The sequence below is a fragment of the Podarcis pityusensis genome (genome assembly GCF_964106645.2).
Source record: "Podarcis pityusensis genome assembly, chromosome: 13".
Classification (NCBI taxonomy): Eukaryota; Metazoa; Chordata; class Lepidosauria; order Squamata; family Lacertidae; genus Podarcis; species Podarcis pityusensis.
In genome coordinates, this window is record NC_138038.1 from 30,318,665 (window position 1) to 30,384,334 (window position 65,670).

The 65,670-nt window shown below is 39.8% G+C and overlaps 7 protein-coding genes and 1 long non-coding RNA gene across 9 annotated transcripts; all 8 read left to right on the plus strand.

Annotated features, from left to right (window-relative positions):
• Positions 1-4,352: 4,352 nt before the first annotated feature.
• LOC308461847 (olfactory receptor 6E1-like) lies at positions 4,353-5,354 on the plus strand (the record flags this gene model as incomplete). The annotated part of the gene is made up of 1 exon (XM_080979012.1): positions 4,353-5,354. The coding sequence occupies one exon, from the start codon at positions 4,353-4,355 to the stop codon at positions 5,352-5,354; it is 1,002 nt and encodes a 333-aa protein (XP_080835138.1).
• Positions 5,355-7,626: 2,272 nt separating this feature from the next.
• On the plus strand, positions 7,627-8,619 carry LOC308461848 (olfactory receptor 14I1-like; the record flags this gene model as incomplete). Its single annotated transcript, XM_080979013.1, has 1 exon — positions 7,627-8,619. The coding sequence occupies one exon, from the start codon at positions 7,627-7,629 to the stop codon at positions 8,617-8,619; it is 993 nt and encodes a 330-aa protein (XP_080835139.1).
• Positions 8,620-12,556: 3,937 nt separating this feature from the next.
• LOC308461849 (uncharacterized protein) lies at positions 12,557-27,830 on the plus strand (the record flags this gene model as incomplete). The annotated part of the gene is made up of 3 exons (XM_080979014.1): positions 12,557-13,508; positions 14,390-14,459; positions 26,761-27,830. 3 exons carry the CDS (start codon positions 12,557-12,559, stop codon positions 27,713-27,715), a joined length of 1,977 nt encoding a protein of 658 aa, XP_080835140.1. The 3' UTR covers positions 27,716-27,830.
• LOC308461537 (olfactory receptor 14A16-like) lies at positions 17,526-19,202 on the plus strand. The gene has a single exon (XM_080978534.1). It carries the CDS (start codon positions 18,060-18,062, stop codon positions 18,993-18,995), a length of 936 nt encoding a protein of 311 aa, XP_080834660.1. The 5' UTR covers positions 17,526-18,059; the 3' UTR covers positions 18,996-19,202.
• LOC308461574 lies at positions 21,728-26,132 on the plus strand. 2 transcript variants are annotated; one of them, XR_013978905.1, is made up of 3 exons: positions 21,728-23,666; positions 25,367-25,517; positions 25,919-26,132. It is a non-coding gene; the product is annotated as an uncharacterized lncRNA (long non-coding RNA). The 2 variants fall into 2 exon arrangements; XR_013978906.1 differs by having other exon boundaries at positions 21,730-23,666; positions 25,367-25,467.
• A 4,175-nt stretch (positions 27,831-32,005) lies between the features above and the next one.
• Positions 32,006-33,325, plus strand: LOC308461536 (olfactory receptor 14A16-like; the record flags this gene model as incomplete). Its single annotated transcript, XM_080978533.1, has 1 exon — positions 32,006-33,325. Exon 1 carries the CDS (start codon positions 32,390-32,392, stop codon positions 33,323-33,325), a length of 936 nt encoding a protein of 311 aa, XP_080834659.1. The 5' UTR covers positions 32,006-32,389.
• Positions 33,326-39,861: 6,536 nt separating this feature from the next.
• Positions 39,862-42,578, plus strand: LOC308461505 (olfactory receptor 14A16-like). Its single transcript, XM_080978500.1, has 2 exons — positions 39,862-39,948; positions 40,680-42,578. Exon 2 carries the CDS (start codon positions 40,681-40,683, stop codon positions 41,632-41,634), a length of 954 nt encoding a protein of 317 aa, XP_080834626.1. The 5' UTR covers positions 39,862-39,948; position 40,680; the 3' UTR covers positions 41,635-42,578.
• A 2,487-nt stretch (positions 42,579-45,065) lies between these two features.
• On the plus strand, positions 45,066-54,556 carry LOC308461568 (olfactory receptor 14A16-like; the record flags this gene model as incomplete). The annotated part of the gene is made up of 2 exons (XM_080978579.1): positions 45,066-45,756; positions 54,458-54,556. The coding sequence occupies 2 exons, from the start codon at positions 45,066-45,068 to the stop codon at positions 54,460-54,462; spliced, it is 696 nt and encodes a 231-aa protein (XP_080834705.1). The 3' UTR covers positions 54,463-54,556.
• Between the last annotated feature and the right edge of the window lie 11,114 nt (positions 54,557-65,670).

A 65,670-nucleotide genomic window follows, 5' to 3' on the forward strand; every position in this document is an offset into this window, starting at 1 on the left:
TATATTTGAATTTATAGATCTCCAGCAGCAATATATTCCACAAATATTTTCTGGGGAATTTTTTGGTCATGCTGAAGCCAGTTGTGAAATACTTGAAGTTATTTATGATGATTTCTAATTGCAAACGTTGAAGAATTAAGCCACAATTTTCTTTTGCATAGTCAACTAGTACTCTGTTGTAGAGAGACAGTCATTTGTCTCTATTAAATGGAATCTGCAGCAAAATATTTTGGTGTGGAATGTTTCTGTTTAAGGTGCCAGCCAGCCAGTCAGACATATCCCATTCCAGGGTACTCCATTACATCCCTTCTAGTTTTGTGGTTTCCAACCTCAACTCCCACCCCAGGATTGACCCAACAATTGAGCATTCAGTCTGGTGTGGATGTGCCATGCTTCACAAGAAGCTTTCTTTTAGGAAAGCCATTGGCAAAGCCTCACTCAGAATCTGAAAGATTGCCCTTTCCCCTACACAGCTGTTGATCCTGGGGTGGGTGAGTGAGGAAATCCAATTTCAGAGTGTCATCTGTATCCTGCAGGATTACAGCTGTTATGCAGTGAGCAATCCTTTGCTGGGTGTGTGAGTGCTCCTCAAGTGTCCTTCCTCTCCTTGATCCACCTATTGAGGGGAGAGGGCAGTTTGGGGAGTGAGGCTCCATAACCAGCTTTTCTAAAGGAAATTTGCTTGTGAAACACTCTGCGGGACTTCAGCTGGTACATAGCCCTGTACAAGCTTTCAGGCTTGCAAATGGATTCCAAATGGAAACATGGTTTCTTCTTCTTCTTCTTCTTCTTCTTCTTCTTCTTCTTCTTCTTCTTCTACTACTACTACTTCTTTGAAGCAAATAACATGGAAAGAAGCACTGCAGTTGTTCTCTTAGATTTCTAAGAAGTGGCTCTTATGTCATGTGAAAGCTTGAATATAATGCACAAATTAGCAGGGAAACATCCAGAAAATGAAATAAACTGCTGTGTGAACACTGCCCAGGTGTACAGCAAAGAAGCAAAGGGTAAAACTTCCACACTCAACATAACAGTCTGAGCCAGATCAGAGAGCACAAACAAAAAAAACAACACTCATGCAATTGCTAAGTGTGTGTCCAATGTTGTTTCTAGTTTGGCCAGAAAGGATAAACCAATAAAACATGTGAAGTACAGTGTACATTTTTGATAGGAATCGTTGATAACCCTTGAAGTGGAGTCTTATCACTACACATTATCACATTAAAAGTGATTATTCAATAAGTACACAGTTCGTCCCATAAACAGGATAATTACTACATAAACTGATAGAATGTCCCCTAAAATGGCTGCAAGAAACAGCACTATGTCCATGTCAGCACCCAAATGCCTGAGAGAACAAAAATGACTGCTTGGTGCTGATCAGATATCAGTGGTAGCACTAGGCAAGGTTGCCCGGTAAGAACATTCTGCACATGGGTATGGATAACTGATATAGATTAGACTGATCTGTCTATCCCTGGTACAAAGTCAAGGCATGAGGAACGTATAATACAATAGCCCTGAGATATACTGCATCTATTGCAGTATAACAAAACAGTTAACTTCTCAAATAAGTGGTGTGGTAGAATGCACTCTAAAATTTAGAATTGTGTACTCTGTGCACAGTTGCTTGCCAAGATGTCTGTTAGTAACTTTTCCCATCACAGTTCCTCGCCTTGCATTTATTGGCCTGGAAAAAGTAATGTAAGAGTTTTTAAACTTGTTAAAGTTCTTAAATGCTTTTTCAGAGGCATTTAGAAACACTAGAATATTGTCACTTCTACGTACACTATCCCCAGTAAAGGGTGTAGCATATTAAATTCTACTGAGAGTAGACCTATTGGAATTAATGGACATACGTTAGTCATGTCCATTGATTTTAACAGGTCATTAATTTTAATATTCTATGCATAACATTAGATCTGGAAGCTGCAGTTAGCGCAGAATGCTGCAGCACGATTTCTGACAGAAGTGGGGACCATGTGCTCAGAGATCTGCACTGGCTGACAATTTGCTATTGGTCCAAGTTCAAGCTGTTACTATCAGTATATAAAGCCATTAATAACGTGGGACCAGTTTGCTTGTGAGATTGCCTTACCCCACATGTGCCCACTGAACCACTTTGATTGGCAAAATCAGCACTACTACAAGTGCCAGAAAAAACTTGATCATTTAGTGTAGCAGTGCCTACACTATGGAACTCCCTGCCTATTGAGATCAAGCAGCTGCTTTCACTGTACTATTTTTTGTGCCAGCTAAAAACATTTTAGTTCAGACAAGTCTACCCAGATGATTAGGAAACTGAGGCGATTTTAAACTATTTTAGTATTTTAACCTTTGCATGTTTCAAAGAATGGCTCTAGTTTTTTTCCATGATCCTATTGTTTTATCTCTTTGCTAACTGCTTTGAATAAGTCTGGGAAAGTGTCCTTAAACTGCCATATTCAACCACAAAGTGTAGTTTATGTCATCTACCACAAGAAATCTCATTAGCTGTAATGAAATACATTTTTTTGCTTTCCTCAAAATTCCTCAAATGTTTCACCTGATGAGAGACATTCAGATTCACACAAATGTGAATCTAGAAGACATTTTGTAGATAACTCCACAACGGTGCAACACCCAACACAAATCCAATGAAACATGCCAGATGACAATAGGCTTGTTCACATATTACATTGAACCAAGGCACAAGTTGTCTCCCTACGGAGTTTTTGTAAATATGTATATGGACTCAACACTCATTAAACATTACATGTGAATAATTGTACAGGTGTACAGCTCACCTGTTATATACACAAATTCTAAACTCATTGAATTCTGTGTGTGAATACACCTATTGTAGCAGTGGAAGATTCAGTGATCAGAGAAACAAAATATTTCATTCATTCTGTATTTTAAATGTCTGCAAATAAGTGCTTTGGAACTGGTTCAGGGATATATTGGTAGGCCTGATATAATTTGTTCCTTGGGGATACATACTTACCCTTTGATGAATAACTGTTTCCACATATCCTGTAGTAAACAACACTGTGTTCATTTGGTCTCTATCATGAAGAAAAGGATAAAGGACTATAATGTTCTAGGCTGCTGCCTTCTTCATTCACCTAATATTTACACTGAAACTTTTAAAACAGTATTAACTGCTCTCTCACACACCTATGTTCAGCCAGTTCTCTCCTGTGGGGGTGGTAAGAATCCAAGATAATGAAAACCTGAAAGAAGCTTGAAAAAAACATTAATATTGCTGAGGATGGACCCATTGCTTAATTTTGGCAATTTGGAAATATATGTTTGTTTTCGGTTTTATCCCTGCAGCTCTCTGAAAGAGGCAAGGCAGAAAAAATTGTAGCTTAATTAGACTATGCTTCATGAATTACCTTTTATTTTGACAAACATATCAATGAAAATAAGAAGGAGAAACCGATAATGAAGATTGGGGTTTCATTGGCACCCTATGGGTGCAAGTTACATCTGTAGAGAAAAGAGATAAAGGCTTATTGCTGAAGACCTGAGAGAGGTGGGAATGGTTCTATTTTCTCTTCTGCTTCTCTTGCCATCACTGTTTATGTTCCATCCACTTTTTTCCTCTGCTTCCTCATTCTCTTTGTTCTGTTCTAAAATTCATTCCAGCAGTGTCACTACTGGTAGAAGAAGTGAAACATACTGAGATAATAATATGTGTATTTATTTTATTAAAATATTCCAACGGTAAGAGTTTAAAACAGAAGCTGGGGGCATGTTGGATGAATTAAATAATAAGAGTCAGGTTATCAATTAGTGCTTTTCAGTACCATTGATTTTAAACTGGAACATTTAGGAAATTACTCACATGTCTTGCATTTGAAATTAATGGGTGATAAACATGTTTAACACTCTCTAAAGTGTTTTATTTTATTTATTTATGTTTAAAAATGAAATATCGGTCTTATTGCACATTTCTATTGTGTAATTTGATAGAGGGCAAATGTTTTGCATTCATGAAACATAGAATTCCAGTTTTGGTTCTTTCAATACTTCTCTCTTCCCTTCTTTCCCTTAGTTTAAGCAAACATAATTGATTTCTCGCAGTGCGGGAGGCAGTGGAGGACAGAAGTGCCTGGCGTGCTCTGATCCATGGGGTCACGAAGAGTCGGACACGACTAAACGACTAAACAACAACAACAACAACAAATTGATTTCTCCATGCATGGTCCGACTGGGAATGCCATATGGACTCTTCCATGCTTCTCAAACTCCGTTTTCATGCCTGTCTTATCTTATCTAAAATTTCAGAGTGGAAAAAGAATTTGTCTGCCCAGCTGCAACCCATCTCTCCATTTCCTAAGTGACTGTTTCAGCAGCACATCACAATGAGGAACCAGACAAGGATTGTAACTGAATTCATCCTCTTAGGTTTCTCTGATACTAAGGTGGATGAACCAGTACTCTTCACTTTATTCTTCATCACCTACACTGTTGCTATGGTAGGCAACTTTATCATTATTACCTTGGTGTGCTGTGAGAACAGCCTTCATAGCCCAATGTACATGTTCATTGCCAACTTGTCTATTTTGGAGGCTCTCTACACCACCACAGTTATCCCCAAAATGCTAGTCAACTTCATGAGTCAGAGAAAATCCATCTCCGTCCACAGTTGTATCTTGCAAGCCTACATTTTCTTCTCAGCAGGTTCCAGTGAGTTTTTCCTTTTGGCTGTCATGTCGTTTGACCGCTATCTTGCCATTTGCAACCCACTGAGATATGCAGCCATCATGACCATGCGCCTTTGCCTCCAGCTTATTGCTGCCTCCTGGATGTGGGGCTTCTTTGCAGTCCTACCACCTACAATCCTGATAGGCCAGCTGCCATTTTGTGGACCCAATGTCATTAAACATTTCTTTTGTGATGTTGACCCCTTACTCAAGCTGGCCTGTTTTGATGTAAGGAAAATTGAAATGATTGATTTTGTAAGTGCAGCTTTGCTGCTTCTGGGCTCATTACTGGTGACAAGTTTGTCCTATATCTTCATCATTGGAACAGTGCTTAGGATCCCTGCAGCCAAAGGACGACAGAAAGCATTCTCTACATGTACTTCTCATCTAATTGTGGTGACACTCTACTATGGGAGTTGCATTTTCATGTATGTTCAGCCACAAAAAAATCACTCTTTAGACCTGAACAAGGTAGTCAGCATACTGAACATAGTGGTAACTCCATTGCTGAACCCTTTCATTTATAGTCTGAGAAACAAGAAAGTCAAGGAGGCCCTGAAACATCTTGCCAGGAGAAAGACTTCCCCCTTAATTACGCTCAGATTTCTGAAACAGGAAAATGGACCTATGCACTGTGTAGTATTAAATAATGGAAGTTGATAAAGGTGGGGAGGTTGGTGGGAAGGTGTACACACATCTACAAGGGTGGAAAAATGGTTCAGCTGAATTTTCTAGATGTGTAGATCATTTTCCTGGGAAACATCTAATCTTTGTTACTGTTCGAAATCTCTAAAAAATGTGGTGTGGTGGAGCTTCTGGCTTTCAGTGAGGCGATATTCATTAAAAAATTTACTCAGTGATGAATCTCACAGGACAGTCTTTGAACAGATACTGTCTTACAGTCTCAGCTACCTCAGAGAGTTGGTTTGAAAACAGTAACACTATAATCCACTTTTTTTTTACTTTCTGAGTTCCTGTGAAAAGGGGCATATAGCTGTTATTAATAATTTTGATAATGATGAGGCTGAGAATGACCTGAAAACTCTATTGTGTGAGTCTCAGATGAAGAAAATGTAACCTCAATATAAAATGTTTTACTTGGTTAATGACAATTATGCAATTTCATTTCTGAGAGACATCAATTTTACGATTTAAATTTGTTTGTTAACTATAATTTTCCAACAAACATTATTATCACACTGTATCCAGCTGTGAATTTCATGAAGCTAATGGTGATAAACTTTAATTGTTACGTTTGAAAACTTAAGCAACAATTCAGTTTTTGGTGGTTACACAATTCTCTGTTGTAGAGAGATTACCATCAGTCACAAATAAATGGGATTCACACACACAGTGTGTTTGTGTTGGTTTTTTGTGTGTGTGTGTGTAATGCTTCTATTATGGTTCCAGCAAGTCATGTCCTTGCCCTATTCCAGGATATCCATTCAATCCCTTCCAGTGTTCTGGTTTTCTACTCTTCCTGAAACAGTCAGGCAGCATTTGGTACCAATTTCTCTCCCTCCCTGTCTCTTTTACAAAACTCACACACTCTCTCACAAACTACAAACCCAGGGATGCAGATATCTCCCTACTGTGCCTGTTTGGTACTATTTGGGCTATGTAAGTTTTTACACAACTGGAGAATGCCACGTATCATTATGATATGGCTGTTTCATCGCACCTTTTTATGAAATTGAACTGGGGTCATATAGAGAGGGCATGCTGACATCCTGATGCAGGGAATGGTGATGTTCTAGTATTTTGTGCAGTATGCACATGTATTAATAGAAGTAAATATACAGGCAAGTAAATGAGAAGAATTAATTTCCAAAATTCTGACTTCACAACCTGAATCTGCATTAACTATTACTTTCAAGTTTCTGATCCTTTTGAAACACACACATTATTTCACGTATTCCCTCCTGATGAGCTTTAGAGACTACCTGAGAGTCTCCAGTTCTACTGAGAATGTTTGGTAGTCTCTTTCCCAATGTCTTTTGCACTCTTGGGACCACAGATACAATGTGTGATGCCACCTGTAGGCTGCAATGCATTTATTAACAGGCTCTGTTGGGGGATAAGTGAGCTTCTGAGGATTTCAGTAGGGCAAATTGAACACATGACATATCATCGGGGTTAACCTGAATGTTCCCTCAACCTGTTCAGTACCTATTCATATTTTGCAACCTCATGTCATCCAACTGAAAGGTAAAAATTAAGCAGTTCATAATTCTTGCCTTCCTTGTTCCTGTCTGCACTTAACCAATGAGTGCCTTTCGCTCTCACAATCAAAATAGTTCATGTATTTTTCTTGACATTTCTTTCCATTTCTATTAAAATAGAGGGGTGGGGCATGGGGCACTGAATTTTATTTCCATGCGAGGACAGGATGAATGTTGCCATTTGATTCACACAGTTCCTAGACCCCTGCCTCCTACTCCAAATATGTGATGAGAATTGATAGCAGTTATTTGTGTCTGGGGAAGGAAAAGTAGGACCTTCTAATCTAATGTGTCCATCCCCAATCAATACTACCACAGCATGATAAACTGCTCTTCACTGAGCACTATGTGTGTGCCATGAGATTCAAAGAATTTAACTTCTATTGTAGTTCTAATGATTTGAGAGACGGGTATATTGGATAAGCTTGGTATGGGGAGAGCGGGCAGCACTATGCTGTTCTCTGGTATTAAGAGATGATGAAACTTATCTCTCTCCCCCCTTAAAACTTTAAATCCATTCAGTTATTGTTAATGGGGAGGAAATAGGCGGTGGGGGGCAACACCCATGTCAAAATTATGACATTTTCTTCACCCCAGATCAAAAGTAGCCTTTTTAAGGGGGGTATATGAGTAACAAAAAGAGAATTCTGCCTTACTAACTTTGGTTATGCTGCCTGTTTTTTTGTAGGGCAAAATGTATTAAGGACAAAATGTCCAATGAAAGCACCATTACAGAATTCCTCCTCCTAGGTTTCTCTGAAGTTCGGGAGATACAGCTTGTATATTTTGTGATTTTTCTACTGATCTATATGGCAGCATTGCTAGGGAACATCCTCATCCTTGTGGCTGTGGTCACAGATCCCCATCTTCACAATCCCATGTACTTCTTCCTGGCAAATTTGTCTGTTATGGACCTTGGGTACATCTCAGTCACAATACTAAAAGCCATGGCTAACTGTCTCATGAACACCAGGTTGATATCTTATTCTGAGTGCATCGCTCAAGTCTTCTTTCTCTTTTTCTTCATGGCATCAGACTTTTTCCTCCTCACAGTCATGGCGTATGACCGGTATGTTGCCATTTGTGACCCATTGCATTATGAAACAGTAGTGAATAAGGAAGCCTGCATCCAAATGGTGACTAGTACATGGATCAGTGGTCTCCTTTATGCAACATTACACACTGGAGCCACCTTCGCTGTTCCTTTCTGTTCCAACACCATCAATCAGTTCTTCTGTGAGATACCTCAACTACTTAAGCTCTCTTGTTCTGACTTGTACCTTGTTGAAGCTGTGGCTCTGGGCTTGAGTGCATGTCTAGGACTCGGCTGCTTCAGTTTCATAGTTGTGTCCTATGTGGAGATCTTCAAAACAGTGTTCAGAATTCCTTCGGCACAGAGTAGAGACAAAGCCTTCTCTACTTGCATTCCTCATCTCAGCGTTGTTTCCTTATTTCTTTTCACTGGCATCTTCGCTAACCTAAAACCAACTTCCAACTCCCTGGCGGGTCTGGACAGTTTAGTTGCCATGGCTTACTGTGTCCTTCCCCCACTGATGAATCCAATAATTTATAGCATGAGAAACAAGGAGATCAAAGCAGTGTTGTGGAAAATCTATGGCAGATCCTGGAAAAAGCATACCAAAGGAAAATGTGGCTGTATAGGTCTGTGGCATAATATGCAAACAGGAACATCTACTCCCTGAGTCAGATATGGAAGTTTCTGACTGGCACATAATACACAAGATGATTTGAAGTAGGGGCGCCACATACAGGGACTGGAAGGGGCTTTGGCCCCCTCAATATTGGTATGCAGGGGGCTGAGCCCTGCAATATTGAGGGGGCAACCATCCTCCGCCACCACCGGGTGCCCTCCGAGTGCCCCTGCCCTCACCCAGGAGCCAGGCAGGGACTGAGATGAACAAAGGGCACAGATCACCCTCCATGCATCCTGCCTCCTCCCAGCGCCATCATGTGACGCATCAATATGGGGGGCAAGTCAGCTCCCATGATTTAAAGTGTACCTACCCATGTTCTTATGTCTTCATTATGACCCTGTTCTGTTCTGTGTCCCATTGCTTTCTTTTTTTTAATAAAGTGGGTAGACACATACAATTGTGTAATGTTGACTAAACTAGACTAGATCATGGTGTTACTGGTAGGTTCTTTGGGCTTCATCTCTGCTTGTCTTTAGATGTAAGGCTAAGATAATGACATTTCAGCATGCATATGAAATGGATCCCACAGGGATGATCTGGGCTTTTTAAATGCTTTTTCCTGGTTATTGCTGCTGAGGCTGCATGTGGCGTATGAAAAGAGATAAAGAGATACAGTTTCTATTGACTTGTTCCTAGAACAGATTTTTTTAAACCTTTAGTTAATTATATTTACTATAAATTCAGTTGTCTTGAAGGTTATGACTGTGGATAGAAAGTCAGAATTATTCTTATTTTATTTTTAAAAATCCTATAGTGCAAATAAAAGCCTTTGGCAACTAATTTTTGATAACTATTTTGATTCATTCATCAGAGTCATTGTTACTTGAATTCAATGACCATTACTTTGTTGGGTTAGTAACAACAAGTTTTGCTTTAAATATGTGAGTGGGTTGCACTTCCAATTCCAGCAATGAAAGTCAAAGTACAGTTTTCCATGCCAGACATTAATGCTTCGAACGTAAAAGCGACTCCTTAGCGGTTTGTGAATGAAATAAAAGCTGATGTGAAATGCTCTTCCAAAATCTCCTGTGCTGTTTGTGGCTGATTATTGGTAACAAAATAACCTGTGATGGGAGGGAGAGAAGGGGCTGCAATTATCCAACACACTTCTCAGAAATCTATCATATGTGAAATTTCTGCTCATTTAATGCTGAATAAAATTGCTGTGTTGGTAGTTCACATCAAAAGATCATGGAAGCAATTGGCAAAGGAGTGAGGACTGGAAAAAGTAGGGACAAGCCCATTGATAAATTCAACAACATGATTCAATATTTAAGACCGATCGACCGATCCTTCTTGCAATGAGGTTTCCAAATGCAAGAAGTGCTCACAAAATGTATTTATGTACAAAGTCGACGTTTAATAGGGAAATTAATTGTAAAGAATTGAAAATGTAAAGAATTGAAAAATGTGTATTTTACAGGAGGAGTGTGCTCAGAAAGTGTAAAAAATGGGTGCAATTTAAATGCAGAGATTGTTAATCATTTCAAAATGAACAGGGTTTGTGTTTCCTTTGGAATGAGGTACAGCAGAGGCTATTCCAGGAAATAAAAGCCTTGCTTAGGTTTTAACATTTGCCAGATCCAGCGATTAGAAGGGGATCTAGGAATTAAAATGAAACTCATAACAGTATTGTTTCTCAAACCAGCTTCATTCCAGCTAGAGTCCTTCAGCCTTTCCTAATTCATCTCCACCATAGGTGTGAACACCTAACACACCCACATCCTATTTCAAAGCATAACATTTTGCTTTGGATCCATCCCAAGTTTCTTTAAACAGAATTATTGTTCCAGTTCATAATCATAGACCTGTTTCAGATGGTTTGCTCCCAATATTTACTTTTTGTCATTATATCCCAGCTTTCCTCCAAGGAACTGAAGGTCACCTTCCCAAGTCTAACCTCCAGACAGCTCGGTAAGTTAGCTTAGCCTGAGAAAATTGGTGAAAGGTCACCCAGTTATCTTAATGGCTGAACAGAGATTTGAACCTGGGTTCCCTAGTCCTAGTCCAACACTCTAAGCACAACACTATACTGGCTCAGAATAGTCAGAATAATTTACTTATGTTAATCAGATTCAGTACTTCATTCGAGTTGCAGCTTGACATCTTGGTCAATAAAAAAGATATAACAACCAAGCAGATTTTGAAATCAGTTTCCCATTCTGTCTCCATTCATCAGCAAGTCACTCTTAAGCATCCTTTACATAAGACTGGAGTTAAGGGTCAGTGGTTTAAAGATAGAGGGGAAATAATGGTAGGAAATATAGACAATTGCATCACTTGTTTTGTAAATTAGGATTTGCAAGTCCGCATGGTGATGTTCTCCAAGGAGTGATTCTTTGAAACACTACAGAAAGCAGAGAGGCTCAATTGAATCCTCTTTGTCACAAACTATAAATCATTTGCTAAAGACCACACTTCAGCATTTTGGAACTTTCTTCTTCCAGACAAAGACAGAGGTGAGTAGAATCCTATTAGTTCATCCTCAGTGCAGACTAGGGCTTGGAAGGTGCTTATATTTCACTTATGAAAAGATCTCAAATGTTTAATACAGCAGTAAGGTTAATGCAAACATAATTTTTCTCTGATAAAAAGTGATTACATTTATAGGTAAGAGAAGAGAATAATGTGTTGTTTCAAAATTCTCGTGACTGGGCTTAAAAGCTTCATGATTTTTCATTAATGCTAGGAAGTGTGTAGTTTGCATTTTTAAAAAGAAAGTTAAAGCATTGGGTTAGCAAAAATACCAAAACATCAAGTGTAAAGTTCCTTTATGCAACCACACTCCAAGGAGATTTTTTAAATTTCTTTACATCTAGTGCTCATATTTCAGTTCTGAAAAGACCATAAAATGTTTAATACAGCAGTAGGATAAATGAAGACATGATTATTCTATGAAAAAATAGGTAGTATTTATAGGTAAGAGAAGATAATACAGTGGTGTTTCAAAATTCTGGTGATTGGTCTTAAATTCTGAATGCTCACCAAAGCCAAATTATTTTTCATTAATGCTAGGTGGTATGTGATTTGCTTTTTTAAATAAAGAAGCAGCATTATGGTTCGCAAAAAACAAACAAACCCACCATAGTAAATGTCCTTTATGCAACCAAACCAATGTGAATCTGCTTATTTACATCTAATAGCAAGGTAAGCTGTAGTTTCTATTTGATTCTACTTTCTCAATCTTGATTCAACATGAAACCAAGATGGGTCTTTGCAGAGATGCTCCCCATGCTCCTTTTCAACTCTAAAATTCTATTAGTACTGGGGAGAATGAATGGTGTCAGTTGAATGTCTACTGCTGGCATAACCCATTACCTCATATTGGGATAGGGGGCAAACCCCACATACAATTGCCTGCATGTTTCCTCATCCAACAGACTTTCATTAACTCCTTTCTAATTTTAAACATTTAGCAGCACACCTCTGCTGGTGCTGCTAAAACACAATAACAGAGCTGCTCTTCAAGAAATTGTTTAAAGAAATACTAAAGAATTAAGGTGGCCAACCAGTCTACAGTGAGAGAATTTCTTCTGATGGGGTTTTCCAGTGACCGAGAAGAAGATTTTTTTTTTTTTACTTTGTGATATTTCTCTCCATTTATTTAACAGCCTTAGAGGGGAATTTCCTAATCACCATTGCTGTTGCCCTGAACCACAAACTCCACACTCCTATGTACTTCTTTCTGGTCAACCTACAATAACCAGACATTTGCTATATCTCAACCACTACCCCCAAATCCATTTCTATTAAAATAGAAGGGTGGGGTGGGGGGTGGAGCAATGAATTTTTTTGTATGTGAGGAATGTGTACTTTAAAAGTAGCCTTTTAAAAGGGTGCATATGAGTAAGAAAAAAGAATTCCGCCTTACTAACTTTGGTTATGCTGCCTGTTTTTTTGTAGGGCAAAATGTATTAAGGACAAAATGTCCAATGAAAGCACCATTACAGAATTCCTCCTCCTAGGTTTCTCTGAAGTTCGGGAGATACAGCTTGTATATTTTGTGATTTTTCTACTGATCTATATGGCAGCATTGCTAGGGAACATCCTCATCCTTGTGGCTGTGGTCACAGATCCCCATCTTCACAATCCCATGTACTTCTTCCTGGCAAATTTGTCTGTTATGGACCTTGGGTACATCTCAGTCACAATACTAAAAGCCATGGCTAACTGTCTCATGAACACCAGGTTGATATCTTATTCTGAGTGCATCGCTCAAGTCTTCTTTCTCTTTTTCTTCATGGCATCAGACTTTTTCCTCCTCACAGTCATGGCGTATGACCGGTATGTTGCCATTTGTGACCCATTGCATTATGAAACAGTAGTGAATAAGGAAGCCTGCATCCAAATGGTGACTAGTACATGGATCAGTGGTCTCCTTTTCGCAACATTACACACTGGAGCCACCTTCGCTGTTCCTTTCTGTTCCAACATCATCAATCAGTTCTTCTGTGAGATACCTCAACTACTTAAGCTCTCTTGTTCTGACTTGTACCTTGTTGAAGCTGTGGCTCTGGGCTTGAGTGCATGTCTAGGACTCGGCTGCTTCAGTTTCATAGTTGTGTCCTATGTGGAGATCTTCAAAACAGTGTTCAGAATTCCTTCGGCACAGAGTAGAGACAAAGCCTTCTCTACCTGCATTCCTCATCTCAGCGTTGTCTCCTTATTTACTTTCACTGGCATCTTCGCCAACCTAAAACTAACTTCCAAATCTGTGGTGGGTCTCGACAGTTCAGTTGCCATGGCTTACTGTGTTCTTCCCCCACTGATGAATCCAATAATTTATAGCATGAGAAACAAGGAGATCAAAGCAGTGTTGTGGAAAATCTATGGCAGATCCTGGAAAAAGCATACCAAAGGAAAATGTGGCTGTATAGGTCTGTGGGATAACTTGCAAACAGGAACATCTACTCCCTGAGTCAGATATGGAAGTTTCTGACTGGCACATAATACACAAGATGATTTGAAGCAGGAGCGCCACATATAGGGACCGGAAGGGGCTTTGGCCCCCTCAATATTGGTGGGCAGAGGGCTGAGCCCTGCAGTATTGAGGGGGCAACCAGTCTCCACCACCACCGGGTGTCCTCCAAGTGCCCCTGCCCTCACCCGGGAGCCAGGCGGGGGCTGAGATGAACAAAGGGCACAGATCACCCTCCATGCATCCTTCCTCCTCCCAGCGCCATCATGTAATGCATCACATGAGTGGGCTCCCTCAGTGTGGGGCAATTCAGCTCCCCTGATTTGAAGTATACCTACCCATGTTCTTATGTCTTAATCTATGACCCTGTTCTGCTCTGTGTCCCATTGTTTTTTGTTTTTTTATTAAAGTGGGCAGACACGTACAATTGTGTAATTGTGACTAACCTAGACTAGATCATGGTGTTACTGGTAGGTTCTTTTGGATTCATCTCTGCTTGTCTTTAGATGTAAGGCTAAGATAATGACATTTCAGCATGCATATGAAATGGATCCCACAGGAATGATCTGGGCTCTTTTTTATGCATTTCCTGGTTATTGCTGCTGAGGCTGTGTGTGGTGTATGAAAAGAGATAAAGAGATACAATTTCTATTGACTTGTTCCTAGTACAGATTTTTTAAACCTTTATTTCATTATATTTACTATAAATTCAGTTGTCTTGAAGGTTATGACTGTGGATAGAAAGTCAGAAATATTCTTATTTTATTTTTAAAAAACCTATAGTACAAATAAAAGTCTTTGGCAACTAATTTTTGATAACTATTTTGATTCATTCATCAGAGTCATTGTTACTTGAATTCATTGACCATTACTTTGTTGGGTTAGTAACAGCAAGTTTTGCTTTAAATATGTGAGTGGGTTGCACTTCCAATTCCAGCAATGAAAGTCAACGTACAGTTTTCCATGCTAGACATTAATGCTTCGAACATAAAAGAGACTCCTTAGCAGCTGGTGAATGAAATAAAAGCTGATGTGAAATGCTCTTCCAAAATCTCTTATGCTGTTTGTGGGTGCTTATTTGTAACATAAATAACCTGTGATGGGAGGGAGAGAAGGGGCTGAAATTATCTAACACGCTTCTCACAAAATGATCATATGTGAAATTTCTGCTCATTTAATGTTGAATAAAATTCCTGTGTTGGTAGTTCACATCAAAAGATCATGCTTCACTTCCTGTTTCCGGCGGTGGAAAATGGCTGATCCCACACAATCGGACTTCAGCCGTTCCGATAATTCAGGGCTGATATGGGGGTAATTAGCCCTGGCAGCCTCCCCAGGACAGGAGAGGACTGTCTCAACGACCCGCGGTTTGCCCCAGATTGCCGATGTGGCAGACGGCAGGGGCACTGGGTCACGGAGCTAGGGACAGCTGACACTCCTGCGACGCCACCCCATAGCCGGACGCATCTGTTTGGGAAAATATAAAGATTTGGAAAACAAACAGACACGCTCTGAATTGAAGAAGCTGGAAAAAACCTGCAGTATGTACAGTCTCTGGTGCAAAAGATCGAACTTCAAAGAGATCCACATCATGACGTTTGGAATGTGGAGGGGCTTGGTATGTAAAAAAAAAACATTCTTTTATCCTTAACATCAACAATCCGTAATGCATGCCAAGTCTCATTAAGAACTTTAATTGCTCTTCAAAAAGTGAGTACAGATGGACTTTCATATATAATTGGGATCTACTCGCAGCCACTTCTCTTCTAAGACTGGAAATGTCTGTTAAAGACGAAAACAAAGGACAAAGGACAAAATGGCGTCTCCCACCACGTCGTTATTGAATATCTGAAATACTTCCCTGATTAAGAGAAACAGGAGCTAACGGATGGTTGGTTATAAAGACTGGAAACAATATTACATATACAACTGTTTGCAAAAAGATGTGTTTTTTTTTATTACGAGCAAGAGAGAGGGCTAAATGGATGTCTGGCAGCCCCCCTCTAGGGCCTGGAGGGGGGACTGGGAAGATTCCAAAGGCCAATTGCTAACTGTCTGATATATGGCTACATTGCAAACAGTCTGCTTAAGATAAATCAACAAGGAGGGTACACATCAAAAGATCATGGAAGCAATCGTCAAAGTAGTGAAGACTGGAAAAAGTAGGGACAAGCCCACTGATAACTTCAACAACTTGACTCAATACTTAAGACTGATCCACAATTGTGTCCAACACTGGCATTTGCAATGAGGTTTCCAAATGCAAAAAGACCTCACAAAATATATTTATGTACAAAGTGGACGTTTAATAGGGAAATTAATTGTAAAGAATTGAAAATGTAAAGAATTGAAAAATGTGTATTTTACAGGAGAAGTGCGTTCAGAAAGTGTAAAAAATGGATGCAATTTAAATTCAGAGATTGTTAATCATTTCAAAATGAACAGTGTTTGTGTTTCCTTTGGAATGAAGTACAGCAGAGGCTATTCCAGGAATGAAAATCCTTGCTCAGATTTTAACACTTGCCAGATCCTGTGATTTGATGGGGGGTCTAGGAATACAGATGAAACAGTAACAGTATTGTTTCTCAAACCAGCTTCACTCCTGCAAGAGTCCTTCAGCCTTTCCTAATTCATCTCCAGCCGAGGTGTGAACACCTAACGCACCAACATCCTATTTCAAAGCATAACATTTTGCTTTGGATCCTTCCCAAGTTTCTTTAACCAAATCTATTGCTCCAGTTTAAAATCATAGACCTGTCTCAGATGGTTTGCTCTCAATATTTACTTATTGTCATTATATCCCCCCTTTCCTCCAAGGAGCTGGAGGTCATCCTTCCCAAGTTTAACCTCATGACAGTTCTGTAAGGTAGCTTAGCCTGAGAAAATTGGCGCAAGGTCACCCAGTTATCTTAATGGCTGAACAGAGATTTGAACCTGGGTTCCCTAGTCCTAGTCCAACACTCCAAGCTCTACACTATACCGGCTCAGAATAGTCAGAATAATTTACTTATGTTAATCAGATTCAGTACTTAATTTGAGCTGCAGCATGACATTTTGATCAATAAAAAAGATATAACCACCATGTAGGTTTTGAAATCGGTTTCCCATTCAGTCTGCATTCAGTCAGCACTTCACTCTTAAGCATCCCTTACATAAGACTGAAGTTAAGGGTCAGTGGTTTAAAGATAGAGGGGAAATATTTCTAGGAAATATAGAAAATTGCATCACTTGTTTTGTAAATCAGGATTTGCAAATCCTCATGGTGATGTTCTCCAAGGAGTGATTCTTTGAAACACTACAGAAAGCAGGGAGGCTCAATTGATTCCTCTTTGTCACAAACTATAAATCATCTACTAAAGACCACACTTCAACATTTTGACAGTTTCTTCTTCCAGACAAAGAGAGAGGTGAGTAGAATCCTATTAGTTCATCCTCAGTGCAGACTAGGACTTGAAAGGTGTTCATATTTCAGTTATGAAAAGACTGTAAAAGGTTTAATACAGCAGTAGGATTAATAAAGAAAACATTATTCTATGAAAAAATAGGTAGTATTTATAGGTAGGAGAAGATAATAAAGTGGTGTTTCAAAATTCTGGCGTTTCGGCTGATTATCTCATATTAAGAAAGGAGGCAAGCCCTACATACAATTGTCTGCATGTTTCAAAATTCTGGTGATTGGGCTTAAAAGCCTCATGATTTTTCATTAATGTTAGGAGGTGTGTGAAAGCATTATGGTTAGCAAAAATACCAAAACATCAAGTGTAAAGTTCCCTTACGCAACCACACTCCAAGGAGGATTTTTAAATTTATTTACATCTAGTGCTCATATTTCTAGTTCTGAAAAGACCACAAAACGTTTAATACAGTAGTAGGATTAATGAAAATATGATTATTCTATGAAAAGATAGGTAGTATTTATAGGTAAGAGAAGGTAAAACAGTGGTATTTCCAAATACTGGTGATTGGTCTTAAACTCTGAACGCTCATCAAAGCCAAATTATTTTTCATTAATGCTAGTTGGTATGTGGTTTGCATTTTTAAAAATAAAGTAGAAGCATTATGGTTGGCAAAAAACAAACAAAAACACCATCATTAAGATCCTTTATGCAAACAAACAAATGAGAATCTGCTTATTTACATCTAATAGCAAGGTTGCTCTGATAAGCTGTAGTGTGTATTTGATTCTACTTTCTCAATCTTGATTCAACATGAAACCAAGTTGGGTCTTTGCTGAGATGCTTCCCATGCTCCTTTTCACCTCTAAAATTCTCTTAGTACCGGGGAGAATGAATGGTGTTAGTTGAATGTCTACTGCTGGCATCACCCATTACCTCATATTGGGTTAGGGAGCAAACCCCACATACAATTGCCTGCATGTTTCCTCATCCAACAGACTTTCATTAAATCCTTTCTAATTTTAGGTGTTACAAACACCTCTGCTGGTGCTGCTAAAACACAATAACAGAGCTACTCTTCAAGAAATTGTTTTAAGAAATACTAAAGAATTAAGATGGCCAACCAATCTACAGTGACAGAATTTCTTCTGATGGGGTTTTCCAGTAATCGAGAAGAACAATTGTTTTACTTTGTGATATTTCTCTCCATTTATTTAACAGCCTTAGTGGGGAATTTCCTAATCACTATTGCTGTTGCCCTGAACCACAAACTGCACACTCCTATGTACTTCTTTCTGGTCAACCTATCATTATCAGACATTTGCTACATCTCAGCCACTATCCCCAAATCCATCGCTGCTTCTTTGTCAGATGACAAAAAGATTTCTTTTGCTGGCTGTGTCGCACAGGTTTTCTTAGTTTTCACTTTTGCAGGTTCTGAGCTTGCCTTGCTCACAATCATGGCTTATGATCGCTATGTTGCAATCTGCCATCCTTTACAGTATGAGCTAATCATGAACTGGGATGCCTGCATCCAAACGGCAGCTGCTTCCTGGATCAGCAGCTCAATCCATTCATCATTACATACCATTATCACTTTCAGGCTACATTTCTGTGGGTCTAATATTATTGGGCAGTATTTCTGTGATGTCCCTCAGTTGCTTAAGATTTCTTGTACTGACCCAAAGGTTAACCAAATTTTGATCTTTGCCATTGGGTTTATTGTAGATTCATTTTGTGGAGGGTTCATCTTTATTTCCTATGGCTATATCTTCTCTGCTGTGCTGAGAATCCCTTCTGTTCAGGGCAGATATAAAGCTTTCTCTACCTGCATCCCCCACCTGATTGTCTTTTCTTTATTTATGAGCACAGCTGTGTTTTCATACATGAGACCTAAAGCACTTTCTTCTACAACAATGGATTTGCTCTCTGCTTTATTGTATAATGTTTTGCCACCACTAATGAATCCGGTTATTTATAGCTTTAGGAAGAAAGACATCCAAGAGGCCGTGTTGAAAATACCGAAAAGAATTAGAAGTCTCCTGGCATGATTGCTTGCATTGTGTCTCATACACATCACAATTCCTGTGCTTTGCATAACAATGCAAATGCCATTGAAAATGGTATAATAATGTATTATACTGCATAATAGTGCTTTGCAAATAGATGTGTATTGGGCAAATTTGCATATAAAATGTATATACCGTATTTTTCGCTCTATAGGACGCACTTTTTCCCCTCCAAAAATGAAGGGGAAATGTGTGTGCGTCTTATGGAGCGAATGCAGGCTTTTGCCGAAGCCTGGAGAGCGAGAGGGGTTGGTGCACACTGACCCCTCTCGTTCTCCAGGCTTCAGGAAGCTATCCGCAAGCCTACGGAGCCCAGCGGGAACTCCCGTAGGGCTCCGAAGGCTTGCGGATACATGCCTGCAGCCCAAAGCCCAGGGAGCGTGGCACTGTGCACCCCGGGCTTCGGGCAGCTATCCGCAGGCTTGCGGATAGGTGCTTGCAGCCCGAAGTCCGGGGAGCGCGGCACTGCACACCCTGGGCTTTCGGCAGCTATCCACAAGCCTGCAGAGCCCGGCGGGAGTTCCCTCCGGGTGCCGCAGGCTTGCAGATAGCTGCCCTAAGCCCGTGGTGTGCAGCAGGCTACAGCGCTGCGCTCCCCAGGTCCTCAGATAGCAGCAAGCTCTGGGAGGAATGGCGAGGTTGAGCGCAACCTCGCCTTCACTCCCGGACCCCCAGCCCCGAGGCTAAAAACGAAGCCAAGACAGCTAGCGGGATCCATCCCGCTCGCTGTCATAGCTTCTTTGGGGCCCGGGGGAAAAATAAAGGTTTTTTTTTCTTTATTCCCCCCACCCCCCCAAAAAAATAGGTGCCCCCTATGATCCGGTGCACCCTATAGAGTGAAAAATACGGTATTAGGAAAGTTTCACACATGATGTTTCACGCATGAGTGCTCAAGTTGTGTCTCGCACATATCACAATTTTTGTGTGGAAATTTCTAGTGCCCACTTTTGAGTGATGCCCTCCTCTTCCAGCCCATCTCCTGTTGTTCAGAATGTACTCAGGTAAAGAGTGAATAAAAATGCATTTATTATTAAAAATAGTAATAGTGCTTCGTAAAAAGATGTGTATTGGGCCTATTGCAACGAATAGAGCTTGGGAAAGTATATTTTAAATTTAGTGCATGTTATATGAAAATGGATGCTCACATGGTCCTGAAGTGGGCGGTGTTTGCAGCACAGGGCACGACTTCCTCGTCCTCCTGAAGCCACACTGTTCTGCCAACCGTTGCTCGGCTGTCCTGGCCGCCACAGTACTTAATGGTTCCCACCAAACCCGATTCACATTCCGCCTATCTGCAGCAGCCTGCTCCAGAAGAATAAAAGGGTCCCAGAGCTGACACTGGCAGCACAGTTGGCCCAGAGCATCAGGAGCATCGGATCTAGATCCCTTCTTGATCTTTAGCCCACCTGTGGAGGCATCGGTCCTTTGGAGCACCAGTTAGGAACACCCGTTTTCGGCCCACTGCCACTGCCTCCCTAGCCAGCGTCAACCATCTAGAGGCCTCATTGAAGGATCCCCCTTGTGGTGCCTTGCCAGAGCGATGCAGCCTTTTTGAGTATTTTACCTGCGATCTTCGCTTAGCCACGGCTGTTGCCACCTTCTTCCTCCATGTGCCGCTTCTGTGGGAAGAAGCGCATCCAGTATCCTTCCCTTTCTGTGTCACTATCCCATTCTCACGCCAATGCCATTTTGAGGGGGTCATTGGCCCATGTGTCTGAGGCAAGTATGAGCCGCCCTTCTTCCCAGAGAGCAAAGTGTGGCAGCCTTAAAGCTCCCACTGCACGTTGTTGCAGCTCTTCATCCGAGAAAACCCTGTGTGTCATATACTCTCAATTCTATGCCCATGATGCCAGGTTTGCAGGTTCATTTCCTTCAGGGGGCAGCAACACTTCCCTACACTGTAAGGGTATCAACCAGAAAGTTAGCTCATGAAGACTGTGGATGGTTCAGTGGTTAGAGCAGTGTGCTGATAATGCCAAGTTTGCAGGTTCATCTCCTGCAGAGGGCAACAACATAATCCCACATTGCAGGGGGTTGGACTAGATGAACTTCATGTTTGCAGAATACCTTATATATCTGGAACAAATTATGTAGCCACATAGGCACGGCAAGGAATTGCTTGGTTCCATGTGTATGTATGTGTGTATTTATGTATGTATGCATGCATGTGTGTATCGGCATGTATATTTGTGTGTGTGTGTGTGTGTGTGTGTGTGTGTGTAGATATGTATATGTATATGCACATATTCCACGATGAGTTGATTATGGTATTTAAAAAGTCAATCAATCTCTGACTTTTGTCTTCTGGGTTTCTGGGGGTTTACTTGTTATTCTGTCTCTCACAGCTACAATAAACCTACCATTAAAATTATGGACTGATCATTTCTTTGTCAGAGGGCAAATGGACAAATTTAGCAGGGGATCAAATACTTTTTTCATATATATATATATATATATATATATATATATATATATATATGATGTGTGGTAATCTGATGATTTGATAGAAATAAAATTAATCTGATCTGGTCACTTTTTTCTGCAATCGAAATAATGTTTGCTCAAAATAAGCTCGACTGAATTCATTTTGGCTTATTGCTAGATAAATGGGATCTTCCTAACTGAGGGTCTGCCTTGCATGCAGGCCCAAGGTGTGTCTCCTCTACTATCCTTGAGGAGGTGGGAGACTGAGCCCAGCCCACACAATGGCCCCACAATCACACCATGGCCTATTGGCCAATCAGAGATTGGTGGTGTGATTGTGGGGGCATATAAAAGGTGGTGGCACATTTCAGGGGATTCACCTGGCTTCTCTGTCTCCCTTTCACATGGACCACTTCAGATCTTTGGCACTGGACGCACAGCAGTTGCCGGAGCCTTTTCTGGTGTACCTATGGAGCCTTGGAAGTGCATAGTTATGCAGGGAGTAGTCTCTTCCTTGGCCCCCTCCACATTTAAATCTTACAAGAAAACCTGGGCTGATTTTATAACGTTCCGTGTGCAGAATTTATCTATTGCTGTAGATCAACCCTCTTCTACAGATCAGGTTTCACAATACATAGCACACTTATATTAGCTTTGGCATGCAGCTAAGACTCTTAAAATCCAGTCTGCTGCCATTTCTTTTTTTTAGCGAACCCCTGTTTGCCCATGATCTGTGTGCAGCTTTTGTGCTCCGGAAGGCTCTGGAGGGCTGGCGTAGACTTCAACCATCTTCTGGTGTTGGCCGCAGGCCTGTCACCTTTGACCTATTATGTAAAATTCACAAAAAACTAAGATCTGTTTGCTGGTCCCGGTATGAGGCACGGTTGTTCTCTTCCAATTATTCTATCGCAATAGAATGGGTGAGGTTGTTTTTGAGGAGGTCTGTGGGGGAGTTCCTATGGGTCTGCACTTAGAGGACATATCTTTGGGAGAGGCGGAATTGGTGGTCCAGGATAGTCGGTCCAAAATGGACCAAAGGGGTAAGGGGGCCCTGCTTAAGTTGCCTGCAACGGCGCATGTAAAAAACACCAGGAGGTATTTACAGATTAGGCCTCCTGGAATCCTACAGATTCGCCCCTTCTTGATACATGAGGATAGAAACCCTTTAGCAAGGCATCAATTCACTAGGGTTACGTGGAAGGCTATTGCGGCCTGTGGCTTGCCAGCACTGGAATTTGCTGCCCATTCTTTCAGGATTGGCGCCGCTATTACGGCAGTTCATTGGGGCCTTTCAGTGGACAGGATAAAAAACTTGGGCTGGTGGAAGTCCAATGCCTATAAGGGATACATCCAGAAAAGCAAGTAGCATGTTGTCCACCTCCTAACATATTTTGTCTTTTCCTTTTTTTCAGTGTTGCCAGAGTTGCACGTGTGGATTGTGGGTCACAGCATCATGCACTGGGCCAGTGTGCGAGCAGTGGAGACTGGCTTTGGGTGCCAGCTCGGCTTACCTGCTCAAGTCAAGGTTTCCTGGGTGTCCAGATGTGGGATGCACTGGAAAGAAGTTTTACCACTGGTGAAGGCTCAGGTGACCACTTGGGGCCCGCCTTCTGGTTGTGCAGCTGGATGAAAATGACTTGCCACTGCTGAAGGGCATGGACTTGAGGACTTGCATTAAGAAGGACTTGGAGGAGCTGGCAGCAGTGCTCCCAGATACCACAATATTTTGGTCACAGTTCCTGGTGCATCAGGTTTGGCACAATAGTTCATGCCCAGCTGCCACCAACACAACCAGGAAGCATGTTGACCCTGAGGTGTCAAACAAGGTGTTGGCGCTGGGTGGCATAGTGATTCACCACCCTGGTATTACCTTCAGTGATAGAGCCCTGTTTCGGGCTGATAGTATGCATCTTTCTGATGGCGGAAATGATGTGTGGATGGATGAGATTGTTAGAGGTTTGAAGGATTGGTTACAGGATCTGAGGGTATTGGTGCCTCGTGTGGGGCTCGTGTGGCGGTTAGGCATTGGCTTATTGTGATGCGGCGGAAGGGAGGTGTGGCCATCATCATCTACTGGAATACAAGGGTATTCCAGTAAAGGAATCTGTGGGTCTAGATCTCATCCGCAGTCCGCTTGAGGGGTTAGGGCCATGCCAGGACCCAGCAGGAACCCCAGGGTGAGCATCAGTTGGTTGCCATCGACGGAGCTCCTTCCAGATTTCCTGCAAGGTGGGCAGGAGTCAGATATAGTTATTGCCAATGACTAAGCCAATACCAGTCACACTGCTGTAATCAATAAAGTTTTGCCCTAAAGTTTTGCCCATTAACCTTAATCTAAAATTCTGTTCCAGTGTATATTTATTTATCCTTGGGGATGCTCTGGGGTCTTGATGCGCAATTGGGATTAAATGGAAGCCTGAAGATAACTTCCTTTTGAGTTCCTAGCAGAACTGGCCATTACTGGATTATCCTTTGTAAGCAGCAATGTGAGTGAGCAGAGCTCAGGTGTATGCCAGCACCCCATTACGCTGTCTGCTGCTGGCTGATGTCTAAGTTTGAGCAGACCATGTACCTGTCAATCACCTGATCTTTTAATTTAAATTATTATCACTTTGTCTGTGAGAGTTTCCAGTAGGGAACAGACAGACACAACTAAAGAAAGCCTTTCAGGTGCAGGCTTCTTAACTCCTGCTAAGCAGCAGTGATGCAATTGAGTGGAGGTCAATTGAGAGCCACTGCACTACTATAATGTCTATTACTGCCATTGGGTGCACCCAGTTCCCCAACCTTCATATGTAAGCTCTAATGCACATGATGGAAGAGCACCCTTCATATGAAAGACAACCTAAGTTCCTTCAGCTGAACACTTATGGAAGCTCAAAATAGAAGTTGATGATCAGAAACTAGAAGTAGAAGTTCATGATCAGAAAGAAGTTGCCAGTGTTGCAAACAGATGAGGTGGGGGGGGAGGACAATAAAAATAGTTGTGATGTTACGTATATGAAATTTAGGTATGCATGACAAGGAAAAAAATGAAAAAGTATCCTTGCATACTAGAAGTCAATTAATTTTTGGAGCCTTTTTCATCTTCTTTGTACAATATTGTGCCTCAAGGGGCATCCTTCGGCAAATATAAATTAATTCAAGTGGCACCAACATGGGGAGAGCACAAACTTCCCTGGAGCAAAGATTCTCAAGAGATTTTGCAATGACATCTTTGTTTGCATATCTGAGAACAAGTAAATCTGGGGAATGCAGTTTGCTGATATTATACTGATGTGTGTGTTTTGGATTTTTGTTGTCCATGAAACATTGCCACTTCTTTTCATTTACACATTGTGTACATTTCACTGGCAGAAATTAATGAATGAGACAACCTTAGCATACAAGGATTGGGTGGAAATACTCTGATGCGATATCACTATTCTCCTGATCGTCTTGCTTTTCACATATATTGAGGAGCAACTGGGGCAGAACTGGGCTGGCTAGGTTGAGTTTTTCATCTGCTCAGCTCCCTTTGTGTCCTTCGCTTTCTGGATTGATCCAGCAGGCTCTTATATTCTTATGCATATTAAAAGAACTAGTAGGGAAATGGACAACATTTGTTTTGCACAGCATCATGGGACTGGTATGTTCTCCCAAGAGAGAACCAGAAATAGCACAGGAAAGGAGGATGACATCACCTTCTCCACCTCCTCCTGACAAGCCATGTACCTTCAAATAAATATCACCGCCAAGCACATTGGCACTCTAATCTGAGAGAAACAGTGGTGAGTATAATCCTTATTGATCTCTTTAAAGAGAATGAAGGGACTCAAGGATGCTCGAGCTTTCAATTCTGAAAAGATTGCAAAATGACTGATGTAGTAGTTGGTGTAAAATGGACTTCTTATTTTTTTTAAAAAAAATATCATTTCTTTTATATATAGGAGAAGGCAACAGAAAACTTGGAAAAACTGTGCAGAGATATATTTCACACTGGAATATGGACAACTGACATTTGACAACTGACAAGAAATATGATAATGAAGTAAGTTCAAGTGCTACCATAACTCTCTCTTGTTCACAGCAACAATGGTGGTAAGCAGATACTCCGGAATTCTTCAGTAACTATGGCATTTCCGACAATGGGAAGCTTTTAATGATTCAGGGCACAGTCTTTATCTTGTCAGCTCATTAGATTGGCTGGTTAAACAAATTACCTACTGCATATGACAGAAATTAATTGAGAGATGGATGCTTCTGGGTTATCTTTCCCAAAAAAATTAAATGAAATAAATAATAATATATGGTAATACAATCACTAGAATAGAAATTACTTATCCAAATGTAATTTGTTTTGTCTTTTTTGAATAGGATAGAAATTAATATGATTCTGCCTGCACATTGAGAAGTATAGCCATTTTTTGAGTGTTTCCATGGGCCATGTTACTAGAAATAAATAAAATAATGTTTTGGATTTTTTTCAATTCTCCTTGCAGGTTGTTGAAATCTTTGCTGTTTCAGTATTCTAGCAATCAGTCTTCATTCCTGAAACTTAATTCATTCAGGTTGATTCTTCACTGCTCTTAGGTAATATGTGAATTGCTATGCTGTTGTTCAATTGAAAAAAATGGAGAGCACCTTTCAAAACACATACACTTGGATGATAGTTTGTTGTCATATATTTTTGATGGAAAACCTCCAAATATTTGAGAACTGACAATTTTTTATTCCAATATACTTGAAGAAAGCTTCCATTTCCATGTTTTACATTGCTAAAGTATTTAGCAAGAAATAGAAAAGCCTCACTGAGAATACACATAATACAATCTTTCAAAATATCCACAGTGATTTCATTTTTTTGTTTTATATGAAATTTCAGATAAACTTTCTAGAATGGTGGTTCCTTTACCCCATCTAGTTAATTCAGTGTGATCTCTCCCCCCCCCCCAAATGTTACATGTTTCATAAAAATGGTTTATGTACATTTGATGGCAAAATGGAAGACTTCTGTAAAAACTGCACCATTTACATCATGTGACACATGGCTTAGAAAGTATATGTATGTACCCAGTCTCTGTTGCCTTTCCCCCAGTCTTTGAGGGTGGATAAATCATATTAGCTGAAGATATGTGAGTGCACATACTATCCCCATGAGGCTTCATGACATATCAGAATGAAAGAACACATCAGCAGTTAATAGTGTGCATACATGGTTCTTGATGTGGATAAATGTGTTGTTGTGAACTAGCGCAATATCTAAGATGATAATTTAAAAAATTAGAATGTCCAAAAATTGGTAAGCTCCACTAACGCACAACTATTTAACTTCTATCTGCAGAAAGACAGAAATGAGAGAAATGGCTAACCAATCTACTCCAACAGAGTTCCATCTCATGGGGTTTTCTGAAACTCGTGATATGCAGATTTTGCATTCTGCAATATTTCTCTTCATTTACTTAACAGCCTTAGTAGGAAATTCTTTCATCATCACAGCTGTGGCCCTAGACCGCCACCTTCACAGCCCGATGTACTTCTTTTTGATCAACCTGTCATTGCTTGATGTTTGCTCCATTTCCACTACTGTACCCAAATCCATCACCATTTCATTGACAAACAACAACATGATTTCTTTTGCCGGATGTGTTACACAGGTCTTCTTAGTGGTCACATTTGTTGGTGGTGAGCTTGCTTTGCTCACTGTTATGGCTTATGACCGTTTTGTAGCCATCTGTCACCCACTACAATATACCTTAATCATGAATTGGGATGCCTGCATGCAAATGGTAGCTGCTTCCTGGATAAGCAACCTGATTCATGCAGTAGTGGAAACCAGTTTTACTTTCGTGCTAAATTTCTGTGGGACCAATATCATTGGACAATATTTTTGTGACATTCCTCAATTGCAAAAGATTTCTTGCAGTGACACAAACATGAATCAAGTTCTGATTTTTGTCCTTGGGTTTTTTATTGACTCTTTTTGTTTTGCATTTATCTTTGCTTCCTATGGCTACATTTTCGCTGCTGTGCTGAGGATCCCATCAGTCCAAGGCAGATATAAAGCTTTCTCTACCTGTACTCCTCACCTGACTGTCTTTTCTTTATTCATCACCACAGGTGTGTTTTCATACATGAGGCCAAAAGCACTTTCTTCCCCCACAGTGGACTTGGTATCTGCTGTGTTATATACAGTTTTGCCACCAGTTCTTAATCCCATTATTTATAGCCTTAGGAACAAGGACATCCAACTGGCAGTCTGGCAAATACCCAGAAAACTGAAACATCTCATTGCATGATTCATCACTTCCAGATTTTTTGAAAAATGGAAACACTTAATGTATATCTGAGGTTGAATTTAGGAAATTAACTGTATTTCTTCACCTTTGAAATAGAGGATTTCATAATATTAACTATTTATCATATTAAAAGGCTCCTTGCCATTTTCACAAATTTAGTGACAGAGAATATGTCGATCTTATTATTTCTTCAGTTATGGGCCATTATTGCTGCTGCTACAGTGTTGCAGAGAACTATCTTGATTGTATCTTATGTAGACATTTTCGAAAGAATTATGTTTTTGTGTTGTTACTCACAAATCTGACTCTCTTAAAATTGAAGCCCTGGTATTTGCTTTAAGATATGCTTGTCTAGTTTCTCGTTAAACATAGTGAATGTATGACAGAGGGTGCTGTAGATTAACAATACACATAATAAATAGTTATTGGGTGAAAACTGTTACCCCTACAAAGCTGCAATATCCAGATTTCCTGGGGAGGGGGTTGAATGTTAAAGCACTTTGAGAATGCCAAGGTGGGAATGGAGGGAACAGAAGGATCTGTGATTCTCCATCTGGTATATATGCATGTGGGGGCGTGGGGAATGGATTCTTGGACATGGCTTAAGGTAAATAAAAACAACAACCCATAAGCATGCTGGTGGAATGAATTGAAATAGATGTGATGCACAATTTACATTACAAATTCTTTTTTATTAGTTTTTATTGATTTTAACATTTTTATCTTGATCACAGTAACATAATCTCAAATATAAAGACAAACCCAAATACCCCCCTCCCCCCATGACTTCACTCAACTTCCTCTTCTGGTTTGTTGCATATTAATTTCCTTCCTTTTTTTGGTTATATCTTAATACCGTGGTACCTCGGCTTACGAACTTAATCCATTCTGGAAGTCCATTCTTAAACCCAAGCGTACTTAAACCAAGGCTTGCTTTCCCATTGAAAGTAATGGGAAATGGATTAATCCATTCCACACGATGAAAAACAACCCCTAAAACAGCAATTCAACAATAATTTTACTGTCTAACGAGACCATTGATCCATAAAAAGAAAGCAATGGACCAGGCTGCAATCTACTACCCAGTATAAAAGCCCTTACCCTGACCATGCCATCCTGTGCCCTGTGAGGGAATGCTTTGGCAGTTACTCCTGGGGACAAGCTGCAGCAGCAGCGGTGGCAGAGGGACCCTGTGCCAGCCTCAGCAGCGTCACCCAGAGAAGCAGAGAAACAGGTCCTTGATGCTGCAGTTATGAGTGTGACAGAGTAAACCCATATTGCTCGAGTGGTAGTAAGTGCTGGGCTGCAAGTGTGAAAACGCATCTGGTTTCTGGGGACCTCTCGGGGGGGGGGGGGAGAGACACTCTTACTGTTGAGTGTTTAATCAAATCCTGCTAGTGAGTTCATTTCTTTACAGTTTTTCTGTGAATACATCACAAATGGTTCCCACTCCTTTTTAAAGTATCTATTGTCTTTGTCTCTTAATCTCTCAATTTGGCCATTTCAGCATAGTCCATGAGTTTATCTTTAGTTGGTATCTTGTCACTGTTCCCCTTTTGACTAGGAGTATCCTAGCCACTGTTGTAGCATACATGAAGATTAAATTCTTCTCTTTCGGCAGATCTCGACCTATAATGCCTTGTAAAAAAGCTTCTGGATTTTTGACAAAGGTTACAAATTCTAATGCAAATGTAACACCCCCGCATACCAGAGAATGGAATACAATTCAGTTTTGCATCCCTTATCAGTTCTTCTTTCACATCCAACTGCTTTCTTTGCAACAACGTACAAGCAAAATAAATACAAAAGGACAAAACAAATCCCCAGTGTATTTCACTGTACAGTGGTACCTCTGGTTAAGAACTTAATTTGTTCGGGAGGTCTGTTCTTAACCTGAAACTGTTCTTAACCTGAGGTACCACTTTAGCTAATGGGGCCTCCCGCTGCTGCCCAATTTTCTGTTCTCATCCTAAGGGAAAGTTCTTAACCTGAGATACTACTTCCGGGTTAGTGGAGTCTGTAACCTGAAGTGTCTGTAACCCAAGGTGTCTGTAACCCGAGGTACCACTGTATCTCACTGAGCATCCTTTACCTAAAATAAATTCAAATGACAACCCTTTTGTTTGTAATTTTATATCCAAACTTGACTTTTTCACTTGAAACATTTCTGAATATTTTGGTTGTAGAAATGAATAAGTGAAAGGACCTTGACTAATTAATAGTCCAGAAATGATAGCATCAATAGTATTTTCATCATCCACAGGTGCATAGCTGGACTCATCCCCCGCTCCCCCATGGGGTTTAAATGGAAAACTTCTTATGAGAAAGCCCCTCCTCTTCCCGGAGGGGAGCAGTTGTGAGCAGGAATCGCTTCCCATGCTCGCAGGGAGGGGCGTGGCCCCTGCATCACTGGAGTCCTGGGCCCACGTCATGCACCCCAGCCATCCAATCTTACTGGCTGGGGGCGTGGTTTAGCAGTTTTAAAATGGTCACGGGCCCACAAGGTCTTCCTTGTTGTTCTGGCTTCCTCAGATCACCCTCCCTCCCTCTAGATTTCGCTTCAGCACCTGACCTTGCTATGGACTTAGGTTGGTCGCCTTGGTTGTCCAAGGGGACTGGTAGGAATTGTTTTTCCACTTGGCAGATTGGCATCAGCCACCTGGTTTTTTGCCTACCTCATAGCAAATCGTCACAATTTTGTAAGGTTTGGTGGTTAGGGATTGGAAATGCGTTGTGTGTTAGAGGGGAGGTTGTTGCCATCACCTACCCCTCCCTTTGAAGGGTATTCTGTTAAAGGAATCTGGTGGTCGTGGTTCTTGTACCACACCCAGGTGGTGGCTAGGGCCACGGCACGACCCTCCGGTGACTCTAGGGGAAAGCTTCCAGTTGATTTCCATCAACAAGCTCTCTCTACTGGTTGTTAACCCTTGTGTGACTTCCTGCAAAGCGGGCAGGAGTCAAGTATAGTCTGTTCGGATCCAATGCCTAAGCCAATACCACTCACATTCTGTAACCAATAAAGTTGTGGCCTTTTTTAGCCCATTAACCTAAAATACTTGTCTCCGTGAGTCTTATTTCATCACAAAGCGGGGAGTGGGGCCTCAATTCACAAATCATGCTTTTTTGGATAGAGCAATTGGGACAGAACTGGGCAGGCTATGTTAAGGCCTTTTCTTCCAGGACTTTGCCCATGATGGCATATCATTGAAGCAATGAAGAACATGACTGCCACTTTTCCCAGCATTGCTCTAGTAATAGGATTACTATCCCTCAGTATCAAACAGTGCTGATAATTTGCACCCTTGTGTTCTTTGATCATTTGATCTGAGCAAGATTGATTATTCCTCCTTGTAAGCTGGCTTGTTTGCGAATCAACCTTCCACAGTGTAAATATACAAAGTATGACTTATTTTAGGCAGTAGTGAAGAAGCTATGGATGCCGTCCCAGATGGAAAATGAATTGGAGTGCCTGGATTCAAATGACAATTGTGTCCTGGATATGCAACCTTATCCATAAAGCATTGCAATCCAGTTTCAGTTTCATGCTAAATTTCTGTGGGACCAAACTCATAGGGCAATATTTTGTGACCTTCCTCAGTTACAAAATATTTTTTGCAGTGGTACATAAGTTAATCAAGTTCAACACTCTAACCGCCACAATATATACAATACTTTATTATCATAAAGACAATTGCACCACTTGTTGTGTAAATCAGGACTTGCAAATCATTATGGTGAGGTTCTCCAAGGAGTGATTCTCTGAAACACTACAGAAATTTAATGATGTTCTCCATGGACCTACTGTCTGAAACACTACAGACAGCAGGGAGGCTCATTTATTCTTCCTTGTCATAGAATCTATATCTGCTACTAAAGACCACACTCCAGCATTTTGGCCCTTCTTCTTCAAGACAAAAATAGCGGTGAGTGGATTCCCATTTGTTCAACCTCAGAGGAGACTAGGCCTTGAAAGGTGCTCATATTTCAGTTCTGAAAAGACCTCAAAATGTTTAATACAGCATTAAGATTAATGCAGACATGATTATTCTATGATAAAAATAGATTACATTTATCGGTAAGAGAAGATAATAATGTGGTGTTTCAAAATTCTGGTGATTGGACTTAAACCCTGAGCTCTCATCAAAGCCACATAATATTTCATTAATGCTAGGTATGTGGTTTGCATTTTTTTAAAAATAAAGTAAAAGCATTACTGTTAGCAATTTTTTTCCCCAAAACATCACAGTTACGTTCCTTTATGTAACCACACTCCAATGAGGTGTTTTTTTTCTTCATTTACAACAAATAACAAGGTTGCCCTTATAACCTATAGTTAGGATTTGATTCTGCTTTCTCATTCTTGATTCAACTTGCAATCAAGATGGGTCTCAACTGAGAGGCTCTCCATGCTCCCTTCCAACTCTAAAATGCTACGAGCACTGGGTGAATTAATGGTGTCAGCTGAATGTCTACTACTGGCATCACTCATTACCTCATATTGAGATAGGGGGCAAACCCCACAGACAATTGCCTGCATATTCCCCTCAACCAACAGACTTTCATTAAATCCTTTCTAATTTTAGGTGCCACAACTGCTCTGCTGGTGTTGCTAAAACACAATAACTGAGCTACTCTTCTAGAACTTTTTTTAAAGAAATACTTCCAATAATTAAGATGACCAACCAGTCTACAGTGACAGAATTTCTTCTGATGGGCTTCTCCAGTGACCGAGAAGAACAATTTTTTTACTTTGTGATATTTCTCTCCATTTATTTAATCGTCTTAGTGGGGAATTTCCTCATCACCATTGCAGTTGCCCTGAACCACAAACTACACACTCCGATGTACTTCTTTCTGGTCAATCTATCATTAACAGACATTTGCTACATCTCAACCACAATCCCCAAATCCATAGCTGCTTCTTTGTCAGATGACAAAAGGATTTCTTTTGCTGGCTGTGTCGCACAGGTTTTCTTAGTTTTCACTTTTGCAGGTTCTGAGCTTGCCTTGCTCACTATCATGGCTTATGATCGCTATGTTGCAATCTGCCATCCTTTACAGTATGAGCTAATCATGAACTGGGATGCCTGCATCCAAATGGCAGCTGCTTCCTGGATCAGCAGCCCAATCCATTCATCATTACATACCATTATCACTTTCAGGCTAGATTTCTGTGGGTCCAATATTATTGGGCAGCATTTCTGTGATGTCCCTCAGTTGCTTAAGATTTCTTGTACTGACACAAAAGTTAACCAAATTTTGATTCTTGCCATTGGAATTACTGGAGGTTCATTTTGTGGAGGGTTCATCTTTGCTTCCTATGGCTACATCTTCTCTGCTGTGCTGAGAATCCCTTCTGTTCAAGGCAGATATAAAGTTTTCTCTACCTGCATCCCCCACCTGACTGTCTTTTCTTTATTTATGAGCACAGCTGTGTTTTCATACATGAGACCTAAAGCACTTTCTTCAACAATGATGGATTTGCTCTCTGCTGTATTGCATAATGTTTTGCCACCCTTACTGAATCCTATTATTTATAGCTTTAGGAACAAAGACATCCAAGAGACCGTATTGAAAATACCAAAAGGAATTAGAAGTCTCCTAGCATGATTGAATGCATTGTGTCTCATACACATCACAATTCCTGAGCATTGTATAAGAATGCAAATGTCTGTGAAAATAGCATAAAAATGCATTATACTACATAATAATGCTTTGCAAATAGGTGTGTTTGGAACAAATCTGCAGATAAAATGTGTATATTAGGAAAGTTTCACACATGATGTCTGATGAGTTTTCATTAGGACACAGACAGATAGACACACACAGAGAGAGAGAGAGAGAGACAGAGAGAGGGGGGAAGGGAGAGAGTTGTGGAAATGTGAGGAACTGGATCTAATACTGAGAAACTGAAAGAAAATGAAATTGATGCATTCACCCTTGCTACTCCCAGCATGCTCTATTGGGTTTCTTTTTAAGTTGGGGTGTTAGGTGGGACGAAGAGTAGAATAAGTCTTTGCAGAAGTGATGAGGTCTCTGAACCACATTTGGATCCAATACTCTGTCCTCAGTTTCTCCCATAACTGTGGCCTCTCCTTCTTCACTGTTTTAGAAGTGTGTTATTCTAGCACTATACTAACTAGGTCATGCATGTAGGGGTGCATGACACATTTTATTGGTATTTCTTTTTTAAAAGAGCTATGTCAGGTCAGTTCAATGAGTATGAATTGTTGTTTTGATTCTATATAACATTTATTCTGATTTCATCCTGATTTGCCTGAGCAGGGCTTATTCACTTCACCATCAATCAATCAATCAATCAATCATTTATCCCACAATTTTCAGTGTGTTTCTCCATTACTTCCCTAACCACAAAAAGGTTGTTTTTGTTAATGGCTGCTTACCATTAAAGATCATGTATTAATATTAATATGCAAAGATTAATTATATTGGGGAATTGTGATTTAGCTGAATATGTATATTATGCAAAATTCCATGCAACATATGTATTAAAAATTTGCACTGGGAATCTGAATTCACGTGTGTGTTTGTGTGTGCTTGTGCAAACCGACATAGAAATATGGAAAATTGAATTTAAGATTGGGAAAATGAGAAACTGAGAGAAAATGAAATGGACGTTTTTACCCATTCCAACTCCCAAACTATTCAGTTGGGTTTTTTGGATTGGGGAGTGGTAGAGGGCAGGACAGGATAAACAAAATCTTTGCACAAGTGCTCTGCTTTCCAAAAAACAATTAGATTAAGTCCACACTCCTCAATTTCTCACATAAAATCTGCCCCTTCCTCCCTCACTGTTTTGCAAACATGCTATTTGCACTTTGAGGACCCCAGGTCACCCCCATAAATAAATTGACACAGATACGTATTTTAGTTTAAAGGTTGATGGGCAAAATTTAGGCCACATCTTTATTGATTACACAATGTGAGTGGTATTGGCTTAGGCATTGGCCAGACTATAACTGACTCCTGCCCTCCCAGCAGGAAGTCTGAAAGGGTAAACACCAAACGAGGGAGCCACATCGATGCAAATCGACTGAAGCTCACCCCGGGGTTCCTGTGGTCCTGGCATGGCCCTAGCCCCTCAAGCGGACTTTGGATGAGATCCAGGACCCCCTTCCTCCTTCACTGTTTTGCAAACATGCTATTTTACTATCAAGTTAAATGAATTATGTATACACCTGTAAGTAGTGCATTTTTTAGTTCTTTTTTAAAAAATAAAATGCTGTGTCCATCTTAGAAGACTTCTAATTTAAACCTCTCTTTAATAATAATAATAATAATAATAATAATAATAATAATTTTTGTATCTATGTAATTTGTATTTATTTGTATGTACATATAGAGTTGGGGCACCTGAGCAACAAAGTGCTTTAATTTGCTTGGCTTGAATCAATTTTAGTGCGGCTTCAGGTCATGGCACTGAAACTGCCTTGATGTCAGGGACTGGACTGAGGAGGAATGGTAGAGCCCACTTTCCCATCCCCCTGAATCTTCCAAAAGAAGGCAGTATAGATTTACAACTGTGATTTGCAGAAGACCACGGCTCAGAGATAGAAGTGGAACAAAGCTGGGAAATAATGGGAGAAGAGCATGGGGAAGAAACAGAACCAGAGCAGCTGGCTGACACATTACCACTAGAAACATTCCAGACTCCCTTCTCCCATAACGCAGAAAGCAGTAGGAGAAAGTAGGAGAGCAAAGAGTTAAGAGGCAAGTGGCCTTAAGCAGGCAACATAAGGGGGGTGATTGAGAAGGGAAGGGCATGGAGATTACTTGGAGCAACACCATTACTCCAAGTGGCAGCATTCCAAAGCCTCTCTCTGTGAATATTGAATAAAAGACATTGTAAGAGTTTTTCTTGCCTGCTTATCCCTGGCACCCTGTCGTTGGGGGACGGGGATCAGATTCCCTGAAGCCTGACACTTGGTCACCCTAGCTGATGGTATTTATTTGGAGAGAAATGGGGAAATTTATTTTGGGGTTTTTGTTGCTGATTCAACAATGTCACTGGGCTCAGGGGGCCTTGTTGGCTAATAATACCTTTGTTCAGCTCTGGTAAAGAACATACAATGCATGGGAAAAGTCCCAAGTTCAGTCTCTGTAACATACAGGTAAGTTGAACAAATACTTCTGTCTAAATCTGTGGAGATCCATTGTGGGCAAGTATGGCCAACATTGAGCTGCTGTGTGAGCACAGCTGTGTTTTCATACATGAGACCTAAAGCACTTTCTTCTACAACAATGGATTTGTTCTCTGGTGCATTGTATAATGTTTTGCCACCATTACTGAATCCCATTATTTGTAGCTTTAGGAATAAAGATATCCAAGAGGCCATGCTGAAAATACCAAAAAGAATTAGAAGTCTCCTAGCATTATTGCTCAAGTTGTGTGTCACACATATCACAATTTTTGGGCAAATTTCTAGTGCCCACTTTTGAGTGATGCCCTCCTCTTCCAGCCCATCTCCTGTTGTTCAGAATGTACTCAGGTAAAGAGTGAATAAAAATGCATTTATTATTAAAAATAGCAATAGTGCTTTGTAAAAAGAAGTGTATTGGGCCTATGGCAAAGCATAGAGATGACTGTTTGGGAGAAACTTTGGAAAGTATATTTTAAATTTAGTGCATGTTATATGAAAATGGCTGCTCACTTGGTCCTGAGGTGGGTGGAATTTGCAGCACATCACACGATTTCCTCATCCTCCTGAAGCCATGCTGTTCTGCCAACCGTTGCTCAGCTCTTCTGGCTGCCACAGTACTGAATGGGTTCGCCAAACCCAATTCACATTCCAGGCTATCCACAGCAGCCTGCTCCAGAAGCATAAAAGGGGCCCAGAGCTGACGCTGGCAGCACAGTCAGCCCAGAGCATCAGGAGCAATGCATCAAGATCCCTTCACAATCTTTATCCCACCTTTTGAGCACCAGCTAGGAGCACCTGTTTTTTGCCCACTGCCACTGCCTTCCTAGCCAGCTTCAACCGTCTAGAGCGATGCAGCGTTTTTGAGTATTTGAGAGCAAAGTGTGGCAGCATTAAAGAGCCCACAGCTATTTGCTTTAGCCATGTTGTTGCAGCTCTTCATCCCCAAAAGCCCCATGTGTTATATACTCTCGATTCTATGCTCATAATGCCAAGCTTGCAGGTTCACAATTAATTCTGAGCAAAGCCAATGGGCCTTTTCTGGGCTTCACCAGGGGACACTATAACCCTGCTGCGTTTCTCCCCCAGAGCGGTACGTGGCATCACAGCAGGTTGGAGTCTCCCCGAGACCTACTCCTCAATGAGAAAGGAAGGAAATTAATAATAAGATCAGCAAAAGACAAAGTAAAGTGCAGGTATAAACAAGAAGAAGATCTGCAGAAGGGACATGGAAAAGACTTAAGAGCCTCGGACAGAAGATCACCAGGTTGATGGACTAGATGGAATGGATAGAAAGGACTGACATAACCTGAGACCAGGAAGAAGAGACGTTGGATGAAGATTGGAAGAAAGTTTTTAAAAAATCATTTTGAGAATTAGTGTAAAATTAATGAGTGTTATGAAAAATGTTGGAATGAAACTACTTGGCTTTAGTAGAAATGATATAAGGAGTTATGTATAAATAAGTTTTAAGTTTTAAGGCTTTTTATGGTAAGATAAAGTTAAAATAAATTAAGGTAATTTAATGACAGAGTTCAGTTAAAGATGGAAAGGATTTGCTGAGTTAATAAATAGGTTAGACTGTTAAGATAAATTATAGAACAAAAATTGAGAAAGATGGAAAGAATTTGCTGAAACAATCAATTGAACTAGAATACAAAAAGGGAGGTGTGAGGAGGTCGATGAAACAAGTAAATGAAAGATAAAGATATGGAATATTGGATTTTTAGTGTTATTGTTCTTTTTTGTTATATTGTTGTATTGTTTTTTATGGTTTCCTTTTTATGTATTGTAATGTATGTCTTGTTAAATTTTGTGTTGTTTTCTTTTTTTCTTTTTTCTGTAATTGTTAAACTTTTAATAAATATCATTAAAAAAAAAAAAAAGATGATTCAGTATCAGTCGCTGTGATGTTCGGGCTGGAGAAAGATTTTGAATCTCCTGAATGACTGACCAGGAGGGAGAGAACATGCCAGTCAGGCATGTGTCTCTACCAGACTCCTACTCGTATGTAGGACCTTCTGACAGTACCTGTCACTCACCTGATCTTTTAATTTAAATTATTATCACTTTGGCTGTGAGAGTTTTCAGAAGGGAAGAGACAGAGACAACTAAAGAAAGCTGTTCAGGTGCAGGCTTCTTAACTCCTGCTAAGCAGCAGTGATGCGATTGAGTGGAGGTCAATTGAGAGCCACTGCACTACCATAATGTCTATTGCTGCCATTGGGTGCACCCAGTTCCCCAACCTTCAAATGGAAGCTCTAATGCACATGATGGAAGAGCACACTTTATATGAAAGGCAACCTAAGCTCCTTCAGCTGAACACTGATGGAAGCTCAAAGTAGTTCATGATCAGAAAGAATTTGCCAGTTTTGCAAACAGATGAGGTGAGGGGAGAGGACAATAAAAATAGTGGTGATGTTATACAAAATTTAGGTATGCACTATAAGAAAAAAAAAAGAAAAAGTATCCTTGCATACTATTTTTTGAGCCTTTTTCATCTTTCTTTTAGTTCCTGCTGTTTTCTTTGCTACAGTTTAAAATCCATGAAAAAACAGAAGGGCCAAATAAATTCTAGGAGTAAAATATTGTGCCTCACCAGACATCCTTCAGCAAACATGAATTAATTCAAATGGCACCAACATGGGAAAGCATAAATTTTCCTGGACCAAAGATTCCCAAGAGATTTTGCAATGGCATCTTTGTTTGCATATCTGAGAACAATGAATTTCCTGAACTGGGGAATGAAACATGCTGATATTTATATTGGTTTGCGTGTTTTGGATTTCTGTTGTCCATGAAACATTGCCACTTCTTTTACTTTACACATTGTGTACATTTCAGTGGTAGAAATTAATGAATGAGAAAACATTAGCATACAAGGACTGGGTAGAAATACTCTGATGCTATATCATTCTTCTCCTGATTGTCTTTCTTTTCACATATATTGAGGAGTATCTGGGGCAGAACTGGGCTGGCTAGGTTGAGTCTTTCTCCTCCTCAGCTCCCTTTGTGTCCATCGCTTTCTGGATTGATCCAGCAGGCTCTTATATTCTTATGCATATTAAAAGAACTAGTAGGGAAATTGACAACATTTGTTTTGCACAGCATCATGGGACTGGTATGTTCTCCCAAGAGAGACCCTGAAATAGCACAGGAAAGGAGGATGACATCACCTCCTCCTGGCAACCCATGTACCTTCGAATAAATATCCCCGTCAAGCACATTGGCACTCTAATCTTCTGAGAGAAACAGCGGTGAGTACAATCCTTATTGTTCATCTTAAAGAAACAGAAGGGATTCAAGGATGCTCAAGCTTTCAATTCTGAAGAGATTGTGAAATGACTCATCCAGTAGTTGGTTTAATGCTGAGATTATCATACTATCATAAAATGGACTTCTTGTGTTTTTGTTTTTTTAAAAAAAATCATTTCTTTTATCTATAGTAGAAGGCAACAGAAACCTTGGGGAAACTGCACAGAGAAATATTTCACCTGGAATATGGACAACTCACATTTGCTTCCCAAATAATGTGATAGTGGATTGAGTTAAGTGCTTCCATGATTCTCTTGTTCATAGCAACAATGATGATAGGCAGATATTCTGGCATTCTATGGCTTTTCTGACAATAGGAAGCTTTTAATGATTCCGTGTGCAATCTTCATCTTCTCAGCTCATTAGATTTGCATTTGACACAAATTACAGTAATTGGGAGATGCTCTCATCTGGGTTATCTTTTCCATTTTTTTAAAAAATGAAATGAATTATAATATATGGTAATACAATCACTAGAAAAGAAGTTACTTATTCAAATGGAATTAAAGGAAGTCCATCCCTTCTCTTCTTGTATTATTTTAATAGGGTAGAACTTGATATGATTCTGCCTGCACATTGAGTATAGTCATCTTTTGGTGTTTCCATGGGCCATGTTTCTAGAAATAAATAAAATAAAGTTTTGGGGTTTTTTTCAATTCTCCTTGCAGGTTGTTGAAATCTTTGCTGTTTCAGTATTCCGGCAATCAGTCTTCATTCCTGGAACTTAATTCATTCAGGCTGATTCTTCATTGCTCTTAGGTAATATGTGAATTGCTATGCTGTTGTTCAATTGGGGGGGGGGGAATGGAGAGCACCTTTTAAAACACATACACTCACATGATAGCTTTTTGTTATTTATTTCTGATGGAAAACCTCCACATATTTGAGATCTGACAATTTTTTATTCCAATATACTTGAAGAAAGCTTCCATTTCCATGTTTTACATTACTAAAGTATTTAGCAAGAAATAGAAAAGCCTCACTGAGAATACACATAGTGCAATCTTTCCAAATTTCAACACTTGGTTTTTTTTGTTTTATATGAAATTTCATATCACCTTTCTAGAATGGTGGTTACTTTACCCCATCTAGTTAATTCAGTATGATCTCTCCCCCCCCCCCCAATGTTACATGTTTCATAAAATGGTTTGTGTACATTTGATGGCAAAATGGAAGATTTCTGTAAAAACTGCACCATTTACATCATGTGGCACATGGCTTAGAAAGTATATGTATGTACCCAGTCTTTGAGGGTGGATAAATCATATTAGCTGAAAATATGTGAGTGTACATACTATCCCCATTAGGCTTCATGTCATATCAGGATGAAAGAATACATCAACAATTGATAGTGTGCATACTTGGTTGTTGATTTGGATAGCTGTGTAGTTGTGCACTAGAGCAATAACTATGTGATCTTTTTTTAAAAAAAGAAAGTCCAAAAATTTATAAGCGCCACTAACTTAAAATTATTTAACTTCTATTTGCAGAATGACAGAAATGAGAGAAATGGCTAACCAATCTACTCCAACAGAGTTCCATCTCATGGGGTTTTCTGAAACCCGTGATTTGCAGATTTTGCATTCTGCAATGTTTCTCTTCATTTACTTAACAGCTTTAGTGGGAAATTCTCTCATCATCACAGCTGTGGCCTTAGACCGCCACCTTCACAGCCCGATGTACTTCTTTTTGATCAACCTGTCATTGTTTGATGTGTGCTCCATCTCCACCACTGTGCCCAAATCCATCGTCATTTCATTGACAAACAACAACATGATTTCTTTTGCGGGATGTGTCACACAGGTCTTCTTAGTGGTCACATTTGTTGGTGGGGAGCTTGCCTTGCTCACTGTTATGGCTTATGACCGTTATGTAGCAATCTGTCGTCCACTGCAATATACCTTAATCATGAATCAGGATGCCTGTATCCAATTGGCAGCTGCTTGCTGGATAGGCAGCCTGATCCATGCAGTACTGGAAACCAGTTTTACTTTCATACTAAATTTCTGTGGAACCAATATGATTGGGCAATATTTTTGTGACATTCCTCAATTGCAAAAGATTTCTTGCAGTGATACAAAAGTGAATCAAATTCTAATTCTTGTCCTTGGTTTTTTTCTGGACTCTTTCTTTTTTACCTTCATCTTTACTTCCTATGGCTACATATTTTCTGCTGTGCTGAGGATCCCATCTGTCCAAGGCAGATATAAAGCTTTTTCTACCTGTACTCCTCACCTGACTGTCTTTTCTTTATTCATCATCACAGCTGTGTTTTCATACATGAGGCCAAAAGCACTTTCTTCCCTCACAGTGGACTTGGTTTCTGCTGTATTATATACAGTTTTACCACCGGTTCTTAATCCCATTATTTATAGCCTCAGGAACAAGGACATCCAGCTGGCAGTCTGGAAAATACCCAGAAAATTAAAACAGCTTGTAGCATGATTAATCAGTTCCAAATTCTTTTTTAAAAAATGTTAAACATGGAAACACTAAATGAGAATCTGAGGTCTGCCACGTAAACTTAGATATACCCCTTTATATTTTGAAATAGGACCTTCCTCAATATTAACTAAATCATCTTTTGTCATTTCCATAGATTTCCATGGATTTTATATGTGTAAGTTCTATTAATTAATTATTTATGGGCCACTATTACAACTTTGAGAGAATTCTAGAGCAATAACTTGCTGTTCTTTAGGTAAAGTTTAGACACTTAACAGGGGTTCTGTATTTAAACAAAAAGACAAGAGTTTTTAGGAGTCTATCCTCCCAGGAGAGCAACAAATGCCATAGTTACCTGGGGAGAGGGATTGATTTTTAAACAATTCATGTATTGTCGAGGTGGGATAAGATGCAACAGAAGCATCCCTGGTTTGCACTCCCCCCCCCAACCACCCACATACATGCACCATGAATTAACACTTGAACAAGGTTTATTGGAAAATGAAGAAAAATAGATGTGATACAGAATATTTGATTTAGCAAAACAAAATGAAAAACTACACAGCAAAAGACAATTCGGTTTTTAATCCCATATCAGATCTTCTTTCAGCTCCAGCAGCTTTATTGGTCACCATTTACAATCAATGGAAAAATAAATTCCTCAAGTAGGACACTGACTTCACTGGGCATCCTGTACCATAAATGAATAAAATTCAAAGGGGAAATCTATGGCTTATGGTTTAATAACTAAACCCACACAACATAACAGAAACTTCCCCAGAGCAATGATTCCCAGAAGATTTTACAAGGGGCTTTTTTTTTCAGGAGAAGAAACAAATCTCTGAACTAAAGGTGTATTCTGATGTATTATAGTGATATTTTCGTGATATGTGTGTGTTTTAGATTCTTCTTGACCATTGATAATGTGACGCCATCGTTCTCCCTTCATACAGTGTGCACCTTTGAATTGTATAAATAAATAAATGACTGAGATAACCACAAGCTTATTAAACTTCCCAAATCATATTAACCATTTACCCATAACTGCTTTACCTTGAGTCTTTTTTAAGAGTGTGATGGCAAATCCCCCATTTCCCTCCTTTCACATACATTGAGGAGGAACTGGGGCAGAAGTGAGCTAGCTAGGATGAAGGCCATTCATCCTCTTCCTCCTCCCATCCCATCCATCTTCCTCTGTGTGCTTTGCTTTTTGGTGACAGAATTGCATCCATACCTCACCAAGGCAATGGATAGCATGATGGATACTTTTCTCAGTATGGTTACAGAACAAAGCAAAATTGATCCACACAATTAAGATGGCGCTCCCGCGAAAACAAGATGGCGCTCCTGCCAAAAGACCCGGCACCCCTACAAGAAGAAGATGCAAAATGACAGACGGGTCACTTTGTGGGGGGGGGGCAGGTTTCCAGCCCAGAGCAATTCCCCACAGACCGTAATCAGAATAAAAGGCAACCACTCAAAGAGGGGACTCTCTGCACTAAAAATGAAATCAACTTGAATTTCTAAGCCCCAATGCTGCAGCCGCAGCCAGAGAATGAGCAAAGCCATCTGGCTGAACAGAGGCAGCGGCAAGCTCAGAGCTCAAGGGGCCGAAGCCCCATGAGGCAGAAAGCCTCCCAAGGGAAAAAGGGAAAGGCAAGGCAAGGAGGGGAAAAATGAGTAAAGGAGAAACTGAGGGAAAAGGGGGAATAAAAAGAAACAGGTTCAACAAGCAGATCATCGAAGTAGATTGTGCTCTCTCTCGGCTCGCAGCGGACACGTTGCTGGTGTTCCGATGCACGCACCAAAAGAGGAAGCTCTGGGTCATGTGCATGGGTATATATAGGTCCCTTGATCCGTTTAGCCTGTATCCCATTGGCCTGATTGAACCCTGCATCAAAGGACCTACCACTTGGGTGTTGTGCTGTCCAAACATACCCACCCACAACACAGGGTTAGGTTGCCAGGTCCCACCGCAACACATACCCTCTTTAAGGGAGGACCCGATTTACATTCCATTGTCCTCCAGCCGAAACAGTTCTTGCCAGGAATCACACAGCAATCTGGCACAGTCCAGAACACACTCTGAGGACAGTTCAACACAGTCCAGGGACACAGTCTGGGCCCATAACCATTTTGAACATTAAATGCCCATTTGCAAATAGAGAACTCAGTCCTTTACAGCAGAATGCAGCAGAAGCAACTGTGGTTGGAATAGTAACATCAAAGGTTTTATTTATAAAGCAAATAACAAAACAACAAGATGACTCTCACATCCATCTTCCTCAGCAGAGGAGCACAGCAATCAACATTCCACGGTGCAAATATACAAAATATGACATATTTTAGGCAGTAGTGAAGAAGTTATGGGTGCCCTCCCAGATGGAAAATTAATCGGAGTGTCTGGCTCAAATGTTAATTGCTTCCTGGATATGCAATCCAGTTTTAGTTTCATGCTAAATTTTTGTGGGATCGAAGTCATAGGACAATATTTTTGTGACCTTCCTCAGTTAAAAAAGATTTTTTGCAGTGATACATAGGTTAATCAAGTTCAACACTCTAACCGCCACAATATATACAATACTTTATTATAATAAAGACAATTGCACTCCTTGTTGAGTAAATCAGGACCTGCAAATCATTATGGTGAGGTTCTCCAAGGAGTGATTCTCTGAAGCACTACAGAAATTTAAATATCTTCTCCATGGACCTACTGTCTGAAACATTACAGACAGCAGAGAAGCTATTCCTCCTTCTCATAAAATATATATCTTCTACTAAAGACTACACTCCAACATCTAGGCATTTCCTTCTTCCAGAGAATGTTGAGGTAAGTAGCATCCAATTTGTTCAACCTCAGAGGAGACTAGGCCTTGAAAGATGCTCATATTTCAGTTCTGAAAAGACCTCAAAATGTTTAATACAGCAGTAAGGTTAATGCAGACATGATTATTCTATGATAAAAATAGATTACATTTATAGGTAAGAGAAGATAATAATGTGGTGTTTCAAAATTCTGGAGATTGGGTTTAAACCCTCAGCTCTTATCAAAGCAACATAATATTTCATTGGTTGTTCTTATAAGCTACAGTTAGCGGTTGATTCTACTTTCTCATTATTGATTCAGCATGTAACCAAGATGGGTCTTTCTTGAGATGCTCTCTATGTTCCCTTGCAACTCTAAAATTCTATGATTACTGGGGAGAATCAATAGTATCAGTTGAATGTTTACTGCTGGCATCACCCATTACATCATATTGACATAGGAGGGAAACCCCACATACAATTGCCTGCATATTCCCTCTACCAACAGACTTTCATTAACTCTGTTCTAATCTTAGGTGCCACAACACTTCTGCTGGTGTTGCTGAAACAAAATAACAGAGCTACTCTTCTAGAACTTTTTAAAAGACATATTTCAAAGAATTAAGATGGCCAACCAGTCTACAGTGACAGAATTTCTTCTGATGGGGTTTTCCAGTGACCCAGAAGAACAATTTTTTTACTTTGTGATATTTCTCTCCATTTATTTAATAGCCTTAGCGGGGAATTTTCTAATCATCATTGCTGTTGCCCTAAACCACAAGCTACACACTCCTATGTACTTCTTTTTGGTCAACCTATCATTATCAGACATTTGCTACATCTCTACCACAATCCCCAAATCCATAGCTGTTTCTTTGTTGGGTTACAAAAAGATTTCTTTTGCTGGCTGTGTCGCACAGGTTTTCTTAGTTTTCACTTTTGGAGGTTCTGAGCTTGCCTTGCTCACTATCATGGCATATGATCGCTATGCTGCAATCTGCCATCCTCTACAGTATGAACTAATCATGAACAGGGATGCCTGCATCCAAATGGCAGCTGCTTCCTGGATAAGTAACCTAATTCATTCATCATTACATACCATTATCACTTTCAGGCTAGATTTCTGTGGGTCCAATATTATTGGGCAGTATTTCTGTGATATCCCTCAGTTGCTAAAGATTTCTTGTACTGACACAAAGGTTAATCAAATTTTGATTTTTGCCATAGGGATTACAGTAGCTTCATTTTGTGGAGGGTTCATCTTTGTTTCCTATGGATACATCTTCTCTGCAGTGTTGAGAATCCCTTCTGTTCAAGGTAGATATAAAGTTTTCTCTACCTGCATCCCCCACCTGACTGTCTTTTCTTTATTTATTAGCACAGATTTGTTTTCATATATGAGTCCTAAAGCACTTTCTTCTACAACGATGGATTTGCTCTCTGCTGTATTGTATACAGTTTTGCCACCACTACTGAATCCCATTATTTATAGCTTTAGGAACAAAGACATCCAAGAGGCCGTACTGAAAATACCGAAAAGAATTAGAAGTCTCCTAGCATGATTGCTCAAGTTGTGTCTCATACACATCACATTTCCTGTGCATTGTATAAGAATGCAAATGTCCGTGAAAAATTGCATAAAAATGCATTATATTGCATAACAGTGCATTGCAAATAGATCGGTATTGGGCAAATTTGCATATAAAATGTGCATATTAGAATCATTTCACACAGAACAACTTTCATTTTCATTAGGACTTTAAGGATTTTAGGAGTTTTCATTAGGACTTTAAAAAACAAAGAAGCATGCCAATATGTAAATGTGAGGAACTGTATCTAATGCTGATCCTCCCAACCTGCTAAATTGGGTTTCTTTTTGAGCGGAGGTGTTAGAAGGGAGGAAGGGTAGAATAAGTCTTTGCACAAGTAATGAGGTCTCTAAACCACATTTGCATCTGATACTGATACCCTCAGTTTCTCGCATAACTGTGGCCCCTCCTCCTTCACTGTTTTAGTGGTGTGTTATTCTAGCACCATACTGACTAGGTCTTGCATATACAGGTGCAGGATGCATTTTACTGGTATTTCTTTTTTAAAAGAGCTATGTCAGCTCAGTTCAGTGAGACTCAGAATACTCAATGTGTTGATTATTAGTAGTATTCATTGTTGTTTTGAGTCTGTATAACACACAAACACACAGACAAGTTTTCTTTGGTTGCTTTATGTTGGCTTGAGGTTTAGGTGCAAGTTGTGATGGTCTTTTACCTAGGATTCTTGGTACAGGATTCCTGTGTAGGTTCATTTTGTGGAGGGTTCATCTTTGTTTCCTATGGCTACATCTTCTCTGCTGTGCTGAGAATCCCTTCTGACATGACAGCAAAAAATGGGAATTTATTTAAAGACAACTATGAAAAATGCTGGGCTGAAGTGAAAAAAGATTTAGAAATTTGGTCAAATTTGAAGCTTTCACTGCTGGGCCGTATTGCTGCGGTAAAAATGAATGTATTGCCTAGAATGTTGTTTTTGTTTCAAACATTGCAAATTGTGGACAAAATGGACTGTTTCAAGAGGTGGCAGAGAGATATTTCTAAATTTGTCTGGCAGGGCAAGAAGCCTAGAATAAAATTTAAAATATTAACAGATGCAAAGGAACGAGGTGGATTTGCCCTGCCAGACTTTAAACTTTACTATGAATCAGCAGCTTTTTGCTGGTTGAAAGAATGGTTGCTTCTTGAAAACACTGACATTTTGGATCTAGAAGGGTTCAACAATGTATTTGGATGGCATGCATATCTGTGGTATGATAAGGTCAAAGCACATAAAGCATTTAAAAATCACATTGTCAGGAAAGCATTGTTTAATGTCTGGATAAGATACAAGGACTTATTGGAAAATAAAACTCCAAGGTGGCTGTCACCGATGGAAGCAAAAGCTCTGAAAAAGCTCAATATGGAGGGCAAATGGCCGAAATATTGGGAAATTCTGGAACAAGACGGAGATAGACTGAAATTGCAGAGTTTTGAGAAATTAAAAAACAAAGTGCGAGATTGGCTTCATTATTATCAGATAATGGAGGCATATAAGTTGGATAAGAAAATTGGTTTCCAGGTGGAACAATCAAAATTAGAAACAGAACTATTAGAACCCAAAACTAAGATTTTGTCAAAGATGTATAACTTGCTGTTGAAATGGAATACTCAGGATGAAACGGTGAAATCTGCTATGATTAAATGGGCACAAGATGTTGGACATAACATAATGATGGCTGACTGGGAACAGTTATGGACCACAGGTATGAAGTTTACGGCATGTAATGCCTTAAGAGAGAATATTATGAAAATGATATACAGGTGGTACATGACTCCAGTCAAGCTTGCAAAAATTTATCATTTGCCCGATAACAAATGTTGGAAATGTAAAGAAACTGAAGGTACATTCTTTCACCTTTGGTGGACGTGCCCAAGGATTAAGGCTTTCTGGGAAATGATATACAATGAACTGAAAAAAGTATTTAAATATACCTTCTTGAAAAAACCAGAGGCCTTTCTCCTGGGCATAGTCGGTCAATTGGTACCAAAGAAGGATAGAACGTTTTTCATGTATGCCACAACAGCAGCAAGAATACTCATTGCAAAGTATTGGAAGACACAAGATCTACCCACTCTGGAAGAATGGCAGATGAAGTTGATGGACTATATGGAACTGGCAGAAATGACTGGCAGAATCCGAGACCAGGGAGAAGAGTCGGTGGAAGAAGATTGGAAGAAGTTCAAAGATTATCTACAGAAATATTGTAAAATTAATGAATGTTAGAACGATGTTGGATAGAAATTAAGTGGTTTCCAGCTGTAATGCTTTAAGGGAATATGAAAAATGGGTTGTTAAGAGGTAAAAATCTAACGTTACTATTTTAAGACCAAAGATTAGGACAAATAAAGAGGGTAAGGATTTGCTGAACCAACAAACTGAACTGGAATACAAAAAAGGGAGGTATGAGGAGGTCCGGGAAACAAGCTAAGGAAAAATAAGCAATGGAAAAATTGAGTGGTTTTTAATCATTTTTATTTTGTATTTTTTTTTCCTTTTTCATTCTTTATTGTAATATTTAAAAAATCTTAATAAATATCTTATAAAAAGAAAGAGAATCCCTTCTGTTCAAGGCAGATATAAAGTTTTCTCTACCTGCATCCCCCACCTGACTGTCTTTATTTATGAGCACAGCTGTGTTTTAATACATGAGACCTAAAACGCTTTCTTCCACAACAATGGATTTGCTCTCTGCTGTATTGTAATATGTTTTGCCACCACTACTGAATCCCGTTTATAGCTTTAGGAACAAAGTGTTAGATGTCAGAACACACAAATTTAGCAATAGTCACTTATTGTGTAGGTTGAAGGATTGCTGTTCTTCATTGCTTCCACACACAATAAATGGATTATATTTTATCATATTTAAACCTACAGCTAGATATATTGCTCATTTCCAAGGAATATCTTTTAAAATTCAATTGCTTCCTGTTTGAGAGTCACTGCTTTTAATTATAATTCCTGTAAATTCTACTGGGAATATGCTATAGTGTGGACTAAATATTCATCTAATAAAGCTAGATAGATACATGATAGATAGATGGATGGATAGATAGATTAGAATGAAGCTCTTGCTCAGATTATGTACTTCCCCTGGCTTCTGCAATAAAGTTTCCAAATGCAATAATGCTCACAAAACTAACATTTTGGGTGGAAATTCATGGCAAATAATTGAAAAATGTGTATTTTACAGGAGCAAGGTGTATAGAAAGTGTACAAAATGGATAAAAATTAGATGCAAATATTTTGTTCATTGTTTTTTAAAAAAAGGTCAGCACAAAAAGAGGATGGACTTGACTGAACGGTGCATTTAGTTTTAAAAATGAAAACTGAAATGACTGCACCCTCACTAATTTAAAGGTAAAAGTAATAATACTCAACCAAAAGTACATATTTTTCACAAGTTTTATATTTGCTTTCATTTTTCACCTCCATTTTTATGCACTCTATCTAAAATTTGGCAAGTATGATGCCCTGAGGGAGAACACCTGAAAAGGCCATTTGTATGGAAAACACTTAGGTTGCAGGCAGCAGAAAACATGATAGCTCTCCACAAATATCAAACAAAGAGCTAATACATTTTAGAAAATCACCTAAGCTGTTTTTGAAAAGTGGAAAAGTAGATATTTCCTAATGGCTGCCCTAGTCCTTTTTAGGATATGCCACTAACTTTTTCAGACACAAAATTTTGCATACTGAAGTAATGACCGCTCACCGCATAAAACGGGGGGGGGGGGCGACCTTTGCGTGGACGCGCGCAGCCCCTGGATCTGGAGCGGCTCCATTCAGCATAGGCTTGGCTTTGCCTTCCCTCAGGTGGGATACCTGGAGGTCTCCGCCTACCCCAGTCAGTTGTCCAATCCCACCTGGGGGAAGCGTTGCCAATGAGATCAGGCCAGGTGGGGGAGGGATTACCTGCTCACACAATAGAGGGAGATCTTACCTGGGAATCCTCACTTGGCTCCAGAGCTTCTCCCACCCTACCCACCCTCAGTTAATGCCTTATTTTGCAAGTTAACTTTTCTTCACAGGTATGCGGGCGCTGCTACGTTAAGGTCGCTGTCAAAGGGCCGGAAAGGAATTTCCCTGCATTGGCAGGTTTCGCCTTTCCCGTAGCAAAACGTCACAACTTTGGCAGTATCAGGCCTTGGGCGGAATCCTTTTGTTCATCTTCCTCTTGCAGCGGCGATACCAGGGTTCCCCGTTAAAGGGGTTTATGAAGGGAGGCTTTGACTGTACGCCGAAAGGTCGTCATTGCTCTCCCCTGCGGCGGTGGCATAACGGGGGCAGCTATCTCTGCTTGAACATATGTTCTCCAGAGCCGGCCCATCCCCCACACAAACACTGGATAACCCTGATGCTCCCTAGGTCCCCGGCTGGGGACTGGGGAGGGAGAACGCCCAATGCCTGAGCCAAGGTCTACCCACATTTGAAATTTAATAAAGTTGTGGCCAATTTAATCCCATAGCACGTTGTCTTGAGCCGTTATTCCACATGACGGGGGGGCGCTCGGGACCTGGGGGACTCCACCTGTCCACGCAAAGAGTGGCAACAAGAGATGAAATTCTAGGCTCTATTATCAAAGAAAATGTTAATAATAAAACGTTGTAAGGTAAATGGCATAGCTACCAACCATCTGATTTTCACCAGGTTTTGCTCTATTTTGCTTCTGAAAAGGAATTCAAGATGCAAACTAAAATTGAATTCTATTCCACAGAGAACAAATCTTTAACAGTGTTTATACTCCTATTGACTGTACAATCACTGTGTTTCCAGTGTTAGTTTTTAATTCAGGTACTTACAATGCTATCCAAAATGCATATGTATTCTGTACCTCTGAAATAAAATATGGGTGTTCAACGTATTGCTGCATGCCACCCAAATTTCTGAGTGGTGCGAGATTCCAAGGGTTCCAGTTGGTTACCCAGGGTTTTTGTTTCCTTTGGAATGAGTAGAGACTGTGGTGTCTTTAGGATATATGGTTTATTTACACATATATACAACCTGAGCCTACATTGTAAGGTTCACAGCATGAACACCTCAAGACACTCTTGCTTCTCTCATAGCTGCAGCTTAGAATATAAACAGCAACTGTCTGTGTTTCCAGCTTCCCAGCCTGCTGCTTCCAGTTTTTAGCTCACATCACTCCACCCTCAACTCTTGCCATTGTATTTCTAACTACCAGAAAGTTGAGGAAGGGGCCCTACCCATTTGTTGACTGGCAGAGAGCCACTCCCTTTTTGTTACCTTACTCCTAGCATGATTGCTCATGTTGTGTCTCACATACATCACAATTTTTTGTGCAAATTTCTAGTGCCCACTCATCTCCTGCTGTTCAGAATGTGTTCTGTTAAACATTGAATAAAAATGCATCTAACATTAAAATTAGTAATAGTGCTTCGTGAAACGATGTTTATTGGGTCTATGGCAACTGTAGACTGGATAGCTCAGTGGCTGGAGGAGGGTGCTGATAATGCCAAGTTTGCAGGTTCTATTCCCACAGGGGGCAGCAGCATATCCCTACATTGTAAGGGGTTCAACCAGAAGATTAGCTCATGTAGACTGGCTAGCTCAGTGGTTAGAACAGTGTGCTGATAATGCTGATAATGCTGATAAAGTTTGCAGGTTCATCTCCTGTTTGGGGCAACAACATAATCCCACACTGCAGGGGGTTGGACTAGATGAACTTCATGTGGCTGGGATAGTTCAGTGGTTAGAGTGTGATGCTGATAATACCAAGGTGTGGGCTTCCTGATCCCCATATGGGACAACTCCATACTTCTGAGTTACATGCCTTCTTACGCACACTGTGTTTGTTCCCATGGTCTGTAATCAATGATGGCCTAATGAATTATTATGCCTAACACCCATTATGAGTTGCTATGAATGATGGCATGTTTGGCCAATTGATGAATGAAGCTTTAGACCATGTTTATCGTTAAGAACTTAATTTGTTCTGGAGGTCTGTTCTTAACCTGAAACTGTTCTTAACCTGAGGTACCACTTTAGCTAATGGGGCCTCCTGCTGCCACTGCACTGCCACCGCTGGATTTCTGTTCTCATCCTGAGGTAAAGTTCTTAACCCACAGTACTACTTCCAGGTTAGAGGAGTGTGTAACCTGAGGTGTCTGTAACCCGAGGTGTCGGTAACCCGGGGTACCACAGTATCTCCCTGGGCATCCTTTACCTAAAATAAATTAAATTCAAATGACAACACTTTTGTTTGTAATTTTATATCCAAACTCGAATTTATTTATATATGCAACAACAGCAACTAGAACTTTATATGCAGAGAAGTGGAAAGAAGAAGGATTACCAAGGAAGGAGGATTGGCTTATGAAACTGATAGACTATGATGAAATGGTGAAATTAACTGCCAGACTAAGATGACAGAATGACGAAGTGTTTAAGGACGAATGGACACCAATCATGGATTATTTGTCTATGCTGGAAAATGTTTTTGGATATTTTTGGACACACACACACACATGTACGTAAGCTCTAATGCACATGATGGAAGAGCACACTTCATATGAAGGGGTACTTAAGGTCCTTCAGCTGAACACGTATGGAAGCTCAAAATAGAAGTTCATGATCAGAAAGAATTTGCCTGTGATGCAAACAAATGAGGTGGGAGTGCAATTAAAAAAGTTGTGATGTTATACCAAATTTAGGTATGCACTACAATCCCTAGATACTAGAAGTCAATTTTTGGAGCCTTTTTCATCTTTCTTTTATCTCCTGCTGTTTTCTTTCCTATAGTTCAGAATCCATGGAAAAACAAAAGGGCTAAATAAATTCTTGGTATAAAATCTTGTGCCTCATTGTGCATCCTTCAGCAAACATGAATTAATTCAAATTGCACCAACATGGGAAAAGCACAAACTTCTCTAGAGCAAGGATTCTCAAGAGATTTTGCAATGGTGTCTTTGTTATCATATCTGAAAACAACTAAATCCGTGAACTGGGGAATGTAACATGCTGATATTATATCAATGTGCATGTTTTAGATTTCTGTTGTCCATGAAACATTGCCACTTCTTTTACTTTACACATTGTGTACATTTCAGTGGTAGAAATGAATGAATGAGATAACCTTAGCATACAAGGATTGGGTGAAAATACTCTGATGTGATATCACTCTTCTCCTGATCGTCTTCCTTTTCACATATATTGAGGAGTATCTGGGGCAGAACTGGATTGGCTAGTTGAGTCTTTCTCCTCCTCAGCTCCCTTTGTGTCCTTCGCTTTCTAGACTAATCCAACAGCTGCTTATGTATGTTAAAAGAACTAGTAGGGAAATGGACAACATTTGTTTTGCACAGCATCATGGGACTGGTATGTTCTCCCAAGAGAGATCCTGAAATAGCACAGAAAAGGAGGATGACATCACCTCCTCCTGGCAACCCATGTACCTTCAAATAAATATCCCCGTCTAGCACATTGGCACTCTAATCTTCTGAGAGAAACAGCGGTGAGTATAATCTTTATTTATCATCTTAAAGAAAGAGAAGGGATTCAAGAGAAGGGATTAAAGAAAGAGAAGGGATTCAAGTATAGCTATTTTTTTGTGTTTCCATGGGCCATGTTTCTAGAAATACAGTGGTACCTCCGGTTTCGAACGTGATCCATTATGGAAGCCCAGCCATATCCCAAAGATTTTGTACCCAGAGGACTGCTTCTGTGCGCACACACGCCTCTGCAGAGCACTTCTGCACACACGTGAGTGGCAAACCTACTCACAGGTTTGCCGCGTTCACAGCCCAAAGATTATGTTGCCTGAAGGTCTGACAATTTTTTAATTGCCATATACTTGAAGAAAGCTTCCATTTCCATGGTTTACATTACTAAAGTATTTAGTAAGAAATAGACAAGCCTCACTGAGAATACACATAATACAATCTTTTCCAAATTTCAACTCTGATTTCATTTTTTTGTTTTATATGAAATTTCAAATCAACTTTCTAGAATGGTGGTTCCTTTACCCCATCTAGTTAATTCAGTGTGATCTCTCTCTCTCTCTCTCTCTCTCTCTTGTCCAAATGTTACATATTTCATAAAATGATTTATGTACATTTGATGGCACACTGGAAGATTTCTGTAAAAACTGCACTGTTTGCATCATATGACATATGGCTTATAAAGTATATGTATGCCCCCAGTCTCTGTTGCCTTTCGCCCATTCTTTGAGGGTGGATAAATCATAATAGCTGAAAACATGTGAGTGCACAGAGTATCCCTATTAGGCTTCATGTCATATGAGGATGAAAGAATACATCAACAATTGATAGTGTGCATACTTGGTTGTTGATGTGGCTAGATGTGTAGTTGTGAACTAGCGCAATATCTAAAATGATATTAAAAAAAAACACAGAATGTCCAAAAATTTGTAAGCTCCACTAACTTAAAATTATTTAACTTCTATTTGCAGAATGACGGAAATGAGAGAAATGGCTAACCAATCTACTCCAACAGAGTTCCTTCTGATGGGTTTTTCCGAAACCCGTGATATGCAGATTTTGCATTCTGCAATATTTCTCTTCATTTACTTAACAGCTTTAGTGGGAAATTCTCTCATCATCACAGCTGTGGCCCTAGACCACCACCTTCACAGCCCAATGTACTTCTTTTTAACCAACCTGTCATTGTTTGATGTTTGCTCCATCTCCACCACTGTGCCCAAATCCATCGCCATTTCATTGACAAACAACAACATGATTTCTTTTGCTGGATGTGTCACACAGGTCTTCTTAGTGGTCACATTTGTTGGTGGGGAGCTTGCCTTGCTCACTGTTATGGCTTATGACCGTTACGTAGCAATCTGCCGTCCACTACAATATACCTTAATCATGAATCGGGATGCCTGTATCCAATTGGCAGCTACTTGCTGGATAGGCAGCCTGATCCATGCCGTACTGGAAACCAGTTTTACTTTCATACTAAATTTCTGTGGAACCAATATGATTGAGCAATATTTTTGTGACATTCCTCAATTGCAAAAGATTTCTTGCAGCGATACAAAAGTGAATCAAATTCTTATTTTTGTCTTTGGGTTTATTCCGGACTCTTTCTTTTTTGCCTTCATCTTTACTTCCTATGGCTACATATTTTCTGCTGTGCTGAGGATCCCATCAGTCCAAGGCAGATATAAAGCTTTCTCTACCTGCACTCCTCACCTGACTGTCTTTTCTTTATTCATCACCACAGGTGTGTTTTCATACATGAGGCCAAAAGCACTTTCTTCCCCCACTGTGGATTTGGTTGCGGCTGTATTATATACAGTTTTGCCACCAGTTCTTAATCCCATAATTTATAGTCTCAGGAACAAGGACATCCAACTGGCGGTGTGGAAAATACCCAGAAAACTGAAACATCTCATTGCATGATTCATCATTTCCAGATATTTGAAAAACATGGAGAAACTAAATGTTCATATTAGGTATATTCCCTTCTGCTTAAAATAGGACCCGTCTCATTTTATTTATTTATCGCACTCCTAGGCTCTTTGTCATATTAATGGATTAAGTGATAATGACTACATGAATGTTGTAATTTCTTTTGTTGTATTTCAGAATTCCTTTTCTGAAAGGTTTTTGGAGAAATGTTTTGGATGTATGTTGGATGCAAGTGATACATCTTGTTATTCTATGCATCTGTGGTTAAAAGCAGTCATGTTCATTACCATTTCCAAAAATCTGAAGTACCATCTAACTTGGCTTCTGCTTCAGGGCGTTTGTGATTTATATTAGCAAACAATCACATGGATGTCACATTCCCACTAAATATGAGTTTATTTGACAACATTAATGATTATTTCATATGTTTGGTAGAAATATGAATCTTGTGTCCCCTGGCATTTGTACAATGGGATTCCACAGGATACTGGTCTTTCCTCAGTGCTATTTAATGCAAGCTGTTTGGTGTGGTTGTTAGGAGTTTTGAAACAAGGTGCCACCCATTCACTGATTATACACAGCTCTACTTCTCTATAACATCTGACTCAGAAGGGACAGTGAAAGCATTGGATCAGTGTCTGGATGCTGTAATAAACATTCAGAAAGCAGTGTAACTAATACCTTCAAAATTAAAAAGCTTCATTGCCTAATTGAACACATCAACATTCTCGTAAACATTATGTTGGGAAGGACTTAATAAGTGACTGAGTTTGATATTTTTTTGGGAAACCTTATACTGAGCAAGCCCAGTCTAAGCTATTCTGGTGTAAACCACATTAGATGCAAAGTCCATTCAGAATCTGTGCTACTGCTGCTTAAGACAGGCGGAGCAAAACTTGTTTTTGTCTCACATGATCCTTTTTTCCCTACTAAACTTATGTCAAATTTCCAGGTAACATGATCCAGATGACCATGGCTAGGCTCCATCCTAAGTCCTACATCTCTGGTCCAGCTATGGTCCCAGAACACCCCTTTTTGAGGATTTGTGTTGGTTTATGATTCGCCATGCTCAGCTCAGATTACCTGGTCCCAGCTCAGCCAGAATGGTAGGGATAAGCCAGTATTCTTCTGGCACAGCAGGAGATGGGTAGTCATGCTGGCGTGGTTTAGTTGCATAAGGAACCTCTTGTCTCAACTGCAGGTTCTAACCCTAGTCATCCCAGTGGATCTTGCTGTAAGATTGCTCATTAAACTGGCTACAATCTAGAATTTCTGGTGGGGAGATCAGTCACACAGTACTTAGGTAGCCTGTAGAATTCACTGGATGTGGTGATGGCCACCAATTTAGAAGGTCTTAAAATGGAAATGGAAATTAGAATTAATGCTGGAGGATGAGATTATCAATGACTGTCATGCTCAATACTCATCAATGGCTATGATTATGCTACATTTAGGTTTGAAGACACTATTCTGCTGAATTGTTTGTGTTAAATGTTTCAAATGTATTCATTGGCAATAGAGCCCAGGTTTCTTCAATAAAGAGGTTGAATTATGGCATATTTATTATAAATAGTATGTTTACCTTGATTCTTGTGCCTTATGTTGCTTTAACAGTCAGGAATATTATTTCTGTATTGAATTCAAGGAAACTCAAGGGAATATTATATTATATTATGTTATGTTATATTATATTATATTATATTATATTATATTATATTATATTTTATATACAATAAAATATGTAAACATAAACACAAGTAAACAAGTCTTTTCATAAAGAGCTCCAGGCAATCCTGTTTCTTTGAAAAACCTATCATCCAGAATTCACAATACAGTACAATATAATATAATACAATATAAGCTATGATGATGGACTCTATTTTATAAAGCTTCAAAAGTGATCTTGACACATTGATAAATAGATGCCAATTTATTAAGGGATCACAATCAGAATAGATATAGAGGAGTAATATACTTTTTAATAACCAAATTGGTGGGGAGTCTCAATAGGATAGGGCTATTGATTGATGACTTGCTTTTGAATTCATCAGATGTATTTAGTAGGGCTGTGCAACTGTTAAGTTATTCTACAAGGTCACTGGCAAAATAGTGGAAGACGCCAGAGTGTATTATAATTCTAAGAACAGTCATTTGATAGTAGAGAGCAGAATATTGCTGGAAGAATACTGAAGCTAATTGGACTAGTTTATTTTTTCTAGCCAATTCATTTATTGTAAAGAACAATGAAAGGAGCAGAGCCTGAAAAATGAGAGTTTGTGTGTATTTAATTGAAAGCTGCTTTAGAAGCCAGTATTAAATAAATTGATTCATTTTAGAACAGGGTTCCTCAACTCTGTTGTGCAGACCACTAGTTGTCTGTGAGCTTCATTGAAGTACTCCAAAGTGTTTCTGAGAAGAATGCTTGTCATCTGAATTCTATGGCACTGAAAATGCAATATAATAGAATGGAAGATAAGAAATAAAAGGAATAAAAATACAATTAAAAACATACAGCATTTACCACAGCACATTACAATTGCTATAAGAGCATTGGGGGGGGGGGGAGTTGTCTACCAAGACCTACACACATTTTCAAGTGTTTTATGGAGAATAAACTTTGAGAACAACTGTTTATAATAGGAAGTACCCCTTGAAATCAGATTAGTCCAGAATACTTATTGCTTGATCACTGGAGGAGTGGAGCAGAATCAAAATAGTTTTGGAAAAAGAGAAGAAAAGATGGTGGCAAGCCAGAAAAAGACTATACTTCCTTCCCTGGCCAAGATGGAGCCCCATGGAGAGGACACTCAATGGGCAGAGTTTTCCACTGCCTTCCAGCCAGTACCTGGCAGTGAAACCAAACAACAAGCCCTTTGGGAAGGAGGTGTGAGGGCTCTGACAGGGCCCTAGAATCCACCCTCCTTCTTCCCAAAGCCTAGTAAGTGCTTACTAGGCTTTGAGAAGGAGTCCTCACATCTCCTTCCCATTTGAGGACTCTCCATGACCAAGTGAGAAGCTGTCATGGCTGAAGAGTTTTGCTGATCCTGGCATTTTTGTTGCACTTGGAGGCCACTGTTCAGGTTATTTGTTCAAGTTAGGTAGGAATTGTAAGTTAGCAGAAGCTTCCCTCCGCATATGGCCGGCCAACACTAGTTATTTGCAAAAACTGTTCGAATCTGCCTCCAGGAGGAAGCATCACTTGCCTCTATGATCTACACTCCACTGACTAGAAGGACAGTTCACAGTAAGTCCAACTTTGTTTTCTCACAGCTGAGTTACGTAAGCTAAATAATTCTTAAAAATGAAAGTGAAATGGTTAAAGCTCCTAAGCATGATGTGAATGGCTTTTTAAAGAAGAAAATATTACATCTTCTGCCTCTTTTGTGGAATTAGAGAAAGGATTGTAAGTTAAGACATTGTAAATCTCCAAGGTACAACTCCATGATGCAAGTTATGGATCACCTTGGTGATTCACAACTTTATGACCTCTATTGGGAGCAGAGATGGTGATTCACAACTTTATGACCTCTATTGGGAGCAGAGATGAAACACTCTGCTGTTCAAAGCACATGCTTCTGCAAATAAAATTTAGTCTCAGGCATACATGCACTGCCATCTTCAAAGAGCTATCTGTTGATTTTTCAATTATTATTTTTTGCAATAAATCCTCCTTTCTAATTAGCTGTGCTTACTGTGTTATCAAGCTGGGAACCTGGACTTCTGACAGTTTGTTATCTTCCCTATAATTAACAGTCACTAATCATTATCATTACTTCTCATCTCCTGTGGCTTTCCAGAAGAAAAATCGATAAGAAAGCCTATAAAAACTCCTATACCATTGAGATCTAGGAGTTGTGCTCTGGGCTCTCTCTGTGGTGTTTTTTGTTGTTTTTTGTTGTTGTTTTTTTGACTGTGAACAGAGTGTCTGTCTGTCTTTTTATGTTATAGTTGAGACATGACAATTCAAGTACTAGTATTCTGTTACCAATGGTGGGAGAAATTATCTTTAGGAAGCCTATTGACAGAATAAGCCTTCATAAACTGTAGCCTGTTCCATGTAACAAGCTGCTGCTACAGAAGGACACAGGAGAGTTTGTGTCTAGAGACAAGCCTTGCTGTCAAAATGGTGAGACCAGTGGTGTTGCTGCTTCTGCTATCTCACATGATATTCAATGTTGATACCATGAAGTGCCATATGAACGATCCTCTCCATATTCCACATGAGTGGTATCAGTCAGGTAGCCTTCTCATTGGTGGAATTGCTTCTCAGATAATTTACATTTCTTCAGATGTTTTATTCAGGAAACACCCTTCCCAGGATGAGTTTGATGTTAAAGTGTGAGTAATGCAAGAAATAGACTTCTCAAACAATGTATGTATGGGGTGAATTGCAGCAAATGAGTTTAGAGGGACAGGGAATGCACACAACCTCCTTTCCTGACCACCATGTATATTATGAAAAGGTCCAATGTAGGCCTGTTATCATGTTTGTCTGATATATTTGAAAGCCTCTTTGGGATCAAGATCCCTTACTTTTACTTTTCAGGAACACACACTTGCAAGCCCCCTTCAGATCACCATGCTAAATATATAAACGTCAGTGTTGAAGTGGTTGCACACCCAGCCTCCTTTGGAGAAGGGAGACCTCGTTCACACACCAACATACTTTTGTGCTTATGTGTCTAGCCTGAATGCCTAAAGAGGGCTCCTATCTTTCTCAATCACTGACTTTCTAATTCTTCTGTTGCCCTCACTTCTTCACAGTATATCCACATTTCCTCCTACCTTAATGAAAAATTCTTCCTGTCTTGGAATCAGAGGGTAATGTTTTCTTTACATACACCACATTTGCATATAGCCAGGTATAATATTTATAAGGTACAATAACTCTAAAAAGAATCTCAGAAATTAAAGCCTAAATAAATAAGTAAGCAGAAAGCCTCATGTTTGAAAATGTTGCCTGCAAGGATATGCGGACATGAGGAAAATCAGACATGAAGATAGCAAAGCTGATGGAATAAGTTATATAGAAAGTAGTGAACTTAGATTTCAAAAGGAAATAAACTAAGCACTTGTCCACACCAGAACAAAATGGATATTTCCTTCCATTAAATGTCCATGTCTGTGTGTTTATCTCAAACTTTTTGCACTTTGCAAGGATTTTAAAGGCCCACAGTAAAAGAGGGAAAGGTCTGGGACAACACTCAGATGTAGAGGTCATCATATGGATTCCCTTATATTAATAGGGAGACAGACTGGTGCAAATCCAGATTTTTCTCCACTTTGGACAAGCCTGAAAAAGATGTTTGGAAACACTGAGTGTCAGATCAGGAGACTAGTTTATGTAGAAAAAGATGAGAAAGGTTTTGTTTGTTTTTCCTTCTCCCTTAAATGGCCCTTGCTAGGAATGACAGTATGGTATAATTTACTTCAGAAAAGCTCTGCAGAGTAGTATATTTTAATGCATTTTCTAGAGTACAAACTAATAGAGGGCACAGTATTCATGGTAGTCGTTAAAAGGAGCAAGTCAATAGAAAGCCAAATAATCACCATACAGTGGTACCTAGGGTTAAGTACTTAATTCGTTCTGGAGGTCCATTCTCAACCTGAAACTGTTCTTAACCTGAAGCACCACTTTATCCAATGGGGCCTCCTGCTGCCGCCACGCCGCTGGAGCACAATTTCTCTTCTCATCCTGAAGCAAAGTTCTTAACCCAAGGTACTATTTCTGGGTTAGTGGAGTCTGTAACCTGAAGCGTCTGTAACCTGAAGTGTATGTAACCCGAGGTACAACTGTATATATATTTGGCTGTGTAGAGGAGAGCTCTCTCAGGGCATTTCCATGGTGGGTGGATTGGAAATAGCTCACTGATGATGCACATTGTTTACATAGAAAAGGTCTCTGGTACAATCCTAGGCAATTCCAGTTGAAAGCTTATCAGGTAACAAAGCTCACAGAAATCATTAGGTAGAGAAGGCAAACCAAAGCTCTGATTCATATAAGAAAGCACCAAACATTCATTGCGACTAAATAATTCAATGCAGTTTTTTAGTTGTACTTCACCAATTCTCTCAGTGTTGCACTGCTCTATCATCCATCTTGTTATCATTTGATCTTTCTTCCTCTGATCACCATTTTGGTTTTTCTCTGACGTTTACTTCCCTCCCATTTAACTCTAACAAATTTATGACATTTGTGTGTATAGACATTTGTGTGTAGTGTGGGCCATCGCAGTGCGAAAGTGATTCATATGAATTGTAAAATCCTCTTGTGAAAGAGAATGTAACTCCATTTGCAGAGTGGTGGCAAAGTTATACCAGCACATCCTAGCCTTGGCGTTTGCTGTGAATGAGATCAATGAGAATCCAAAGATCTTGCATAATATCACGCTTGGTTTCCACATCTATGACAGCTATTACAGCCTGATGATGACCTATCGTACCACTCTGGACCTGCTTTTCAATTTGCGTAGATTTTCCCCCAACTACAGGTGTGACTTGCCAAAAAACCTGATGGCTGTCATTGGTGGACTTGGCTCAGACATCTCCTTTCACATATCAGACATATTAGGTCTCTACAAGATTCCACAGGTAGGATTTGTGCATGGAGATTGGGGGACTTTAAAAGACCATACAGAAAGAGAGGCATGGTTCACAGAAAAACAAAATATTGTGTGATGATTATAGAACATATCCTGATGAGGCATGTCTTTAGACAGACTAGGAAAACAGGTGCCATGGAATAGAATCTGACATCTTGGAAGTCTTCCTTCTTGCCCTCCCCCATAAATTGTACCCCACAGTCTGCTTTTATGCTATTGCAATAGCTGCTGTTATTTCAAGTTGCTTTATTTTACAGTGATAGTGCATTGTTTTCATGGAAATTCTTTTACATTCAAAGCAGTCCCATGCACATCTCTATTAATGCATGGCTCGTGATGGGGGAGAAAATTTGTTGATTTGTATTTAACAGCAAACTTACCTAATCTGCACTTTCTGAAACCATATGCAAACTGAAACACAGTCATCTTTTGAAATTTGCACGTCTGCAAGTTTTGCAATGCAGTTCTTCAGCAAAGTAATGTGTTCAAATATGCCTATGCTAGAGCAAAGTGCACACATACAAATGCATATATTACTGAAAGTTGCTTACAAAAATGATTAATTAAAGGGAATTTGCTTTTTTAAAAATTGGCTATATTAGGCAACATTGCATACAAAAATGTGTATATTAGAGAAGTCACTAAATTGCTGATGAATTTTCATGCGGACTATTTTTTTAAAAAAATCTGGTGTGGAAATGTGAAGAACTGATATTAAAAGTGGAAAAATTAGAAACTGAAACTGACAGGTTTTCCATCACAAAGGCACCACTGAAATAAGAACATTTTAATTTTTTTTATAGCTGACATATGGCTCCTTCGCCCCAGGGAAAAGTGATACAATGCAACTATCTTCCTTTTACCGCATGATTCCAAATGAATCTCATCAGTACCTGGGGATTCTCCAATTACTTCAGCATTTTGGATGGATGTGGGTTGGGCTATTTGCTGTGGATGATGATAGTGGAGAACAGTTCTTGCAGGTGTTGGAACCAATGCTTTCTCAGAATGGCATCTGTTCAGCCTTTGCAGAAAGAATTCCAAAGCAAGCATCTTGGCATACAGGAAACCAAATGAACACTATGGCCTTCAATATTAACCAACATTTGACAAATAGCACAGCTAATACATTGATTGTCTATGGAGAAACTATGATCATTTCATGGTTAATTCTTATAACAGATCTTGTATATGAAGAAAATATGATGTCTTGGAGAAAGCTGTGGATCATGACAGCCCAGATCGATGTTGCATTAATAAGCATTCAAGCCCAAGCAAATTTGCAAGCGTTCCAAGGTGCTATTTTGTTCACAGCACACTCACACGAGCTTCCAAGCTTTAAGGAATTTCTTCAGAATATAAAACTTTGCAGGACACAAGAAAACAGCTTTTTCAAGGACTTCTGTGAGCAAATATTTGGCTGCTCATTTCCAAATTCCCAGGATCCGATGGAGGATGGTAGTGAATGTACTGGGGAGGAGAGGCTAGAAAGTCTTCCTGGATCTCAGTTTGAAATAGCTGTGACTGGCCACAGCTACAGCATCTATAATGCTGTTTATGCTGTGGTGCATTCTTTCCATGCAATGCATTCATCTAGATCCATTCACAGAATAAAAGGAAAGAAGAGAAGTCTTCAAGATTTTGGGGCTTGGGAGGTAGCATTTCTACAATTAATTTACTGCTGGTTGCATTCAGTGATAATCCTATGCAGAGTAGACCCATTCAAATTAATAGACACGACTAGTTTAAAGGTAAAGGTAAAGGGACCCCTGACAGTTAAGTCCAGTAACAGACGACTCTGGGGTTGCGGCGCTCATCTCGCTTTACTGGCCGAGGGAGCCAGCGTTTGTCCGCAGTTTTTCCAGGTCATGTGGCCAGCATGACTAAGCCACTTCTGGCGCAACAGAACACAGAAACCAGAGCAGCGCACAGAAACACTGTTTACCTTCCCTCTGGAGCAGTTCCTATTTATCTACTTGCACTTTTGGGCATGCTTTTGAACTGCTAGGTTGGCAGGAGCTGGGACTGAGCAACGGGAGCTCACCCCATCACAGGGATTCGAACCGCCGACCTGACCGGCAAGCCCAAGAAACTCAGTGGTTTAGACCACAGCACCACCCGCATCCCTATGTTTATGACTAGTTTAGGTACATTCATTTCAATATGTCTACTCTGTGTAAAGCTTAGTTGGAGACAACCATTTGTTATCATGAAAAGCTCAATACAAAGTCAGATAATATCAAACATCCAATATCCTGTTGATCTGTGAATTACTGGTGAAATGGTGGTGTGCACATTTTTTTTGATAAACTGTTATGGTTTCCAATTTTGTCTTCCTGTAATTCCATTATAAAGTATATACTCCAATATTATGCTTAAACATAGGAAAGTGCCAGTAGTGGTCAGTGGAGATGAAGAGGTGTTGCTCACCTGGCTTCCATACAGCAAGTTCCACTGCTAAGATGGGGAGGCTCAAGGCATGGTGAGATTAATGTTATGTGTGCACAGTGCCAATCCAATACTCCTGCCACCATGCTTGCATCATGTTGAGCTCCTCTCACCTTGCTCTTCCTCTTTTCCACCTGGGTAAGCAGCAGCAGCACTTGCAAACCATGCCACCCAACCTCCACCACCCCGATGACCTTTACTTGAAACTTAGCACCACTTGGGGAGAAAGAGTATATAAGTTCAAGTAATAAGTGTACATTTCCCATCTTCCGCTATTGCAGAACAGCTGTTGCTGTTGTTTAGGCTGCACTTACATAAAACTTCAAACAACTGTAATCAATGAAAACATTGTAAAACCCAGCATGGAGGTTCCAAAAATATTCCAAATGGCCTTTTCCATTGTTGCTCCATAGCTGAAGATTGCTCATTCAGGAAGCTTCACCTGCCACCCACTTTATTTTTCTTCTTGTACTAAAATACATTTTAATTTGCTCATATATTTTAGAGTCACCTTATAGGACAAGGATGGGAAACCTGCACCCCTCTGAGTGCTGTTGGACTCTAACACCCAACTAGAGTCATTGCAGTCAAAGTTGAATGTTGTCCACCACTATTTTAGACTAGTTGGGATAATATGTGTCTTTTTATTTTGGTCTTGTGTTGCTGCTGCTTTTAATAAGGTTTAGGGTAATAGTTGGGAATAGGATTCGAGTTTTTTGTTGTTTGGAATATTCTTGCTTTCATCCTCTTAAAGGCTCTGTATAAAGTTTCTTTAATGCAAACACACCAAACATATAGGTTACCCCTTTGTTTCATTTTTACCCATTTCAACTAGCTCCACCCATTTCTTCAAAGTGTTGTGTTTAATAATACTGCAGAAGAAATTGTGTCCTTTAATGATAAAAGGGAAATGGAAGCTGACCTTGACATAGTGAACCTAGTGATTTCCCCAAATAACTCATTCCTTAGAAAATATTCTTTCTAGTAGCACCTTAAAGACCAACTAAGTTAGTTCTTGGTATGAGCTTTCGTGTGCATGCACACTTCTTCAGATACACGAAGAAGTGTGCATGCACACGAAAGCTCATACCAAGAACTAACTTAGTTGGTCTTTAAGGTGCTACTAGAAAGAATATTTTTTATTTTGACTATGGCAGACCAACACGGCTACCTATCTGTAACTCATTCCTTAGAGTGAA

What these genes read in the sequence shown, in the direction of transcription:
- LOC308461537 (XM_080978534.1), top strand. Translation starts at nt 18,060, where the DNA reads ATGGCCAACCAATCTACAGTGACAGAATTTCTTCTGATGGGGTTTTCC.
- LOC308461505 (XM_080978500.1), top strand. Translation starts at nt 40,681, where the DNA reads ATGACAGAAATGAGAGAAATGGCTAACCAATCTACTCCAACAGAGTTC.